Below are 72089 nucleotides of genomic sequence, written 5' to 3'. Positions count from 1 at the left end.
TTGTTTAAAATTATCAAGGCAACCGCTGTTGATGTGATCAAAACCGTACCAACACACAACAGATTTTGAGCGTCCATCTTTTTTGCAGCAGAGTCACGTGAGGTGAGGTTTTATGAGAATTGTGAGGCTCATGCTCAAACACATTCAAAGCACAATTGAAATTTTAGAAATATCGCCTGTGTTGCGAAAAACTGTAATAGAAACACAGATAAAGATTACTTTTTAAATGTGGTAGCCTATACTACTACTACTATTGTAATGCAGACCCACAAGGTTTATGCTCAAGAAAATGTGTCTTACACATAGAATCCCAAATTCTGGTTTATTGGACAAATATGTTTGTTTTTTTTTCAGTTGAGATTGTCATGGATAATAACACCCAAGAACTTAATATAGGAAATATGTTCAAAAGCATTATAAGCCTTGAAAACTGGGATGGATAAGACTTAAGAGTTGTTTATCATATGGCATACAAGCAATATTTTTAACATTAAGAGATCATTTATTTCATCTGAACCAGACCGTTCATATGAGCAATCATCTTAGGTTCATTTTAATCTGTGATGAAAATATTGGTAAAATAAAATAAAGTGTTTTTTGTCAATAAAGGCAGGTCATTGATGTATGTAAGGAATAAGAGAGGACCCAGTGTGGAGCCCTGTGTAACACCACACTGTATGTTACTGCAGTGGTTCTTAAATGGTGTGACTTGAGGAAACTCTATGTGTGCCATGGGAATTTTTATAGCCAAAATTAGATTTGCAAATATGGACTAAAACCATGATACCAGTTATTAAAGACCCTGTAAAGTGAAAATGAATCTACATTTAGGTTTGCTGTATGACAGGTCTCTGTGTTAAATATCAGTCAAATAAAACATCTCTAAGTATAAATTAAGCTTCAAAATAATAAAAAATGAGGCAGTAAATCTGCTCCAGGATGGTGTGGGCGTGTCTGTTGAATGAGCTGAAGCCACGCCCACTCAGGAGAAATACAATCCTCTTAAATTTAAAATAATGCTACAATCTGAATGGAGGAAAGCCCGCCCCTTGACCTTACGTTGACCTCATGATCAGAACACAGCTGACTGGCTCCGTGCCAGAGAAGAGACGAAGTCTGTTTTCTGTCTCAAATCTCTGTTTTGTTGCTTTAAATGATCCATAGACCACTGTGGCTGATAGATTTAGCAAATTTCAGCATTGAACTGACTGTTAACTTTCAATAAAGGCAGTGACATCAGCTAACAACAGACTGGACTGAGATGAACTGCTCTGTGATTTTAGATCGTAGTGTTAGAGGGGCGGGGTCATTCCCCACTGTGGGTCGGTGACATCACCAGCCCACATATTAGCCCTGCCCACATTAAACCAAAAACTTTCTAAAGGTCTAAATCTAAAGTTCAGTCACATGTAGAGCTCAGTGTTTTCACATGTTTACAGCAACCATATTCCAACATATCTAGAGTGTTTAGACACAAATTTAGGATTTCACTTTACAGGGTCTTTAAGTAGTTTAAGAAAAGAATGCATAGGCCGTTTTTAGGGTTTTTTCAGTGAGGCAGTTAAAATCTACGTTTATTTTTGGCAGCAGGGTGTCAGTTTTTCTTCTCTCTTGGGTCCTGGATAGGGTCGTCGCTTTTTAGGTACATGTAGGGTTGGCTCTAAGGAAAAACGGTTGGAAAACACTGAGTTAAAGCATGCAGAAGAATCAACACACAGGCCATTTTTTCATGTTTTAGGGGTAAATAAGACAGAGATCCTGGTGAAATTCACTGTCTATATTAACTTAAAGCTCCTCAGATTTAACTAGTCTTCAGAGATAAAGAAATAAATGTATATATTATTAAATATTGGACTCCTGAGAAGTATTGTTAAACTGAATATGTCAATATTTCAGTCACAACATAAGAAAGGAAATCTGCTCATTGATAATATACCAGACATTGTGCCAGACAGTGCTAGCCTATTGTCAACAACAGCATTAAGAAAAAAAAAAAAAGGAAAAAACAACATGGCTGCAGAACCACTGCTCAGATCCTGACGAGCCAAGCCGAGTATCGATCCATCTGGCTCCCGAGACACTGTCATGTCACCTTTGCATGTAAGTGTTATCTCGTCAGCTTCAAATGATCTAGCTGTCAGATCTGGAGAAAGCTGGCCCGGTTGATGTTGCTTTGTGTCTAACGTCCAGCTGTTGCAACAACTGTTTGCACCAGGAAGGTACTTAAATCCAGTGAAGAGGATGTATTTTCCTTCGCTTCTGTCAACATACTTATTTATAGTTGCATGGAATATTAAGCCTGCAGTCTTGCTTGGTTTTCTGCATTTTCCGTCCTTGGTGTCACTATTTCTTGTGGATAATTAAAAAGATGACATACAATGATTGTTAGCTCAGTAGCAGCTCAAACCAAGTGCAAATTGCTGATTCCTCCTTTATGGCAGGCATAAATGATAGCTAAAGGGCTCAGATTCCAGCTTTGTGGTGAAAGGGCACAAACTCTTTCAGCCAAGGTGTGGTAACAGGGTGCAAAAATGTGAGCAATATTCACTCCTTGCTAATAACACACCCGGCACTAATTCTCATGTTTTCACTTGCACTTTTATGATTTATCTCCTCCCTTTTCCTTACATAAATCATTGTCAAAGGTTTAATTTTGTCCCTTGCATGGTGCCTTACATCTTCCCAGTTATTAAAAGAGTGCTTCTGCTGGAGATGCAGGCCGAAGAGCGTGTCGGGCTGCTATAAAGGCAACAGTAGGACACCAGCCAGTCGTTCACACTTGGATCACACCAGGATCCTGGTGAGGCTGTGAAGATGGATTCTGTCTTGATTATACGGTAACGTCTGCATTTCTCATCTCTTTTAATTCATGCCAAGCAGCGGCGCCGTGTCATATATGACGCCTGAGTGCTGTAATGGATCAAAACTGAGGATGTAAAGAAAATAATCCATACATTTATGCATTTCTATTGTAATAATTGGCCGAGCTCACTTGAAAATGTTTGTTTGTGACAGCCTGGATGTGAGTGCTGCAGACATAAATCATGTCACATTTATTTTTCCTCTCAACTTTTCCTCCCAGTAGAATTCAGAACTGATCATTAACCTTTCCTTTAGTTCCTTCCCTTGCCTGGTCACATTTCCTCTCTATTTGGTTCCTGGCCCCATATGCCACTTTCCTATTTCCTGCCTGCAGACAGCAGGGAGTAGCTCTATTATCACCTTCCTAGAGCTGTCTTTGAATGTGAGAGGCAATTCCATTTCACTCAGCCATGGGGAGGAGGAGGAGGCAGAAAAAAACGCACACCATAGAGCACTCAGAAATTGGTTGAGGGTTCTTCATATAGCTGGATGTAAGGCTATGTTGTTTAAATGCAAGGGCTTAACCGTGCACAGGCAGGCTTTTGCAGAATAGTTCTAAATCAGAGCAAAGGTTAAGTGCTGCAGATCATGTCTGTTTGTTGTGTTCGCCATTTAGACGTCTTCTTTTGAAATATTAACAATGCTAAAGCAGGTATATTTCACTGCTGTGAAGCTGTGCTAAACATATCAAAGACGTCTTTAATGCTTCCACTTTCCTCTCTCTATTTTGCGACATTTTACTCAAAGCCTGCGCGTGTTATTTTTGGGCTCCCCCTTCGTCTTTCTTCCAGCTTTTATCAGCGTCTCGTTCTTTGGACTGCGAGGGCTCTTGACAATATTGCTCCTGGATAAATTAAACATGAGTTACGTAGAGTGATAATCTGTGGGCCTCTCTTTTCACACTGCATTCCCAATGAGCTGCGTGTTGGCCTGGTGTTGTTGCCTGTGATTTTAATGAAGATTATTCTTGTAACACGACAGTCGCCTGTTTGCTCCTATTCTCCCCAAAATATTTTCTCTTTTAACAGAGAATTATTTTCATTTTTTGTGCGATACATGCAGCATTTGTGTTTTTATTTTGAGACATTTTCTGGTGCAGGTCAATCACAAATTCATCTTGGATAACATCAAAAGATATTTAGGTGCCAGATTGTGGATGTTCAGGATCAGAAAACAGGTTTCTGTGTTGCTGTTTTTTTAAATTAAAGATTCGTGTTAATGCAGTCATTCATTAAACTATATTTTTCCAATCTAGTTTGATGAAAAAGAAGGCAAAGCGTACATTACTAGACTGGATTTGTGTGTTTTCTATTGTTCAGGTCGAGGCTGATGTCGCTCCGTAAACCTCCAAGTATCCTCAGAGGAGTAAGTGCACACTTTCTGGCATGGCCACTCTTAAAATGGAACTGATGTTTTATAAATAATTTCAAAGTAACAAACATCAACCCTCACAATCACAGCCATTCAATGATATTCATTTGGCATAAGTCAGTTTCATTTCTGCGCGCTTTTCATCAGAAATGGCTTAAAAAGTGGAGTTAGTCTGAATTTTTCATGCCGTGGGCTTGCTGGGGACAGTGGCCGTGTTCTTCACTCGCAGACGTCTGACAGTGCATGGCAGCAGAAATAACAAAATGGTCACAAACCCCAGCTGCACTCCCCGGGTCACACAGGCTCTTTAAATATTAAAGAGAGACTAGCAACAAACCAAACAGTTGATAACCGTTCAGAAGCAGGTGATAAAAGAAGTTTGGGTTGGGGCATTAGCCTTTCTGCTAACTTTGTGATTCCTGACATTATGTCCTGGCCATTTGTTAAACAGCATTATACACACCAGAGAGCATGGAGCAGTGCTCACACAGACTGTGCTACCCAGAGGAATACAGGATTTCACAAGTGTTGCTTTGCTGCAGAATTTGTATGAGATTAAATTCTCACATTCATAATGATGCATTAATTTTACATGTACATCTGTATCCATTCCCCACTTCTTCTGAAGGGGGCCTGCTCATAGCCTCGCTGTGTTCTGCTTTTAACATTAGATTCAGCTAATTATTGCTGCTATTTAAGATAGAAGAATTTAACTATAAAGAGAGAAAGATGGGGAATAAAATACCTTAAAGCAGGGGTGTCAAACTCAAGGCCCGGGGGCCAAATCCGGCCCGTGATACAGTTTTACTGGTCATATCATATTTGAATTAGAACTGGCCCGCAGGTCTGACGTCTGCAGATTTCCTCCAGGATAAAACATAAATTAAACCTTGAAGATAGAAAATATCCTTGTTAAATCATAAAAATGTGAAAAAGTAAAGAGTAGAAATAAGAAGATAAAAAGTCAGGAATGATGGAAAGAAATTAATTTGTCTTTTCATTTCATATTTTCATTTAGCATCTGAAGATTATGACCTAAATTTAGGATTTTGACTTTTTATTTCATATTTTGACCTTTTCTCTCATTTCGTGACCTTACAATTTTTAATTTTAAATCATATTTTAACCTTTAAAGCTCATGATTTCAAATCTTATCTCATATTTTGACCTTTTGAACTTCTAATGTTGATTTCTAATCCAATATTTGGATTTTTTTAACGCATGATTTAGAATTTTATCTCATATTTTGACCTTTTAGAGCACAGGTTTTAAACTCAAGGCCCGGGGGCCAAATCTGGCCCCTGGAACAGTTAAATCTGGTCCGCAAGATGATCTCATATTTCTGTTATAACTGGTCCATCAGTCTGAGGTCTGCAGATTTCCTCAAGGGTAATAATGTGAACTTATCCTTGATGATTTTAGATATCCTTGTTAAGTCACAAAATCTGAAAAAGTAAGGAGTAAAAATATTTAGATAAGAAGTCAGGGATGTGGGAAAAGAAATTAATTGGTGTTTTAACCCTTTAAAGCCAATTGTATCATATTGATTCACACTTTTTTGATGCCTATATCTAATCAAAATGATTAATAATTTCCTAAAAAAAAATTTGTATACAATATTATAAATTATAAAAATGCCCTCCAGTGGATTATCGGTTTCAAAAAATTTCTAATGTATCAAAATGTATAATGTGAAATTGTATGGCCTTATTTCTTTTTCTGGATTTCAGTTGAATAAACATCTAATTTCCACATTTTCAAAATATAGAATTTTCTGGCTATTTTTTGAGGTATCAGTCTTTAAAGGGTTAATTTCACATTTTCAATTTTGCATCTCACAGTTAGGACTCAAACTTTGGATTCTGACTTTTTATTTCATACGTTGAGCATTTCAACTCATAATTTGGATTTCTTTATAATATTTTGAGCTTTAATATTCATAATTCAAATTTTCAAGTGATATTTTGACCTTTTTTAACCAATTAGTTTGTGTTTTATCTCATATTTTCAATCTGAACTTTGACTTCATATTCCCATAGTTTGACCATTGACTCATAATTTAAAATTTTGAATCAAAATTTGACTTTTAATTTCATGATAACATATTTTACTTCATATTTTGACCTTTAAAACTCATGATTTTGACTTCTTTCTAATATATTTGCCATTAAAAAAAACATGCTCTGATGAAGGCCTGGTGCCGAAAGGCGTAAGCGTTTGTTGTGATGTGAGCCAAATAAACAAGTCAAAATGGTGATGTTTTGTCCTCCATAACTTAGATTCTGAGATGGGCTGCCTTATTTGGAATTTAAAAAAAAAACATTATCAATTTTAATTTCATGTTTTGACCTTTTTGAACTAATATATTGACTTTTCTCAGATTGTGAGCCTTTAAACTTATCTTTATAACTTTTTAAATGTCACAATCATTTATCATCAGTGATAAGTTTCTTGTTTATATTTTATTACCGATGAAACGAGGTTGACAGTTTATGGTTAAAAAGGTGACCCTGTTAGGCCCTCAGTTTAGTCCTGAATCCAGAATCCGGCCCCTGTTCTAGAGGCACTGTTTTAAATTTTCAGTCATATTTTGACCTTTTAATTCCTTGATTTTGTATTCTATCACTTATTTTGACTTTTGAACTCATGACGTTAACTCTCTATCTCTTATGTATGCCTTTTAAAAAGCTTATTTTGACTTTTAATTTTGTGTTTCAACTTTTGTGGCTAATAGAGCTGACTTTTTATCTCAGATTTGGAGCCCTTCAACTTATCATTTGACTTTTTTTTTTTTTTTTAAATTTCAAATCATTTATCATCAGTTCAAGTTTTCAAGTTTTTTCGAGGTTGATATTTTATGGTTAAAAGTTGACCCTGTTAGGCCCTCAAGTTAAACCTAATCTCAAATTTGAGCCCCTGCTGTGATTGAGTTTGACATCCATGCCTTAAAGCAACATATGCATTAGTAACCCTGCACTCATAATACTAAATGACATGTTAGTGATATTATCATTTAAGATATTGTTTTTTAGCTTCAAACTGCATATTACCTAATGAATAATCATTATGCTATAAATTCAAGAAGCGAGATCACAAATTCAACTGTGAATAAATTCACTGTGAAACAAATGATATAAGGGAATTAAAATTTATATCAGTTAATACAGCTCATATGCTTATTTGTGAGATATTTGGTAAAATGATATGAAAGTACTGACTGAGATAAAGGTTGAAAAAAATCAAAGCTTTTATTGTTCTCATCCATATATCTGCTTAGGGTGACTCTGGCGAAGAATTAGCTCATGCACCCCTTTGCATCTCCACTCACCTGTCCTGAGGTTAATTTGCTGTGAGCTTTGTGGTTAAAAAAAACAAAACAACAAACCACGGACGGCTCTCCTCTGGCCATCAGTAATGAGCAGGTGTAGCAGTGCACTTCTGCGTATAGACGCGTGTCGCTGTGTCCAGGGAGGACCGCTAATAAGGGTTTAAAAGCCACAACTGTCCACTCCGCCCCTTAGCAGGCCTCCAGCTGTCTTTTTTTCTGTCACAGAGCGCCCTGATTCCCTGTGACAGAGCAGATCACTGATGGCAACAAACCACAGGGGATAATAGTTATGTTAGCATAGCACAAAGCACCGCCACACTTAATCAGATTAGCTATGCAAGCTAATTAAAGACTTAAGGTAAACACAGGTTTAGTGTTTTCTTAAATCAAAGAGCCAGGAAAGAGAGGGAAGAATCCTTCACTTTGATTTATTGATGGAAATTGCAATGTGACGTCTGGCAAACAACATATAAATAAGTTAAAGGCCATCTTAAATGCATTCCCATGAAATTTTTAGTGCTGCTGTAATATAAGCCACTACCTGTCATGAATCCCAAATAACCTTGGCTCTATCCTCTTAGTTGAGTCCTAGTGCGCCTCATTCCTTATTACTGGCCTGACAAGGAAATGTTTACCCATCCGACAAGAGACAAGCCATTTCATAGTCGGGAAAAGCAATTTCACCTGACTGGAGGAGCACACGATGTCCCCCATATCCTTGCTGGCTATAATTTTGTTGTCATTTTGTGTGCTGTGATCATATCATCGAAGTGACAGTGCTGGGCATTAGGTAAAATCCCTAAGCTGGTGCTCACTTTCAGGCTTTTTCTCCCCTTGTCATTCACATTGATTAGATTAGACCCAGGTGGCGTGCAGATCTCTTTGGCACAACAATGAAAAAATGGTGATACATGGCTTCAAAAACAGATTGTTCAAAAGCTCGTCCTTTATATTAGCATGTTTTAGTCATTAAGCTGGATCTGAAGTGTACATTTTCTAACATTTAGGTACATTTTTATCCAAACCAGCACACTTACATTTATGCATTTGAATGTCATCATTCTGGGGGTTCAAAGGGACCCAGTTTATTCAGTGCTTGTACAAGGCATCCTAACCTGCACTCTACAATCCCCCCCTGAGGGACCATGCTGCCCATGAGCATAACAACCCCCTTTGGTGATGTCCACTAGCTGGGAGAGCCAACAGAAAGGCAGGACTTAGGCTGATGAATGGGCACCTAAGGGAAACAAACGGAGTCGCTGCCGCTGCACGTGTGCTCAACAATTGGCTGAAAGAAAAAAAAAGCCCAATTTGCTTATTAAAGATTAGTAAAAGAAGTGAACCATAATCCTGTAATGAGGAGAGCAATCGACCTCTCCTTCCTGCTTGTGCGCAGACAAGCCCATGCTTGCAGATTTCACAAGAATAGATTGCTGGACCCTATAGTCTCGTACAGTAATGACCCCTCTTGTTAGCTTCAGAAATTCATGGCTGTTCATTAGAGACACAGACTGGATGTGGATTGACCTGCACAGTGGCACAGACCTCCACTGGTTTGTCTGGCAGCGTTACTAAATAAAAGTTATTAAGTGGAGTGGAAATTTAGTGTTTTTATGGCTTTTATAAGGAAGCATTAGAAAGATGCCTGTCATATAATGCAGCAGAACATTGAAAATATGTAGTGATATATCAACACGTCTTTAACACAGGCATCATAACACACACATCAAGGATGGTACTGAATAAATTACTGTATAGAGTGTACCCAATGAACTGGCTATTTATATTTTCATTAGCCTTAATATGCTGGGCAGTAGTACTGGGACATACAGTTTCAGTTTTGGCTTCCTTAAAACCTGATTGAAGGAAAACTGAACCACTATGCTTGTTTTGACCAAAGGTTCCATGTGGTAAACGCTCCAGTGTCTGTTGTGATATTTCTGATTCTTTTCAGTTTTTTGTCAAACATTATTTTAAATATTCATGTTTTTTTTTTCAGGGATTAAGAGTGTTTAAGTATAACACATAAATGCAAAATAAAAATGCAATATAAATAAATCAAAAACAAATAATAAAAACAAAAAGAAAAGTTAAAAAAAAAAAAATTAATTAAAAAAAAATATGCAATATAAATAAATAAAAATACATAAATAAATATAATAAATCAAAATAAATGCAATAAATACATATGATGAAGATTAATGTTTCATTAGGATGATGAATTTTGCTTTAAAGGTACAGTGCGTGATATTTAGCCTCGTAGCATTTAGCGGAACAAAGGTCAAAGTTCTTCACGAGGTCTTTCTAAATTAGTGTTGAATCGCCTGAATAAAAAGAATTGTTTTAACTTAGAGTAAGCCTTTTATTTGTAGGTAGGGAGGGTCGCCTACATGGAGTTCGCCATCTTGGATTTTTGCACCTTGCAATAGAAGGGACCAAATAACAGAAACCTATTTCTTAAAATTCCTCTGCTTATTAGGGGTGGGAGAAAAAATCGATACAGCATGGCATCGTGATATTTTGTCTGATGATATATCGTATCATCTTGTCCACCAAGTGTTGATTTTTTCAAATTAATTGCTTATGTAAACTGAAGTCTATGATAATGTAAAATAAAATCAACTGCTTGCCCAGTGGGGTCGACAGAGGTGACAGTCATAGAGCGGGAGAAAGTTGGTACAACAAACATGGCAGCACCAGGGGAAGGACACAGGGTTTGAAAGAAGTGATACACGAAAATAAAACACTGCGGAAATACAACAAACCTGAGGGCAAGACTAATGCTAATTAGTCTTTTATGTCTTTGTGTTTTGTCTCTGTAATGTTGTGCTTGTTTTGTGTGAATTTGTTGCCTTTTAATGTTTTAATGTTGTGACTGTTTGTGTGTATTTGGAATTTTATGTATTTTAAAAGCCCAGCTAGGGCCAGGCATTGCAAATTAGCTCAGGCTACAAATGCTGTAGTGTGTGGCAATGGTTTACTTGCTTCATACTTGTCCCTATACAAATAAACATTAAATGAAAAGTAAATCAGCTAAACAGATCGCAATATACAGTATCGCAACACTCACTGTATTACAACATGTTTAAAATGGCAATAATTTAGAATCGTGACCCAAGTATCATGATCGTATCGTATCATGGGGTCACTAGTGATTCCGACCCCTACTGGTTATCATGGTCAATCATGGTCATAGTCAGAACCCCAGACCCCCAGTTTAATATTCCTCACACTGCACCTTTAATTGAGCGGCCCTAAAGAGCCGTGTTTATCAGGGAGAATTATCATAAACCTTAAGGGGTGCACCATCTCTATATCTGAAATATCTGCAGAAATGATCACACCTGCCGATAATGATAATTCACTTTTTTGGCTGATAGTTGATTGAAGGATGAATATTTTAATCATTAATTTTAAGATAGATATTCTTGTTTTTTACTTAAAGTGACCATTAACTTCTTATTACTTTTGACTTTAAATAATGAAGATCCTTCATTTGCAGGAAAAACTGATATTTTTACTATTTAAAAGTAGAAAGATATTTGTAATGAAAAATAAATAGGTTAATAAAAGCAAAAAAATGTGTTATTTATTGCTTTTCATTAATAAATTCTTTGTTTTCTCACTTGATAAAATATTATTTGAGACATCAATCCCAGATCATCCCTCAAATAGCAAGTCATGGCCAATTCAGCGCATAAAATATCACAGAATTAAAATATTTTATTCAAAAATGCTGTTTCTCACACCCTCGGCATCACTGCCAATCTACAGAGGGTCGAAAGCAGGTAATTCGGAGGTAAAGAGAGCGTTGAAGTAAGAATTACATTAAAACACTGAAGCTAGCTTTCAAAGTTAGCGTGGTAGGAAGCTAAAAATGCGATATGTCCTTACAGCCAATCACGGTGTACCACATCACCAGCAAACGCAGACCCCCGGACAGATCTGGTACCTACACCAGGACTGACTTTGGGGGGCATCGAAGAGTTTAAGAGGACTGCGAGTCTCTGCCTGTTCTGAGGTTCTAAAAGTTGCACATACGAGCTAAATTCATGCTGCAACACTTAGATAATAGGTCACACTTATAAATAGGTAGCACAGAGGTCTTAGGGTGAGAACAGTTGTTTTTAGGGCTATTATGCTTGGATTTAAACAATAAAATTCATTAAAATTGATTATTTTTTTAACAGCAATGTTTTTGCGTGTTGGTTTGGGGAGAGGCTCACATTATTGGGGTACTAACGGGGGGCTCAAAGCAAAAAGAGTCAGGAACAACTGCTCTATAAAATCTTCAACCATCTAGGCTGCTTTAAACACACGCCAGCTTGCACATCTTCATTTTAAACTCCATTTTGGGTGAAACTGTGAACTGGTAAACTTGGTATTATTTGTTGGGACTATGTTTGGAAAGTAAGCCCCTTGTCTTAGAAAAACTTAGTGTGTGACTGTAAGGTACAAGATTTAGGGTCACCCATACCCTTGTGGTTCGGTTTCGTCCTTTTACAGAGGCTGCAGTCCTCCACGCAGACTCAAATCCAATGGATAGGTTCAGCTCCTTTCCTACATGTCTTTCCTTACTCTCTCCACTGTCCCATCAAATAAAAGGCTTTAAAGTCCAAAAACAGACATTTAGAACTGGTTTTCAACTGGTCTGGCCTCAGGATCCACCAGTCTCTACTGACAAATCCATATTTCTGTAAATTTTCAACCATGCATGTTTGGTTTATTGCATATGTGACCGTTTGGAGCTTGATTGGACTGAAATATATGACAGGAAAAAGAGGCGAGACAAAACAGACAACCTTTGTCCCCATTATCACATGCATATTTTGGCCAGAGATCTTGAGAAATTACTTAAAAGCTCATGGGATAAGCAGCTTTTTTCATTGCAAGAAAAGGAGAAACATTGAAACTAATGAAACATTAATTTCACCCAATCTCACAGTAAAACCGGGTCAAATTAAAGCCATCCATGTATGTCCATAGGAACCTCAGCACTTCATAGACCGTTTCCCACCAGATACACTGGAAACTGCCCCACTACCCACTTCTGTCCTAACCCACCAGTTGAGCACCACTAATTCAGGAGAACTCTAAACTACAACCTAAATGTTTTAAAATCCATACTGTAAAGTAGGGCTGGGAAATTAATCTCAAATAAGATTAAATCGCAATACGGTCTGCTGCAATTTACAAATCTCACAGGTTGCAATATTTCTTTAACATGAATGTGTCAGAAACCCAGTTTGATAAATCAAATTTTTGCAGGTGCACAGATTTTATGCACATTATGCAAACATTCAAGTGTCAGATTTTTTATAATAGTTTACAAAAATCCACCTTTTTGTGTTTTATGTATGTTTTTCTTAATCAATATGAGGGACAGAAGAATGATAATTCCCTTCAAGAAAGGAAATGACATCAGGTTTGCAATATGAGCAAAAAATAAATAGTTGATTCAACCTAAAACTGATGAAGCTTAGTGTTAGTTCACAGCTGACAGCCAGCTTCACCTCCTCCGCCCCAGCCGCCTCCTTTATAGCTTAAAGCTTGTTGCACCCTCATATTCAGATTCATGCTACTATGGATTAATTGCTTCTGAATAATTCCACTGTTGTCATAAATGTGTGTATCTGTTTGTATGGGGGTTTCTCGCCATGTGATCCCTGCAAAGTCAAAGCAGCTGCTTAACTAACCAGGGAGCTTCTTTAGAGCAGAGCCTTCTCTGCCAAATAAAAGTGTAGCAGATCAATTTTGCAATAAAATGTATGAGGAGTGTCCTGGCTGAATGTAGGTTATAATATGGAGTGAGTTAGTGCTTGAACTTGTTTAAAAATACATAAGATGAGCACAATATTGTGTTTAGTTATTTGTTAAACCTTCTCTTTTTCTTTTTCCCGCCTCTCTCTCTCTTTTCTTTGTCCTATTGGGGTTTGGGGTGGGTGGGGGTTGGGGGCCATCACATCCTAACCAGAACTCCAATATCTTACTCCAACTAAACTTAACCCCTTCTCTTAATTAGAAGGACAACTTTGTATTATTACAATACTTCATGTTTAACCTACCACTCTGTAATTTGGAACAGCATTTTTTTTTTGGCTAACAGTTTATTTGTTTCTTGCACCGGTCTTGTTGTATGTTGGGATGACTTGTGGCCTAGATCAGGGGTTCTCAGCATTGGGGTCGGGACCCCATTTGGGGTTTTGAGACACTGAGAGGGGGTCTCCAGATGGCTTAAAAAAACTAAGAACATTATTGAATTACACTGTTGCCACTTTACACCAGTTTTGCCTAATTAAAACCCATTTTTATCACTTTTACCACCAATTTTAACATATTTTTGCAACTTAAAACCCATGTTTTGTCAATTTCAGGCCCTTTCCACCACTTGTTTCTGCCTGTTTTTGCCACTTCTAAACCAAATCTTGCAACTCTCTCCCCTATTGTTGGATCTGTTGACACATTATTGCCACTATTAACCCCCTTTTACCACTTTAAAGCCACATTTCACAATTTGAAAAGCCCATTTTTGCCAGTTTCTGACTACATCTGCCTCAGCTACCCCTTTTCTGCCATCAATTTTATCAAATTGCATGCCATTTCACCAAATTTCCACCTATTTTTGCCCCTTTAACATCATTTTAGCCACTTTGAATCCCCTTTTACCACTTAATATGCCCATCTTTGCCACTTAAACCCTTTTTTTGCCATTTTTTGTGTCTTTTTACCACTTTTGTCTAATTTTTGGCATTTCTAATCCATTTCTGCTACTTTTAAAATTTAATTTCACCACCTTTCCCACCATTTTTTGCCATTATTATCAATTTTAGCTATTTTTAACATATTTTAATTCTGTCTTTAAGAAAAGGATTTACATTTTACGAGGGCTTCTTACTACACAAATGAATTAAAATTTGTTTCTATGATAAAGGTGGTTGTTTTTCAGGTTAAATATTAGATACCCCAGCTTAACTTTACAATGGACCATGATTTTGCTGGCCCCCAGTTTGGCTGGGCCCCAGAAAGCTCCCCCCTTATGGACAGCCTTGTCTGCATTATTCTTGAATGTGCATGGCTGTGTTTAGCTACCTTCAGGTACAGTGGGGGTCCCCAGTCACCGGCACCTTTATTTTGAGGGTTAAGGGCTGAAAAGGTTGAGAAACAGTGGCCTAGATGATTGTTCTTGTTTTAGGGGTAAAAAGGTAAAGTGTCATCTTATATTTTGTCATTTTGTCATTGCAAACTTTAAATGATAATAATAAAAAGACCTTTGAAAGAAAAAGAAAAATACATAAGATGAGGAACCTAAGAATAATAGCAATTGCAATATTTGGGGGGAAAAAATACCAATAAGATTATTTTTGCAAATCGTTCAGCCCTAATGGAAAGTCTTGACTGCAGGCTTTCTGTCTGCATCTGTGTACCTGATCATTTTAAGATTAGGCTGTCTAGTTCAGCCTAATCTTAAGGCAGGTCGTTCCTCGACTTTGGAATGACCTGCTTCGACAATGTTCCTCGACTTTGGAACAACCTGCTTCGACAATGTTCCTTGACTTTGGAATGACCTGCCTGAGGAGATAAGGCATGCAGAATCAGTGACATCTTTTACATCACTTCTTAAAACTTTTACTATTTATATGTTTTATACTAAAACATTTATATAGACTTGCCTTCATGTGATGTCGCCTTCTGTCTTTTACCGTCTCTTATCACTTTTCTCTCTTGGATCTACTTCTCTGTCAAATTTGACCTTAAAGCCCCTATATCTGGTCTTCTCGACTTTGTATTTGATGCTTACTGATTCTTATGTGATATCTCCACTTCTCCTACTTGGTTTTTAGAGCACCCCCCCCCCCGCTTTTATTGTGTCTCCCTCTTTTTACAGCTATATCAGTTTTACCAGACTATTATCATTATTACGATTATGATTAATATCTTTTACTGTATTGAATTTTAATTTTCGTATGATAACTTATAAATCGCTACATATTTTATCTGTTATTATTCTCCTCCTTACCATTTTGATTTATATTCCTTAATATAATAATATATATATAAATGCTTTTACATTTCTGGTCCTTAGGTCTCTTTTATGTAGTTGGTTCCTTAGTTGCCTGGACTGGTCTAGGTTATTCTGGGTTTTTATTCTTGGTCTTCATCGTTATTACAGAATCTTACATATCTGGGTTTTTATGATGTCCCTCTAAATTGACACCATTTTCGTGTTTAGAATTTTCTGCTAGTTTTTTATGATGTTGGAGTTACATTTCTGGCTGAATTTTTCATGGGTTCTTTAGTTGTTGGGGTTTTGTCATTCTCTTTGTGTTCTCTTTGTGTTTGTGTTTGATGCTTTGTAACTGTAATTCTGCTTATCGCCAAAGCCCTTTGTAAACCTCTGTTTTAAAGGTGCTATACAAATAAAGTTATTATTATTATTATTGTGTTTTGCTGATATTCTTGGCCTGATCTTCCTCCGAAATGACGATGGAAATTTTTAAATCCCTGCAGGTTTTAAAAAACAGAATGAATCTTATCAATGCACTCCCCTTTAAGACAGTTTTAGTTTCAGAATAAAGACAAAATGCACTGCAGACTCCAACCATTAAGGACAGTTGCTTTAACATGAAGCTATATTCAAATCAATGCATTTTTCTATTGCAATGCAAATATAATAAATACAGCTGTTAATAACACACTTACACATCTTTGCTGACAGCTACAGTGCTGAACCACCTGTCATATTGGTCTCAAAACATCATGAAGTGCTTTAATGCGGACTCTTTCATTTTCAGTCAGCTCTCCACGTTTCACCATTTTGAACAGGAATGAGGAATTTCAAACTGAATTCACCCAAATTTGAGCCGGCTCACTGGGCTTCTATGAGAAGTCAGAAATGAATCAAGCATAACATTCAACCAGTAAAACTAATTTTTCTCCTCAGGAATGATCAAGAAATATGAACATGCTTTACTATTTTTTCAGGTTTTTTTTTTGTAAATCAGTAAATTTGAAAATTCATGGATAACAATAGTAATTCTATTATAGCATTAAAATATCATTTGGGTTAAAGAGCTTCTACATATTGGTGTATTAACCATTGCAGAAACATCAAAAATGATCTTGGTAATTACCAATGCTGTTAATTTAGGGCAGCTGTGGCATAAACCTTACTTTGGGTGGTCTAATAAATTTGTTAAGCACTGAAACATGCTCTAAAAATAAGATTTTATCTCACAGGCAGATCTCATCATGTCCTGAGTTTTATACTTAAAAAAATGAATCAGATGTTAAATCAGCAGTGTGCACAGGTTTCCCTTTCCTCCCTGTGACTTGCATTTGCCACTGCAGCCTTCATAACTTTACAGCTTATAAAATATTAAGCAGCACTGGGACTCATAAACACATCTTCAGTGGGACGCCGTGATTTCACGCTATATCACAAACATTTTAAGGCATCAGAAGCGCTGCCTGTCATGGACTGTCATTTTTTGGTGTGTTAATAATATATCCTGGTTTCTCCGCAGACATACTTTGGCACTCATGGCGCATAAATAGGTAAATAACGCGGATAAATAGGTAAATAACGCAGCTGAAAACACATTTTTTTTATCTTTAATTTTTGCTTTTAGAAAAACAGTCCTAGTCCGTGTGTACAGATCAAATCTAGGCCCATGTCACCCTACAAACAAATCACTTTGCTCACAGATTGTCCTAATTAAGAGCTGTCTAATTAAATTACAGCCCAGAGTTAACCAATGGCGAGACTTGTTTCATTAGCAGAGAAGGCAGAGTGATGGAAAGAAAATCCTTCCTGATTGCAGGATGGTGTCAATTGGCTAATTTGCTGCCTTCGGTGCTTCAAGTCATCGCAAAAGGCGTTTTCTCCTCGTGTTAGATTTGGAAAAAAGGCGTGTGCGCGAGCTTGTGATATATGTTGAGCTGATAGTGGCTTCCTATTGAGCCATGCAGGTCGAGAATTGCATCTCGCCGGCGAGTGAACTCTCCAAGAAATTTATGAATGTGGGCAGTGGCTTCTCCAGCTCCGATGGATCAGAGCTTCCGTTGCAGGACCATCCTATTATATCTGCGAGTGACAACCTGGAGAGAAGTTCACCTCTGAAAAAAAACTCCAGGGAGATGACGAATCAGTCAGAAGCAGACAATTTTCCCGACTCCAAGGACGCATCAGGGGACGTCCAGAGGGGCAAACTCTCTCCTGATCTTCACGGAGTCTCTGACATCCGTCATAATTTCGATGGATCTGCAGGAGAAAGGTGCATCTTTTCTCCATCCGCACAGCCTCAGCCAGTCTCAGCAGCCACCATGTTTCCTTACCCGAGCCAGCATGGACCAGCGCACCCGGCTTTCTCCATTGGAAGCCCCAGCCGCTACATGGCCCATCATCCGGTAATAACTAACGGAGCTTACAACAGCCTTCTGACCAACACTTCCCCACAAGGCTACGCTGCGGCCGGCTACCCTTACGCGCAGCAGTATGGACACACGTACCAAGGAGGGGCTTTTTACCAGTTCTCCTCCGCGCAGGCTGGACTGGTGCCGGGGAAGGCGCAGGTGTACCTGTGCAACAGGGCCCTGTGGCTCAAGTTCCACAGGCACCAGACGGAGATGATCATCACAAAGCAGGGACGGTAAGTGCGCGCACACCTAAAGGATCACCCATGTGATCCAATAATCTACAAAAGAAAGATTATCGAGCATTTTCTTCTTAAAAATGTGTGCTCCAATTTTCCCCCGCAGACGAATGTTTCCTTTTTTAAGCTTCAACATCTCTGGCCTCGACCCAACTGCTCACTACAATATTTTTGTGGATGTAATACTCGCTGATCCAAATCACTGGCGATTTCAAGGAGGAAAGTGGGTGCCATGTGGGAAAGCAGACACAAATGTGATAGGTAATTTCATCCATTTTACGCACATGCTTTTTATTTTTAATACAAAATAATTTTACGCGCTGCAAAATATTATTTTCACTGTAATCACGCACACGTCTAATGTTGTGATTTTGCGCTTTTTTCTTAGGAAACAGGGTTTACATGCACCCGGACTCACCAAATACCGGTGCGCACTGGATGCGTCAAGAAATCTCTTTTGGAAAGCTAAAGCTCACAAACAACAAAGGTGCCTCCAACAACACAGGGCAGGTGCGCAGCGTGAAATCCACACTACAAAATATTTTATCCTGTTTTTAATAATCTAAGAGGAAATACAACATTTCCATCCCTCTCCTTTTTTCTGCTTTATGCGTAATCTAATTTTAAAAGTGTCTTTTCTTACTGGCTGTTCTGACAGCAGATGTGCACAGCTATTTAAAAATCTAAACACTCCAATCAGGCGGATTTTGCTCTAGTCGTGCATCCAAAGTTTGAAGGCTGAGTTCCTGACGCGCGTCTCTCTCTTGCCTGCTTCTCCAGATGGTGGTCCTCCAGTCTCTCCACAAGTACCAGCCCAGGCTCCATGTGGTGGAAGTAAACGAGGATGGGACAGAGGACACGAGCCAACCAGGACGAGTGCAGACGTTCACCTTCACAGAGACGCAATTCATCGCAGTCACAGCCTACCAGAACACCGACGTACGGCCGCTGCGCATTTCACAACAACAACACAGACAATATGCGGCAAAGCAAGCCGTTCTCTAGTTTGCACTTTTTTTCAGACATTTGCATAAAACAGATTTTTTTAACAAATTTTGAAACGTGGAAACTTTTTGGTTGTGGTTTTAGGGGGGAGGTTATTGACTGTAATGTAGATTATAAAAAAAGGTTAAATAATTCTGATTAAGTCTAGATATTTAAAGCACATTTTCACAAAAAAAATAGACACTGAAAAGAATTTTAAAAAATCTCCAATCATAACTAATTTTCTGATTTATCATCCTTATTCTTCTCCACAGATTACGCAGCTGAAAATTGACCACAACCCGTTCGCCAAAGGATTCCGGGACAACTACGACACGTAAGAGCTTCTCTTTTAATCATTTATCTCTTATAATTGTTTATTTTTCTACAGTTATGGCTAAAATAATCATTACGCGCGTTCTTGATTTTTTCTGCTGCATTAGCGCTTTGTTTACAGTCACACACACACACACACGTCACGCGCATTAAAAAGTTCATATTTTTCTGCAGTTGAGTGTTTTCTTATTTATGCCATTTTCTGTCTAAATGCAAGAATAAAGCGTCCAGTTTTTGACTGCATCTGTGCGGTTTTTTCTCGCTAAAAGGCTGAAGGCCTCTCCTCTCCATGCGTAAAAGTGAGACCTGACGCCTTTAACTCGCTCCACTGTAGTGAGAGTTGATTCGCTGATTCGGATATTGACCTGAAAGCTTTAGATTTTTAGACAAACAGCCTGTTTAGCCGCTGAATTGTTTCTCTGTTTTTCCCTCCATCTTTTCAGTGTCTACACAGGCTGCGACATCGACCGCTTAACTCCATCACCGGGTGACTCTCCGCGTTCACAGATCGTGCCGGGTGCGAGATATGCCATGCCTAGCTCTTTCCTACAGGACCAATTTGTCAGCACTTATGCCAAATCTCGCTTTCACCCTGGCGTGGGGACCGGGCCTGGCACGGAGCGCAGCGTCCCACTCGGCAACAGCTTGCTCTCCCCGCAGCAGAGCGAGGAGCCCACTGTTGCCACCCCCCCGCAGCGATGGTTTGTCACCCCTGCCAACAACCGACTGGACTTTGCTGCCTCGGCATACGACGCGGCGGATTTCGCCGGTAACGCGGCCACCTTGCTGTCCTACGCGGCGGCCGGAGTGAAGGCTCTTCCCCTGCCGACTGCGGGCTGCTCCAACCGGCCTCTTGGCTATTACGCAGACCCGTCGGGCTGGGGAGGACGCACGCCGCCGCAGTACTGCGGCGTCAACAGCAAATCCAGCTCGGTCTTTTCCTGCTGGCCCGCTAACTCTCTCGGCGGGAGAGCGGGAGCCAACTACCTGTCCGAGGAGGGAGACTCCGTCCCCACGGAGAGGTCACCGATCGGCGGCTCGGAGGAGACCAAACCCAAAGACATGACGTCAGAGTCGAGCTGGATAGAGACGCCGTCGTCGATAAAGTCCATCGATTCGAGCGATTCTGGGATCTTTGAGCAGGCCAAAAGGAGGAGAATCTCACCTTCTGCTACGCCTGTTTCAGAGACTGTGTCCCCGCTCAAGTCTGAGCTGCTGGCACCCAGAGAGTGTGAGAAAAACTGCACAAAGGACATTGGTTACTACAGTTTCTATCCTCACAGTTAAATCAATCAATCTACCTATCTATCTATCTATCTATCTATCTATCTATCTATCTATCTATCTATCTATCCATCTATCTATCTATCATAAAAAAACACAGAAAAGTGAATGGCCAAAGTGTAAATTCTTCCACTTCTTCCTGCTGATGTTTCGTGGGTCATTTGCCCACCATTAACTGAAATACACTGTACAAAAGTATATAAATATAGTGTATATAAATCTGGTGATAGTGACTTGGATGTACACAGACTAGATGAAAGCATAAGTAGTGTTTTAAAGAGCGAGCCCTCCTCTGTTCAGTAGCCTAAAAACTGTTAGTAAATAAAGATAGCCTATGAAGACTCTACATGAAAATGTTCTTGTGTAGCAGAAACTGGCACAATAATCCCTGTCAGTGAAAAAATATGTATTTTGTACTTTATCAAAGCTGTAGGTTATGTACCAGATGTTTATGACGTTATCGATCACTGCTGCGTTTATGATCCCTGTGCTTAAAAACTGAGTTTTAAATGTTGTTTAATGTAGATTTAGTCTTTTTTATGTTTTAATTTGGGCCCGTTATTTTTTATAGCCTGTATGCTTTATGCCGTTGTGAAAATCTCTGTATCTGCTGTAATGTGACTGAAATATAATAAATGATGGTATCATCAGGAAAAGGAACTAGATTTTTCTTCATAAAAATTACTATGAAGCGGCTTTATCCGGCCTAAAAAGAGGGGAACATTTTCAATGTTGGACCAGGATAGTGTGAAAGAGCTAAAAACGACGGTTATTTTCATGCATATATACTGGAATATATACGCTCAGGTTTGCTTCCTTATATGGTCAAAACGGGAAAAATCTAAGGATGGTTCGATGACGCAGCATAAAAATAGCACATTGCAATTAAGCTAGCAGGCTAAATAAGGGCGCGAGCATGGGGGGAAATTACGTGAATATAGCGGCAGTTTATGATTTAAAGTAAGTTAAAATAACCCATTTTGTTTTCAACGGTTACAAAAAAGTGGGCTACCTTACTCATATGTATTTCTAACAACATTTAATTTGATTTCAGAGGGATATTTGTTATCTGCGTCATGTGCACAACATAAAATGCACATTTAAGCTAAAACTGACTGGTCCTCTGCTGCTCGACCAGGAAAAGCAAAATATCATGAAATATTCCTCAAAATGGGGGAAAAAAAAATCAAAATTCAGCCCAACCAATGTTGGTTCAGAGCTAAAAACGACAGTTATTTTTATGTTAATGATGAATAATACCACCTCATGCTAAACTATATACATTAAGGTTTACTTCCTTATATGGTCAAAACAGGGAAAATGACGCCGCATTAAAATAACGCATTGCAATTAAGCTAGCAGGCTAAATAAGGGCGCGAGCATGGGGGGAAATTACATGAATATAGCAGCAGTTTATGATTTAAAGTAAAAATAACCCATTTTGTTTTCAGCAATTATTAAAAAGTGGGCTACCTTGCTCATATATATTTCAAACAACATTTTATTTGACTCAGTTTCGTTCGTGGTTAATTTCAGAGGGATATATATTTATTTATATATATATATTTTATCTGCGTCACGTGCACAACATAACAAAATGCACATTTTTGCTAAAGCTGACTAGTTCTCTGTTGTTCGATCAAGAAAAGCAAAATATCATGAAATATTTCTCAAAATGGGGAAAAATAATCAAAATTTAGCCGCAGAAGAATGAATAATTTCCCAGTGGGCTGTTATAAATACTACGGTAAAGTGTTTTTATTGATCAATTGCTGTTAATACGCTTCCTCAATGAAAAGTCTTAAAAGGGCTAATTTAGGAAATTATTAAACACTATTTAACACAGTGACGTTAAAATATCCAAGCAGATGTATAATAAACTCAATACGCACTTAATTGGTATTTCAGTGTTGGTATAAAAGCTCACAGCTGTCAATAACGTGTGGGATTGAGCCATTAAAGCGCGCGCGTGTGCTGGCTGTGACAGTCAGGCCTTCTCACAGAAAAACAGCAGATGGCGATAACTGAATGCAGGTCCTGTTATTAAAGAAGCGCTCTCTGGAGGTCGTTCCAGTCCAGAGGTACAAATCTGAACCACACGGAGGATTTCAAATTACTATTAAGCCTTTAATAAGAGAACTTTGATTTTTATCCTCAGTTTCACTCTGGATCCAACTGCACGTGATTCAGATCTACGACAGATGGGAGACATTAGTAGGCTAGTAGAAAGAATAACTGCTACATAGAAGTGCTTAAAATAATGTCAGCAACACAGCAAAATAGAGATTGTGTTGACAAATTTTAGTGCTCTTCATATGGGGAGAAACATTTCTAAAAATATGACTTTACTATGAGCTTGTGCGTCATTGTGCGCCATGACATCACAAAACAATAAAACAGATCAAATACTGCTCTCAGGCTTTTATGTTCAATTTAATCACTCATCTTAAAATGTAAGGCTGATCCCCTTCAGCTTGTTTCTAGGTTTTTCTGAGGTTGTCCACAGTTATAGCTTGAGTCAGTCTGTAGCTGCTCAGTTCATTTAAAGGTTAACTTACAGGACACGTCCAGTAATGCAGAAATTAAGCTGTTTTTATTGGGCGATCATCCTGTCACAGAGGGTCACAATTCACTGGGACATTAGCTCTGAATATAACTGAACTTTATTAAAATATGCATTGAGTAATGTGTGATTTATTGTAAAGGAGATGTGAGAAAAACGCGCGCGTAAAAGTAGAGCAGAGTTTGAGTGGAGCAGACCTCCACCAAACTGTTAATCTGCTATATTTCCCCCTTACAAAACATTTGACACAGAAAACATGCTTCCTGCAGCATCTTTTATGCAGATTTCAGCCTCTTCACATCTGAGTCTGAATCAAAAGCTAAATCGTCCACGTCAGCTCGCAGAGACGCGCGTGTTTGGATGAACGAGGAGGACAGGAAACATGCGGGGCGCAAATCAGCACCAAGCTGCTGCAGCTGACCGACGATGATATAAACATGTGACCGTCCGCTGTGCTGCCTCTCAGTTACAGCTATCCACCTGCCGGGATTACACACAGCGAGCCGAGGTTCTCTCCTCATCTCTGGGACGGCGAGGAGCTGCTGCTGCTGCCGGGGAGAGGAGGATGGACACCACGGAGCAAAGTGCTCAGATAGAGCCGCTGCTGCATACGGTAACGACTGCTCATCTCTAGGGACAAATATTTATTTTAGTAGATTAATATTTAAAAACCACTTTCTACTCGGGCTGTCACTCTCAATCTAGAATCTACCAAAGACAGGTGTATAAGTGCTATGTAAATGCATGCATCCTTATCATACACAAATGCTAAAGTAAGTATGCCCCCAGGGGAGAACTCAGCAACCTGTGGAGCTTTACGCACTTCCAATATGTTTCTGTAAGAGAAATGGCTGTTTGTTAGCAGCATTACGGTAATCTGATACTATAGCATTTATGATAATTTGATTCAGTGTAACTGAAACAGGTTCTTCTTTAATGTTCCACTATGATGCAGAGTTAAACATGCAGGCAGCAGGAGGGATTAAGTGATACCACACTGTTTAGTGTTGAAGGACTGCACAGCCATGACAGGAGTCCTCCTAAAGCAGTGAGAGCAGACTAGAGTCAAGACAGGGCTGATGACTAGGGGTGTGAGATACAACCAACTGCTCGATACAAAACATATGAAACTGGGTTTACAAGATGATTGATGATTCATTTTTAAACATTATTTTCCATTTTTTCCTTTAGAAAACATGACATCGAAGTCGGTTCTTTTCTTTCAGTTCTCTGGACAGATTAAACAAACATACTGGGAAATCCTGCGGATTTAGCTGTAGTCTGTCTTGCTTTATGCGTTGATCACAGCTAAAAACAATCCAAGTGGTCACTGGAAATAAGAAAAAGCAGGCCACCACACTCTTTAGGTCTAGCATCAAGACTAGGGTTGTGTATCATTTTGTTACCTCCGCCAAGGAGGTTATGTGATCGGGTGGGTTTGTTAGTTTGTTTGTTTGTTAGTTTGTTAACAACATAACTCAAAAAGTCATGGACGGATTTTCATGAAATTTTCAGGAAATGTCAGAAAGGGGATAAGGAAGAACTGATTAAATTTTGGGAGTGATCCGGATCACCGTCTGGATCCAGGAATTTTTTAAAGGATTCCTTACTATTGGGAGATAGGGCTAAAGGCGGAGGTCTGCACTGTTACCAATTTACACCAGGAGATGGCAGACATGAGTAACTTCAGTCCAAGCTGCATTTTTGGGTGTGCTTCTATTCAAAGTTTTGGAGTTCATAGACTTTGAAAGACACATGCCTGGTCGAGGAGACGAGTCAGAGTGTAACAGAGAGAAATACAGTGAATTGTAGCGAGAATACTCCCAATGCTGGGAGGAATAGAGGAATATTCACTCTCTGCCATGACTTCCATTGACGTGCTATTTTTGAAGCTTGACACTTCCACCATTTTAGGTAGACACAGTAAGCAGCGCATTATGTGGCTGTTGTTCCTTGTCGTTCGAAAGGCAAAGAGTCTTGATGTTGGACCAGGGATGAGCATGCTCCTCTGAAGGAGACACAGGTATTACATCTTCAGCCATTATCTCCAACTGTTGATCGTTAAGGGGGAGGGGTCACTCCTCCGTTTACTCTGTGGTGCTGAGGATTTTACCTCATGCTGCTGTGAGAGCTCAGCTGAGGTAAAAAAAAAAAAAAAAATACTTAGTAGCGACCAGTGCATGCCCAATGCAACGGAGTAGAAGTATCGAGTAGGAGTGAAAAGTACTCTGCTCAAAAACTACTCTCAGAAGTAGGATTTTTCAAAAAAACTATTCAGGTACTTGTAATGGAGTAAATGTAATGCGTTACTACCCACCACTGCCTATAGGTGTCTGAATCGCTACTTTAAGAGGGAACAAAAAGTGCATTGAAAGTCGTCAGGAGAATAAAAGCTGCCTCCGTATCGTAAATGATTCAGAGAAATATCTCAAAGATGCTAGAAGATCATAGGATGAGAAAACATCTTCAAGCAAAATTCATACATTAAATTTTGACAAATAAATGAGCCAGTGTGGCTGTGTCCTCTTTAGGAAAATGCTAGGGGAGCAGAGACATTTCTCCAGACAGGAAAACTGCTGACATTCATGCTCTACTGAAATTCCATAATGTATTTCTTGCCTTTTACTTGGAGAGGCAGAGGGTTGTATTTAGGTGTTGGGGTACTGAAATGAAGCACTGATATCTGCGTTGTAATTCAGTCCAGTAGGAATCAAATGTGCCGCTATCGGAGGCATTTTTGTAATGGATTTACTCATCCCTAGCTGTCAAAAGATCGCATTCAAAACTCTGTCATTTTGGATTTTCTGTCCTGGTTGGATACAGACCTGCTTTAATAGATATACTGACAAGTACAACATAAACTTAACCATAGAAGAAAAAACTTCTTATGGATTGAAAAGGTAAAATTAGATATTATCACAACATGCATACGACTTTTGGCTTGTCCACTGAGCTGTTGAGAAGTTTTTTATTTTTAAGTAAAAGAGTCGTGGTGGATTTTCTTTACATCAGGGAGATGCTAGAGTGGCTTAACCCAGCGGTTCCCAAAGTGGGCCGTGGGCACAGCATCACGACGGGGGGGTGTGACAAGGCAAAGCAACACCATCTAGTATTTTCAGCACTGCAGAAGCGGAGCAGTTCATTGATGTCACTTCATATCCTGCAATGTTATTATGGTCAAGTCCAACAAGAGAACCTGAGTCACAGTCTTCCTTTTACTATGACAGATGGGGTTTCTCCTATTGCATCAATCAAAACAAAAAACACAAGTGAAATGTGGACATAGAAAATGATAGGAGAGGCAGTTTCACAGCTGCACTAAAGACTGGAAAATATCTGTAGCACCAAAGAAGCCCACAATAGTGGGTGACATTGCTTCAGGACTGGGAGTATAAATCTTAAAGATGTTAATGGAGTTTTTTTTTTTTTTTTCAGGGAATGACGCTCTGTTCGTTTCCCAAGAGTCTTAAAAAAACCAAACAAACAAACAAAAAAAAAAGCTGATGGTTGTTTTTCGTTCTGGACAAATTTCTTAGGTTTTACATTGCTGTAAATTCTAAAAAACAGTAAAAGGAATATGTTTGCAAAAATCATGCCTAACAGCGTGTGTGTCATAGGTTTACGTATGCACATGAAGGGTGGGGGGGGCTGAAAATATTTTCATTTGCTAATTGGGGGCCCAACTGAAAAAGTTTGGGAACCACTGGCTTAACCAGAGTTTGCTGAAATGATGATAAAAAATTTTATTTATCGGAATTAAAAAACTTTAACACACTAATTGTGGATTGTAGTTAATCGCGATTAATGCAAATAATATTGTAGTTTTAATGAAAAATGGGGCAGTTTGGACTTGTGATGGAAAAAGTGATTGACTGAAAATTCATCTGCAACTCACATAAACTGCTTTGCAGCCCACTTTTGCAGCCCACTTTTGGGTACACTGGTGTGCCTTGGGAATTTGCATAATCATACATCACTATAACAAAACAGTGTATCAGGTCACAGTGGCTGTTTGTCATGGATGTGATTTATGTTGTGCCTTTAGATTTTGGCTCTACATCAAGTAAGCCTTGGACAAGAAAGTTTGAAAACACTGTTTTAAACTACTTTGCTCATGATGTCTTTAAATTCTGATTGATTCATTTTTTTCCCCAAGATGTATTTTTGGGAATTTTACTGGAAACAGGGATGAGAGAGCTGGGAAGGGACACGCGGGAGATTTGAACCCAGGCTGACCGGGTACATGGGGCGAGCCTCAAATTCGGCACCCTGATCCATTTCAATTATCCTATAATAGAACGCAAAATATCCCTTTTCTTCATTTTTCTGTATTTTGAGGTTATATGGTTTCTTACTGCGCAGTTTTTCATTATAAAAGTGATTAGAAAAGTGAGTTTTACTTCTTCCAGCAGAAGCCAATGATATCTAGCGCCTCCTCTGGTTTAAAATAAACTGTAGCAATATCATTTTTCAGTCAAATTGATTAAAATTGAACGTATTTATATGCTTTTTCACTGTACTGTAAGTATCATTATACCTCTGCTGATGACAAACATAGCAAATGTTCTGCAGTCTGATTCTATTCTGACACACTGTATCTACAGGCTGTACATATTCATACTCCTGCTTCTAGCTCCCACACACAGACATCCTTATAAAACCAACCTACAACATTTCTACAAGTATTTTGGGAGACTTTAGATGTAAAACAGCAAAATAAAGTCCCTAAGGCCATGTTTTCAGACACACGTGGGCAGTCCCTCTTGGTCTTCGCTGATCATTTGGGAGGAGATTTTGTTATTATCCGTGTGCTGTTTACACCAAAAAACAGATTTTTCCATTTAGCCGAAGGGTTTTAGACTGACAGGCTTTTGGCTCTGAGAGTGTCTTTTACTGGTCTAGCGCTCATTTTAGAGCCACATGGCTTTGGTCGCAAAATGTAAGGTTATAGCCCGGCCTTAGGAGTCATCTAAAAATAACATGTCGGGGTAGTTAATCTGATTTGGAGCAAAAATGTCTGTCTGGGAAAATCTAAATACTAAAATGGCCATATGTTAAGTATACGCTTGATGTTTTATGTTTCAGATCGACCCTCCCTTTGGATCATCGGGGCATGGAAGTTTGGTGAGTTGTTTGTAATTGTTTCATTCACCATGAAGAAGGAATTAAAAGCTTAGATGCTTTCTCAATGATGAAAATTTCCTGAAGAGTGCATGCAAAAGATGCAGAAGAGCATCTGGAGGCGCGGAGTTGATTAGATGCAACATGATAATCTTATCCATAGCTTAACTTCACACATAGAGTGGAATAAGAGAGCAGGCACGGTATGAATGAAGCTTTGTCTTTAATGCTGCTGCACGGGGCTCAGAAATGATGTCACGGCTATAATCTGGTGATGAGGGACTGCCGACTCTGCTGATAGATGCTCAATCGCAAATTACAGCTGTTTGACACAACAGAAGGGGATGAGCCTCTATCAGTCATGATGTGAAGCTGGAGTTTGCGCTGCAGAGCTCAGATGTCAGAGCGAGGCTCAGTCTGTCTAAACTGATTATTTAGTGGAGGACACGCGGAGGTCAAGCCCATGCATCCTGAGAACTTGGAGGCACCCTGGCTCTTCAGAAATAAGGTAGGACAGGGCTTGCTCTTCATCTTTACTGGTGTATCACTAAAGTGTATGCACTGAGGTTTCCTGACTATGACCGACTGTTGGAAGTCTTCTCCTTTGGTCTCAACCAGACAATGATGGATATGTAGACAAGACACTCAGCAGCTTCTCAGGCAGGTCGAAACTCCTGAGATGGTGTCAGGAGTGCTGAGGTGCTTAAATGAAGTATTTTAAGTATTTGTAGGTTCTGTGATGGGGACAATGATGATAAGCTGCTTCCTGAATCCTGTTACTGATAAAGTCCTTGCTGAGTGTAAGCTCAAATAGTTCTGATTGTCCTACAAGGTCATCACTTTGACATCATGAGATCGCTGCTAAAAGTTCCCCAGAGAAGTATGCTCAAAATATATATGTTTAAATGTACTGTCCAAGTGTTGAAAACAAATCTAAAATTCCTCGAAAATTGAAAAGAAGCTTTTTCCTGTTGACCGCCACTGATCCCTCTTGCAGATGGCAGGTGGATGCCCATTAGGTTCACCAAAATGTTAGCTCAAAGCTGTAAAACACCTTAAAAAGCAGCCCTAAAAGAAATTAAAAGGTACTTATGCGTCTACTTACAGGATTTTGACATTTATAGCAGCAACATTTAAGGATTACAGTGCATTTTGTGCCACATGAAAGCCTGTGCTGTTAATGATATTGCTGCCACTGATGGTTCCAAAACTGCCACAGCCATCTGTAGGGATCAGATCCAAATATGTGCCACATCCTGTGATATCACTTCAGCTGTGCAGTTTGCCAGTCCTTCAAAATGATTTTACAGGACAGCGGATCCTAAATGTCAACAATATTTGGAAAGCTGCAGTTAGTTTTGTTTTTCTAGGCGAGTGACTGAACTATTACACAGTTTTCTTTGGACTCTTGTTTTCCTCTCAAGCTACTTTAATAAAAAGTAGCTTGAGAGGAAACCACTTCACAGTGGGGATGGCGCATTAATGGTGATGTGCAGTTTTGTGTCTTGTCTGCATTATTTTGGCCTCATCAGACCAAAGAACTTTCTTCCACTTGACCATGGAGTCTCCCACATGCCTTTTGGTGAACTCTAGCCCAAATTTAATGTGTTTTCTGCAACGGTGGCTTTCTCTTTGCCACTCTCCCATAAAGCTTTGACTGGTGAAAGTTTTGATAGTTGTTGTCTGCAGAGTCTCTCCCATCTCAGCTGCTGAAGCTTGAATCACTTTCAGAATAGTCATAGGTGTCTTGGTGTCCTCTCTCACTAGTCTCCTTCTTGCACGCACACTCAGTTTGTGAGGACGGCCTGACAATCCTTCAATTTCTTGATGATGGATTTAACATCCAGGGGATGTTCAATGCCGTGGATTTTTTTTGTATCAATCCTCTGACTTAAACATTTCAATAACATTTTCTCTAAGTTGCTTGTAGTGTTCTTTTGTCTTCATGGGGTAATCGTAGCCAGGAATACTGATTAACCAGTGACCTTCCAGGCACAGGTGTCTTTATACTACAATCACTTGAGACACATTCACCTCACTGTGGTGATTCATATTTTATTTACTGTGAGACTTCTTGCACCAGTTGGCTGGAACTCTGCTGAATTAGGTCAGGCACTTTAAAGGGGGTGAATATTATTTTAAAATACATATTTTTATCTAACTGACATTGCTTTGTATAAATCTGTTTTCACTTTGACATTAAACATGATTTTTTTTGTATTTTTTTGTAAAAATTATATTGACCATGACTGATTTATAAAAATCATTTACAGGGTAAAACATCCAAGGGGTTGAAAACTTTTTAAAGGTACTGTAGGTATGTGATGATGTTTTATTTTGTATGTGTAAGTATGTACAAAAAAAATATATTTTGGCAGGTCACAGGATTATAGAGTGAGCTACCCTTTAGTCTACATTGACCTCCTTTGTGACCAGATGAGATTTTGAGAAATTGAAGTCATTACCAATTGCACAAAGTTTTATATTTAGTAGATACACTTTAATGAATGTATATGAGCAAAATGCACATTTAATATAGGCGAATGTGGCTTGTTTTTTTAGTTACCATTAGTGTAATCTGAGCAAATATCTGTGCCTTGTGTATTTGTAGACAGATTATCAACATCCGCCCTGTGATCTGGATATCCCATGTGGCACTACAGCTGTGAACAGCAGTGCCCTTCATTAACAAAATGCCTTGATGGTCAACCTGTGGTCAAGATGGCAGCGGGAAAGGCAGTATCTAAGCTAGCTGTCTGGATAATAATACCCACTTCAATAACTGTTCTAAACCAGTCAACCATTTCCAGGAAAAAGGGTTCATCTGGCAGAATTCTCTCCGGCAGTAAAGGCAGCCCTATGTATTGCTTTTAAATCCCAGCTGTTGATGCTTGGATTAACAGAACATGACTGCCAAATGTCTTAATTTTCAGCCCATACCACTGGTGCAGTATTCAACACAAACATGATGTGTTGCTCTCATCTCTCACATTGTTCAGCAAGGGGAACTTCCTTCTTTTGTGCAATTTCTTGGAAATTTCACACAATATATTTACAACAGACAATTTCGATTCTGTTGACCTCCGCTCATCAAAGTTGACAGGAAATTTTGAGGTTCCCACATCCAAAACATCCACCTCTACAATGATGAAGGTGACACTCTCTCGGCTTGATCTGATCTTCAATCCAAGAAATGTGGTGGCAAAATCAAGCCCAAGGTTAGCTTGTATGCACTGAGAAAATACAGAAATTGTTGAAGTGCACAATAGCAAACTGGTTAAGCTTATCATGAGGAAGATCCACAGAAGGCTGAAACAGAGCAGGTGTATTGGTGAGCAGATACAGCATAAAGACTGTGCTTTATATGCCTTCCACCCAGTGTTAATTTTGACAGCACTTTTAATTTAGTTTTAGTTTTTATAGTCTTTTGCCAATAATATATTTTTGTTTTAGTTATAATTTAGTCATCTAAATTGTTTTAGTTTTAGTCTAGTTTTAGTTGACGAAACTTCCCAACATTTTAATAGACGAAATTTACAGTAAATTTAGTCAACTGATTGGATCTCTTCCCAACTTACCCCAACACCACGCAGCAAAAGCAGCTGTGATTGGATCTCCCCCGTATCTCATCCCACCTTTCCACACAGCCAAAGTAGCTGTGATTGGATATATGCCTAACTTGCCCCTACTTTCTACATGACCAAATTTGGTCTGACTGGATAAAGTTTCTGTCAAACATTTTCGTCTCGTTTTTATTATTTTAACTAAAGTGTCAATAAATTTAGTTTTAGTTTTTGTCCATGTGCACTTGTTTTTATCAGTTACTGTCTTGTTTTTGTAGGGGAAAAAAGGCAATTAACGAAAACTATAACCAAAATAATTAGTCAACAAAATTAACACTGCTTCCACCTTTATCTTTGACAAATGATGTACTTTTCTGAGACTTTATTGTGGTAACGATCAAAGCATACTGCAGCAGGTCAGATAACTTTAGAGGGCGTGGTCATATGACTGGAGCTGTGGCAGGAGAACGCGTGGGCTTCAGTGAGGTTAAGGTAGTGAAAAGGAACGTTGGCCAGGTCCATGTAGGCAGGAAGAGAAGGGGAAACAGGGGTATAGGACAAAGGGTTCTGAGAGGGCTTCTTGGTAGAGATGGGAAACAAGGAAGAGGTTTTGGAAAACAAAGTATTTCAGCTCACCAGTGTCCTCCTCTGGACTGATCATCCTTGTCTCTGACTGGACAAAGAGGGAAGAAGTAACCAAAGAATTGTACATGCAACTATCCATCCATGGACTGCAAAATCATTGCAATGGAAAGAAGTGCTTCCCACTTTTTCACTCAGTGTTGAGAAGTCTGTGGACAGAGAAGGACTGGGCTGGGAACACCAGGATAATGGAGTTGCAGTGTGGTGTCCTGTCTGACTAGATGAACTCACTCCTATTCTTGATCTTGCATGCTCAAGAAGAAGGATCTTAGTCTTTAATGCAAAAGCAGATAAAAAAGTCTGTGTCTGAGGACAGCTCTTAAAGGACTCAGGGTTCTTGTATGGAATTATAAAGTCAGAACCCAAAAAAGGAAGCAGAGGAAAGATGAGTATTCAAACTGCTATCTGCTGCAACTGCATAAATCAATGACACTAGTCCACAGTCCACAAGGTTCAGGATGTCTCCACAGAAATGTTGGTTCATGGTGTTAATCACTGGCAAATAAGAAGGTTTTTAAACCGCTCTACCAAAGGCTTACTAACCTTGGTAAGAAATTATGATACCTACCTGGGCATGACTGGACAGAATAAATTGCCTAGTTTTGAAATACCAAGACCTGGAGGACTGCTATTGTGTAGAGAGGAAGAACAGGAACAAATGAGACTGCATGGAAGCCCAAACTGAGCTAGAATGGGAGTTTAATCTGAATCTGTGCAAGAATGGAAACCAGAAAATGAGGTTTGTAACAAGAGAATTTTTGGTGAAGGACTTGAGCTTGTACAGCACTTGAGTCTGACTGAAACTAATTCTCTCCACATTCACACTCTGATGGCGAAGGCTGCTGTGTAGAGTGACCATCAGTATTAGTTAATCCTATTCATGTGCATCCATACAGATTAAAACACCACAGCAGTGGGAGCAAAGTGAGGTCAAGTGTCCAAGCACACATTGACATATGTCTGCAGGAGCAGGAGATCAAATGCATGACCTTCCAGCTGCAAGACAACTGACTCTGTCCTCTGAGACACAGTCACTCCAAGAGTTGTCCAAGTTTTGCTGCAAGACTGTCCTACTTAGCTTTCTATGGATGCTTTAGAGCTCTCATGCTGCCCATGATGATTCCTAAACCCTTACTGGATGGATGTGAGTCTTGCTCATGATGAGTTCTACCCCAGAGCAGAGTCCAAGTCTGAGTAACATGAGTCAGCTCTGTGGCCAGTTTGTATTGTAATACATACATACATGTAATACAATATTGTAATATTGTAATCCAGAATATGCCCCCCCCCCCACCCACTACAAAACACACTTCTCACTTCTTAATTAATACACAAGACTAATGTGTTGTACTTGAAACTTATCAAGGTAACATGCACAGCAAAAAATGTAGTCAAATTCTCAGTGTTAAACATTTCAGAGTTGATTTTATCGCACAAAGTGAATCCATCCCGTGTTTAATGGCCTTCATTGTTGGAGTTATTTGACAGTGTTGATTCATTTAGTGTTAGTCCAACTCTGTAGAGAGTCGACTGATCTAGGCTCTACCCACTGTCATTTCAAATCTAGGAGGGTGGAGTTCTCCCATCATGCTCTTGGGTGGTGTTTAACTGAATTTTTGATGTTTTCAGGTATATTTATATGTGTTTATAAAAAATAATTAATATGTACCTTTCGGTTCAGTGTTTCCCATCCCCCTTTTATTGCCTTTGTCTTTTCCCATGTTTAACACATACACTCATTCTGCAACAGTGCTGAAGACGAGATGGCCTTCGATCTCAAACATAGGCTAAAATATGAAAACTACACTGTGCTCATGAGTCTGGCTTTTCTTTATAACCGAGAGAGAAAGTGACAGAGCTGGAAAACAACTGGACTTAGTTGAAACACGCCCCCAAGCAAACGTATTTGGCATACCTGGATGTAATAAATGTAATAAACACGATAATACAAGAGATGTGTCACATGTTGGAGTTAGAAATTATGGTTTATTTGCCGTTATTTTTCACTTGAAGTTAGTGATGCTGAGTAAACAGGTTTGAATATTTGGATTTGGAAAACTTTATTGTCCCCGAGGGGCTATTTGGTTTGCAGCAGAAGTCAAACATACATTCCACTCATATAGCACAGTATATAAAATCTCCTGCACAATAAAACCACAATAACAATAAAACCACAAATAACAGCAATAAATGTGCAATAAATAAATATGTGTCTGTCCCCATTCAGCCAAATGACATGCTTTGTCAAAGCTCCACTATAAAGTACACGCTCTAAACTTTGTAAAAAAGTCAAAAGGCAAAGCTTTAATGCTCCCCTTATTATGTTGGAGAGCAATCACTGCAAACATGCACCGGTTTGTGGAGACGCTGAGCCATTATGCAATTATTTGGGGAAAAACGCCCCTTTCCATGTGAACTGCTCTAGTTGCATTCAGCATCTGACGATGAGTTTGGTAAAGGAACAGCATTTATAGACTCAAGATTAGTCTACTGCCTGTGAGAGCTGATGGAAGAGCACTGCATTTTTTTGTGATGCACAGACTGTCCAGAGATCCGGAAACAATTCAACTTCTTTGCTGATTAACACTGATGTTTTGCTGTGTGGTGAGGCAGACAATAATACATGGGAGAGATGAACAAAGGCAGACACTGTAGTTAACTTTCTTAGAGAAGGGAAGTGCATACTACAAAATAAAACTAGGGATGTTACGATACCATCTTTTCCTTCCCGATACCAAGGTGTTGGATATCAGCTGATACCGAGTACCGATCCAACACTAGTGTGAACTTTCTGGACTGACTGTGCAGACTAGTAAATTATTTTGGACCTATATTTGACTCAGAACATGGCCCAACAAATAGAATCATAATGTACAGCATCTCTGTGACCCTAAAGTTGTTTTTCTGCTGATTATTGAGTTTTACTGCTAAATATTAAAATAACAATAATACAGGGGGCTGCATCACAGGCTCTCTTTCTCTCTCCTTCTCCATTATGCTCTATTCGGGCAGCATCACGTGATCACAGAACAGCCTGCAGCTGGCTGACAGACGCTCACAAAGGGTATGGCCATTAGCATTCAAGCTAGTGGTCATAAGTGATCGTAATTCAATTAAAATGGATAAAAAGACGTTCAATATCGGGTTTACTGGTGTAGATTTAACCATTAAAGTCCCCAAAAGTCACACGAGTTCCAGGCTCGCTGAAAATGCTGCTGCAAAGGATTCAAAGGCATCAATAGTGTCAATGGGAAAACACGACAGCTAACTTCAAGAGGAAAAACAAGCAAGAGGCAACAATTTATGGTTCAAAAGTTATTTAACTTTTGATAAACTGTCACTTCTTGTCGTGTATGACAGTGCTGGTCTGGACGACATTTTAACGATCACATTCAGAGAGAAAATATCAACAGACACCATTTTCTGCTGCTGCAGTGGGTCCTTTTCTGCTTCTTTGGTGCTCTAAAAATGGTAGCTCGTGCATGCAGTGTTTCCAGCGCTAACATTAAGCATGGCTAAACAAAGAAAAACATAAAGTGAAACCAAACCGTATCGGATCAGTACATAAACTCATGTACTCACCAATACCTGCACTTTAAGCAGTACTGGATGTATTTCTGATACTGGTATTGGAATCAGCACAACACTAAAACTGGAATAAATTATTAAATTCTAAAATGGTGGCAAACACTCAACCTATGTCAGAGTAGGATCTCTTTCAACCAGGTCATGTGTTATCCAAATCTTCATTAAGGGGGCAACTGGAGTTCTTGAAAATCAGTTGTGCTTTCAAGAAACTCAATCAAGTGCAGTTGCCCCCTTTTACCAGAGTGGATAACCCATGATCTAGTTAACTGGATGGTCAAAAGCACACTTCCTCTAAAAAACAAAAACACATTTTTTTTGTTATTCTAATGCATTTGTTGTTTTGTTTGAGAACTTGCTGCCTTTCTCTATCTGTATTGTGATGCCAAATTCACAACCATGAGTGGGCAGTAGATTTTGTTCTAGTACAGACTGAGGAAGTAAGTGGTGAACTGTGACCTCAGCCTGAGAAACTACAGCATCTCTACAGCTTTCTCTCTGGTCTGAACTCCTTTGTAATGCCTGGTATAGCCTCCTTAATCAGTGCTGCATGAAGCTGGACATTTTGTTTGTGAATGTTAATGCCGAGTTGTGATGATGTGTTTGTGTTTGATTGAGAAATCCTCTGAGTAATGCTGAAATTCTGCAATGTTATGAATCACACAGTGGTCATAAAGCAGAGGAAAACAAGTGCTGGGTTTGTCTTCTTCAAGTATCTTAAAATGAGAAAATAATGATTTCCTTTGGTACAGTTTCCCTACAACCACCTACTCATTCTCATCTTCTTCCACAAGTGTTATGTAAGCAGGCTAACATTCACACACTTCACTTCTTTCAGCGATCAGACTCCAATCAAGCAGATCCATGTGCCCTCAATCATCTCACGCTCTGGCAGTGAATGCGTGTCCTGCTACAGGTTTCTAATAGAGCTGTATAAAACACAGCTGCATGTTTGAACTGTTGACTTTAGTTGTATGTGGAACAGCTGCTCAGGAAATGTAAGGGGAAATCTATCTGCCTGGTTGTTCTGGGAATTTTTTGGACCATTGAGTATTCCTCTTGTAATCTGACAAAAGCTGCGTGCTTAGGATTATGTTCTTTTTCCGCTGGCTCTGTCTCTACATAAATGTCTATGCGGACGGAAATCCACTTTGGATAACCTCCATGTTGACCAGTCTTGCATGTCTGGTTTGGCTGAGAATTAGTAACATATCAGTCCGCTTAGTCTGCAAAATGCATCCTTTATTTTAAATACAGCTCAGTGAGATATTTCATGTCGGTTATGTTTGTATGTTATGTTTTCCCATAGATTTTAGATTTGTTTTAATATGTGATCCTGTTTGCCACATGTGTCCTGACAGAGGAATGATGACGAGGCTGTGGTGGACAGAGGAGGAACACGATCCCAACAAGGAACCAACTTTGAACAGGAGGATCTTGAAGGTACTTTAAAGCACTGAATGTATCCAAATACAAAAAAGCTTCAAGCGGTGAAAAGCTGCTGCAGCTGAGTCCGCCTACTCTGTCCTTACAACTGCTGCTTTCCTCTTGACAGCTTTTTCGAAGTAAAAAAGATGAGAGCAGAGTGGGAGGACAGTGGGTGAGCTGAGTTCGCATCAACAATTTCATAGTCACTGAAATACATGGGACAATCACAAAGAAACAAACAGCAAGATTTAGAAAATTATAGGTATTAAAGCCCAGCGGTTTGCTCCATCTATATTTGCATTCATAGGCAGTATAAAGGTGATAATAAAAGGCTTTTAGATTAGTCATCAGTCTCATTGTTAAGTCTCTAGTTGCAATTTCTTTTAAGTGCAAACTGGCAAAGAGAACAAAATAAAACAGCAGCAGAAAAACTCCTTTAACACGAGCATTCGCTTAAAAGGTTAAACTGTGTTTAACCAAACTATTTAAAAAGCAGGCTGGATTTGACTGTAAATTTAAGAATACTCAAACATTGTAAATAACTAATATAGTTCTTTGTAAGTGACATACTCCAAAGAGCATGCTATGTTCTGTGCATAGTTTACAGACTTAACATTTCTGATTCTGGCAGAGCTTCAACAGTTATTATGCACATACCTGCAGTAAAAAGCATCAACAGTTTAGTAAAGTATGTACTGTATCTATCTGATTGTCCTTCTACTGCAGCTGAGTGGGCTGACTTACGAGTGCAAACACAGACATGCTCTCTTGCACCGTGCGTGTCTCTCTCTACTCTCATACCTGCATCACACAAACACAAATACTTGTGTGATGCAGATTTTCATAACTGCAAGCCTCCCATACACAGCAATTTAGAACAAAAACAACAGTATACTTAAAGTCCTTCATGGTTTCATACGTGCTATTTTTATTAAAATGTCCAATTTTCGTTGCTAGAGCTCTCAGTTTGCACAAGTGATGGAATATGCTAAGAATAGCATATATTATTGGCAGGCCTGCACAGAATTGGCTTGGCCCCTGAAAAACACAGAGAGTGGGCCCTCCCTTGGTGTCAGTTATTGATTACAGTGCTGTGAAAAGTATTCTTCCTCTTTCTGATTTCTGATTCTTTTTCCTCTTAAATGTTTCAGATCATCAAACTGATTCTAATATCTCACACAGACAACCCAAGTAGGGCTGAACGATTTGGGAAAATAATCTAAGTGCGATTTTTTCCCCCCAATATTGTGACAGCAATTTCATATGCAGTTATTTCTGAAGTTCCTCATCTTATGTATTTACCAACAAACACAAACAATAAATCATTTTATATTATAACCAACACAATACTGGATAAAACAAGAGCTAAACAACTTTGAAAAAATACCTTATTATGATGATTTCGACTCATATTGCAAATCGGACATGAATTCTTGTATTGAAGAAAGTCATTCTCATATTCAATTAGAAAAACCTACAAAAATGAAAAAATTCGGATGTTTTGTAGCCTATTCTTAAAGAATGGCACTTGAATGATTGTATGATATATAATGCATATCATCTCTGCTACAAAAAAAGGTTTTAAACTGGTATTTTGGCGCAAATTACAGGTCAAAACAATATTGCACCTTCTGTGATTTGGAAATTGCGATTTAATCTAATTTGCGATCAACTGCCCAGCCCTAAACCCAAGTAAATACAAAATACAGTATCTAAATGATGATTTTATTCATTACTGGGAAAAAAGCAGTTGAAAAAGCAGTTACCTGGGCGCACAGATGGCCTAGCGGTCTAAGGTATGACCCATGTATGTGGGTGGCCTAGGTTCGATTCTGGCCTGTGGCCCTTTGCCTCATGTCTCTCCGCACTTTTGTCCCATTTCCGACTCTATTCACTGCCCTCCTCTGTCAAAATAAGGCACTAAAAAGTCCAACAATAAATCTTTAAAAAATAATAAAAAAAAAAAAAAGGAGTTACCTCATTATGGAGCTGAAAAGTATGTCAAGCTATTATGAGAATGATTTTAGAATAACTTATTTTTTCCCCATTTTGCAAATTTCAACCCCTTCTTGCCACTTTTTAACACCTTTTCACCACCATTTCCATCCATATTTTGCACTTTCAACCCACATGTAACCAATTTACCACTCTTTAACCCTTTTTGCCTTTCATGACTTTTTTCTGCCCTTTTGTGCCACCTTTATTCCATGATTGATTAACTATTTAATTTGTTACCATTAAAGCTGCCATGGCTTCTTCTCTATTTTCTGGGATCCTGAAGTTTAAGCACATTATGGCTTAGCTTTAAAGTCTGACATTTCCTTCCTAATGGTTGAGTTCAGCATAACCATCCACATTGTTAACATGAGCAAAAAAAAAAAAAAGGTCATTCTGTTTGAATAAAAAGGTTTACATTTCTTAAAAAGATGCTAACTGTATTACAGGCTAAAAACAAAAATACATTTTTGTTGCTTTGATAAGAGTGGTTGTTATTCAGGAAAAAAAAATGGTTGTCGCAGCTACACCATGATTTTGCAGACCTCCATGGGTCCCCGGTTTGACTGGGCCCCTGAAAAACCCCCCTTTACCCCACCGCGCCAGCATAACAAGAACTGACTCAATTTAAAAAGACAGGCAAGAAGTTATAAAATATCTGTATGTATGGTATATTGCTCAAAGAGTAACCTCTACCAATGAAAGCCTTCCAATAACCTCATTCTTGTGTTAATTCTGATAATGTATTATTGTAAAGCATTAACAGATTGTATTAACTTGATGCTTTAGGTGGAATTGTACATTAAATACTATAGCAGAAGTGCACATTATACAGTATCTGTGATGCCACTCAAACACTTTGGATGCAGAATAATAAAGCTTAAAGGACTAACACAAAGAAGCCTTCCCCTGATCAGTGAATTCATAATGATTATCTGTTAAGCTTCTGTCAGGGTGCAGATAGGCTATCACACTGTGGCTGATCCTCCTCTAATGTACATTAAATGTGCCCACAGGCCACAGGACTCTCTACATAGGGGTCCACGTTCCCTTGGGCAGTACCAGGCACCGAAGCCATCGCAGGCATCGTCACCATGGAAACAAACTCAAGAAGAGAAGCAGGGACCGGACCCTCACCTTGGTGGAGGGTAGAGAGTCTCCTGTTTATGGTACAGCTGGCCACAATTGCAGCATAGAAATAAAAACTTAATACCCTAACCAACTATTTGTACTTTTAATTTAACATCTTGTTTTTGCAGACACTCCTTCACAGAGAGTTCAGTTCCTGCTGGGCACCGAGGATGACGACGAGGAGCATATTCCTCATGACCTCTTCACAGAGATGGATGAAATCTGTGCAAGGGACGGAGAGGACTCGGAGTGGAGGGAAAGTGCCCGGTACTGTCATTAACGTTAACATGCACACATGACCTACATGTAGTGACTGAAAGGCCTGATTGAATGGACCGACTGTGCCCATGATCCCACTTACACTGATGAGAGATGCGCCTGTGTGTCTGTTGTTTGGGTTTCCATTGCATTAAGTAATTGCTGCTTGTTGTAATTGCTCAAAGGGAATTAACTTCATGACTTTCCTTTTTTGAGCAAGATTTATGATTTAATTCTATCAGATGATGTGTCCTTCTGTAAAAATGGCACATCAAACAAGAGAGAGACAAGAAGGGATAGCAATGAGGTGGATTAGAACTAAATGTCAGAGGGTGACCAGGGCTGACTGAGTGTTTTTAGTGCAGCTAGAACAGATGGCTGGGCATTTTGCGGTCCACCGGCCTCCTCTGACTGGTACTCTTTACCTGTTACAGGTGGCTAAAATTTGAGGAGGATGTTGAGGACGGGGGAGAACGATGGAGTAAACCCTACGTAGCCACTCTGTCTCTACACAGCCTGTTTGAGCTACGAAGCTGCATTATCAACAGCACTGTGCTGCTCGACATGCGGGCCAGTTGTATCGAAGAGGTTGCAGGTAACCACTCTTTACAGAAAATGGTGAAGTACCTGTATTCATCCACTAAAATGAAAAGGTACTGCATATGGCAGTGATGATCAACTGGAGGCTTGGGGGCCACACCAGTCCCCCCACAGCTTTCCATCCGGCCCTCGGCAGACTATTAGATTCAGAAAATTTGAGAAGAGAACAAAATGTTGCATGCAATTTTTCTGTAAGATATAATTTTGGGCTTTTCATGCCTTTATTGACAGGTGAACTGTAGATAGAATAGGGAACAGGAATGGTAGATTGGGGGAGCGACATGCAGGAAAGGAGCCAAGTTAAGTTTAAATAAAACCTTCAACCCAGCAACTTATCAAACAACAAGCATGCAAGTATCATATTTTTTAAGTTGGCATGGTAAACGTATACTTGACAGTCTTATTTTTATTAAAGCTGCAGTTTTCCACACAAGCATCTTTAAGGGTGCAATTTCCCTTTCTGAGAGTCTACACTGAAGATTTTCTCTCCTCCATGTGTTTTTGGCCAATCACATTATAGCATATTAGTATGAATACCAGTAATAGACATCATGAGGGCTTCAGAAATATGTAGCTAAAATATTTCGATTGCCCCCTTGTAGCCGGCTGCAGTATAGGTGATAGGGGCTGATCTCAAAACACTTAAAGATCCAACGATTTTTGAAGGAAATAATATTTTTACAAGAATATGTTAATCACACCAAAATATTGATTTTATTGTAATTTATTTCAATGTCTGGCCCCCACAGCGTCTGTTAAGAAAAATCTGGCTCTTGTGCAAATGTAGTTTATGACCCCTGGCATAAGGGATGTGTACTATGCAAGGGTCCTTCTGCCTTGGAGGGAAAGTGCTCTTTGCTTATGCCTATGAGTGTGCATCTTTCATTGTGTCCAAATTTGATTTGGTTTAAGTCAATTCCTGGGGTCAAGATTTGAAAATGATCTCAAATTCACAATACATTCCCTTTTTTGTTTCACTGAGGTTCTTGCTTATTCAGGATCAATAATTTACCAGTAGGGCTGAGGTCACTATTAAATTAGTGGACCACCGTCCAGATCTGGACCCAGGTGCCAGCCTCTCCGGACCTGTGCATACCTGGTATATCATTCTGATGAGCACTACTATCACCACCTCTGCAGCTTTTTTAAATTTACACTGATTTATTTTGACTTGCAAAGCTTCTCTCATCTTAACAGTAATGACACGTGACACTAGGGCTGAACGATTTGTAAGAACAATCGAATTGCGATTTTTTTCCCCCAATATTGCGATTGCGATTTAAGTTCCTCATCTCATGTATTCTCCAACAAAAACAAGTAATAATTAAATATATACTATAACCAACACAATATTACATTAAACTAGGGCTGAACAATTTTGAGAAAATATCTAACTGATTTTGACTTATTTTGCAAATTGGATATTAATTGCTGTATGAAATGGAATTATATTTTTTTATATAAATCTCATATTTAACAAGAAAAACATACAAAAAATGAAGAAAATAGGATTTGTTTTGTACACTACTCTAAAAGTATGCCAATACAATGATTGCATTACATGCAATGTATAACATCTCTGCTGCAAAAAAGTTTTCAACTGGTATTTTGACACAAATTTCAGGTAAAAGAAATATTGTACCTTCTGCGATTTGTAAATTGCAGCAGGTCATATTGCGATTTAATCTAATTTGCAATGAATTGCCCAGTCTTAGTTTTTAGTCAACACAAATCCCTTCACGACTCCATGGTTGTCTGATATAGGCCTGATATCAGCTCAGATTTAAAGTGCTATCAGGATGATCAATCCTCTCCTTAAAGAGTAACAAACGTGTTAAAAGTGAGAAAAGGGAAAAGCACATGTTAAAGCTGTTCAATTTGTAAAGTGCTGAGATTTTTTTTATTTCAAAATTGGCTTTTAAAATTAACATTTTAAAAAAGAGTAAGGGTGAAACCTACACTTCTACTTCTACTACATCTCTTACTTGATTTTTCTAAAATTAAACCTTTAATTTGAACAAGACCATTTTAAAGAGCCTATCTGATATTAGAATGACAACGCTGCTTTTACTTGCAACAAAAATAATTTATTTTGATATTTTATTAGCACTGTTTAATTATAATTTAATTATTATCTCCAGATAATAACACATTCTTGTTTTCAATGCTTTCTATGAACTGGGCTGATTTATATTACAGGGAAATGGGTCTTTTTCTGATGAAACAGATGATCTTGGTATTTTAAAAGTCAGTTCTAAAGTGGACGGCAGACTGACAAAGTGATGGTGCATCAGTCAGCTTCACTTATTTCCCCCGCAGGTGGTGGTGTATGATGTAAGCCTGGGCATGTGTGCTTCACTCATGTTTTCATTTTCTTTCCTGTTGCAGATCTTACTGAATTATCAGGTCAAACCTTCTCTTAGCAAGGAAAGTGTAGAATCCAGAGCATGCCACTATGCCCTAGTGCTTGCCATTAATGAAAATGGGACAGTAAGAGTCCCATAGAAGTTCAGATATCTGCATAGATTACCAATGCTGAGAACTAGTGTATGTTAGCAGCAGAGATGATAAGGCAGGACTGGCACATCCCCTGCTGCATCCATGTACCAATCTACGGAAGGAAGCATCAAGTATCACTATACTACTATACTACTATAGTTTGCCATGCAGAAAAACAAACATCATCTTAGACAAAAAGCTGGTGTGAAAAATAGTTCTGGTTATTTTTGTTATGGAGCAAACAGAGTTTTGAAATTCAACCTTGCAAAAAATCATTTCAGTACAATTTTGATTGGTTATATAATTAAAATTTTAATTTTGTAAATTTCAAACTTTTAAAATGTATTCCATCTATTGTATAGATACAGAGATGTGTTGGTTCCAATGTATGCCTTTGAGGACAAATGCTCTCCAAGACATACAAAACAAATTGCAAATAAAAAAACTCTTTAATAATATATCCCTACTTGTATCCTTAGTATTTTACACAATAAATGTCCCTTCATTCCACAGGACAATAATCCCACCAAGCACCATTTCATACACAACAGTGACTTATCTTTATGTCTTAGACATGGTCTTGGACCACCAGGAGTTGTACTCACCCCTGGGAGATGAGCTCAGGAAAAAAGTGCGTGAAACATTACTGAAGCGGCACCATCACCAGAACCAGAAGAAGCTGGCCAATCGTCTTCCGATAGTACGCTCCATCGCTGACATGGGCCGAAGGTCATCAGACGTCCACCTGGACAAGAACGGTGAGGGGAATAGAGCTGTGATGCTGTGTTTTATTTATAAGAGGTAACATGATTTGCAAAAAAGGGCATAAAGGGTTATGTTTGTTTAAAAATTATTTGCAATTATTTTCTCTCAAGGCTTTATTTTTGTTTCAGCATTACATTATCTAAGAAGAAAAAATCATTCTCCATTTTGAACTAGTTTTAACATGTTGACAGAGTCAAAGCTGGGCTCTCGGCACAAAAACATACAGGTTAAAAAAAAGCTGGAAACACCCTGTTGCTTGATCTATGTGGAATGAATGTGGACAGCACTTTTTAAGTGTGCATTCTCAGTTAATATGCAATATGTGTGTTTGTCTGATAAGCATATGGTCTTAAGTTGTGTGTGTTACCATCTTTTCTTCATTCCTGATTCCATCCACCACCCACCATCTGCCCACCCACCTGCCACAGCCCCACCGAAGTCAACAGGTGCTGGTTTATGCAGCACACTCATGCCCCTTTTCTTGCTTTTACTTAAATAACATATTGTAGAGGAGAATATTCACATGATTTCTGTTGATACTGGCAACTCCAAATAGGCAGATTTGTTGATTTAAGGCTATTTAAAAGATTGATATTCATCAGTAAATACTTTTTAATGTTTTTTTCTGTTCATTTAAAATTACTTTAACTATTTGGTTGAATTTGGGGACTAAATATAGCTGCCCACTGGTTTTGTAATGGAAGTGTTAGTTGCCTTTGTCATTGCCAGCTACATTTGACAAGCTTAGGGTTTGCCAATATCTCTCATCACAAAATTAGTTACACACAAAATATTAAACACTTTATATCATTTGATAATTTATGAAAAGTCTTTGAGGCTCATCATGAACATTACAAACATCATACTTGTGCTGCATTTTGATGCAAATTTTAAAGCAGCATTAGAGCAAAGGAGAAAAGACCAAAACAGCCAGACAGCTAATCAGGAATTATGAGTTTGGATTTTCTGTGGTGGTTTTTATCCACAGCAGCACAGATAATAGTCTATCATCTGAGTGACCCTAACTCTTGTTTTCTTCTGTATGTTTAATCTGTGGCCCTGTATACAGTTTATCTTCATTCTGAAATTATCAGTTGCTAATTCCCTGGCATGTTGAGAAAACTTCTCATTTATCAGAAATTCTCTTGTCATGGTTATCCAGGTCAGATGATGGCCTCCCAGTCTCACTTAGATGTGAAAGGAGACATGAGTCGAGACAACAGTTCAGTGGACTTCAGCAAGGTAAACTACACTAAACAAAACAAATCTGTTTCTTCATTTATGTTCCAGTTATGTTCAGCAGTCTTCCATGTTAAAGAAATTAACATTCACACTCCGTTCTCCCTGGATTTAAAGGTCACATATTTTACCCTTTTAAGACAAGTTTATGTTGGTCTCAGAGCTTCCAAAACATGCCTGTGAAGTTTGCTGCTGAAAAAACACTACAGTATTTTGCATGTCTAGAAACCCCTCTGTTTCAGCCCTGCTCAGAGCTAGCTGATTCTGTGTCTGTAGCTTTAAATGTTAAAGAGCTGTCTGACTCCACCCCTCTCAGGAAATAGAAGTGGCTTAATGGATGTGGCTCTCCTGATCCTCAGCAGAGAGGAGGATCAGGAGAGGAGGGCGAAGCGTTCTTCCTAGCGGGGAGGGCCAACCGAACCTGGGGGCGGGGCTTACTCCCCACATGACATCATGAGGGAAAAATCTGAGAACGGCTTGTTTCAGCACACATTTCCTGAAAGGTGGAGACAGAGAGGGAGGGAGGGAATGGATTGTTCTGGTACTTTAGTGGATTGTGGACAGGCCAGGGGCACATATTTTTGTAAGAAAAACTATGTCCCTTTTAAAGGGAAATATTGCACTATTTTACTATATTATGTGGATTTGACTGGATATTAGACTTCAAAATGCAAAAATATCCCATATTATATTTAATGACACTAAGGGTAGTATTCACATCTTAAGCTTACTGCTGTGTTAATATCTGATTCTGACTTGCAAAAAAATGCATAGCAATGGTCTGTTACCCCTCCATAGATTAGCAAATTAGCAGATAGCAGATAGAAAGGACACATCCTTACTGAGAAAAGCAGATAGCTGCTTAGGGTGTGACTCTGTTTATATACTCTAGAAGACCAACAGTGATCTTATCAGTCCTGTTTCAGGAAATAAGTCAGTTTAATTTGACATCTGTCTGTTTGATCCTAAGAAAGAGAAAAGACACGGTAAGAGCAGTGAAAGAAGAATAAAATATGCAAGAACTATGACAGAGAAATCTACAAAACCTAAGATGGTACGTTAAATAAACTCATAACAGAATGTGGAATAGGGTAAGAGATGCTGACAGACATGAAAGGGTAGAAAAGTGCAACTGCTGCATTGATTAATGGGAACCTGCTCATATCAGTGGAAATGCTCCTTTAACTGCGAGTAATAACAATTTGGTTGGCCGGTTTTAAGAAAAGTTTGGATTGATGTGAGTAATGGAAGCTAGAGCAGCTAATTTCTTGAAGGCCCACCTGTCTTCACCCCATTTATTCTGCAACAACAACCCACTCACATTACATTATCTCTCACTTAAGCCAGCCACTGAATCACAGGTTTATTTGTCCAGGACTGATGCCATTTTGCCCACAAATGCAAATGAAAAACCTCAACCCTGAGCCTGCCTGTGTGGGGATAAAATACTAGCTGTGACACTCACCACATGTGTGTAATGTGCTGCAAGTTGAAGCATGCCAAAGCTGACTTTGAGTGTGAACACTATAGTCTCCTGTCCCTCAAAGTTCTGTCACTGTTGTCCAGCAGCCACCCTGCCACATCCTCTACCACAGAAGGTCCCACCCTTACTATCACACCTTCATGCTGTAGCAGGACGACAGAGGAGCAAAAACACCTTTTCTGTCATGATTAGCTTTCAGTGCTGTTCATTGCTCTTTGTTTCATAAAGTAATACCACAGCTACATCCGAGCTACATGCCACACAGGCGGCAGCCATTGCTAGAGCCTTCCAATTGGACAAAACCCACCTGTAGCTACCGCCTCATTCTCCTTAAATAACGCTGATTGGTCGGATCTGTTTCTAAACCTGGTACAAACATTGAAGATTGGAGCTTTGCTCATCAACCCACTGCCCCAAGAACTAGACAAGGCAGGTGATCTGCAGGATTGGTTGATAAAAACAGGCAATGATTCAGATGGTAAGTCCTAGACTATTAACAGCTGACAAGGATGATGATGACTCTTTACTGGCATTGTCAGTAAATGCTGCAAAGCCACAGCCCTTTATGGCAGCTCTGGGAGGAGACAGTGTCTTGACTTCAGCATTAGGCTTACATACAAAGCTAAATATATAGCAGCCTGAAATGGAGAGCAATGGCCTCCATAGCATGCACATACTGAGCCTGTGGTCACCTCCCTTTTCCACCTGAAGAAGTCTTGTCACCAGTCCAAAGTGGACCATTTCCAGTCCAGTGAGTCTGACAGATGAGGCATACAAAGCTGCTTTCCTTTCAGTTTGGGCTCTCAGAGGTACCTCTTCTCTCCATATGGCACATCAGACAGAGTCAGAGGAGATCTGATATGCCATAAGCACCCTAACTCTGCTTTTTGTGGGGAGGTGTTCATTATCACCGACTGCAGTCTCATCTGCACAAGGTGGCAGTCGAGTCCTAAGGCAGAGCTATGGAGTTGATGGATTTGCAGGATAGAGCCTTATCCTGCTTTTCTGCCTAAGGTGTTGGGGTCATTTGCCCTAACATTACCTTTTTAATGCCCGCCTTTCTGCTCAGAGGAGCATCAGTGGTACCACATGTTGAGCCCTGTATGGGCTACATGGGTGTGCAATGACAGAACCAAAATTAGTAAGAAAGGTGAGCAGCTTTTTATGGGGAAGCTGGCTTCAAAGTTGAGGCTCTCGCATTGGATTGTGAAGGCTTTACTTATTTCTACAGCTCCAAGGATTTGCAGCCACCAGAGGGGCTGCATGCACACACTGCAAAGAGACTCTCTGCCTTATGGGCCTGCTCAGAGGGACCTCCATTCAGGAGCTTTGTGTTGCAGCATGTTGGAGCTAGGCTACACATGAGTGTTAAAGCTCTAGCCCATTCTGTGCTCAGTGTAGCGGCAACTCAGTAAGGCTTGTCTAGGCAGCGTTAGTTCCACAGTAACATCTGCCTGGTAATACTGTACGTATGTATTCCCCAATGTAAGACACGGAACAACTGCTGTGAAAGACAACTTTAGGTAGCCCACTCCCCTTGCTCAGTTGTAACAAGGAACTACAAAAGACTCAATTCAATGTTGGACAGTCTAGGGGTCAGCCTCCTTTATAGGGGAAGGGTCTCCACCCTTTCAGACTCCAGCTTAACTCCAGTTGATCCTGACCAGCAGAATGGAACTGGAGCTTTTGATCAGGTTATGCCAGAGACGGTCCCAAAGTGAGACGCTCACTCATGCTGCTCAGAGAATGGCGGTTACATAAGTAACTTAAGGGCATTGTAGCACTTTTATCAGTGTCTTTTTTATAGTGCTGCACTGTCCTGATATGATACGTGTATATAATGCAATCTAAATGTGAATCTCACTGAGATTATGACATGTTATGAGATATGAGAGGAGTTATTTGTGTCTTTTGAACAATCAGCAGAAGGTTATTGTTGGGATTTTTAATGGAAAGGTCATCTAGTAAGGGATTAGGATTATAGCCATGTTAAGTATTATAAAATCATTTAGCACTGATGATAACCACAGAGAAAAGATGGGGATAAAATCCTTGTTGAAAAAAGAGAGGACATGATGTCTGGATCCTTTTGTTCAGGTCAATATCGAACTGTTTTATGGGCTTTGGGTACATTTATAAACATGTTTTATGGGCTTCATTTTGGGGAGCAGTTGAACTGAATTGCCCGCAGTTGTTTTTTTATATATGCAAAATAACTTTGAACATTGCTGCTGCAGTTGCATATTACTGCTTAAAACACACACAGAACAAAAAAAAAAACTACATTTTTGTAATACCAATATATACATAAATAATGTCCCATCGCTGCACGGTGGTGCAGGGGTTAGCACTGTTGCCCAAAGCATTCTTGTGCTGATACAAGTCATGCAAAATACATTTTTACCCCATGAGTTTTCTTCTGCAATCTGCAAATTAGCTTCTGAAATTCGGGGTTACAAAGATGTTCAGTTAAAGGGATAATTTATACTTCCTTTTTAAATATGCTAACTAAATTGGAAAAGGAGTTATAACAGGCATGTTTATATTTATATTAAATGCAGTTTCTACTAAGCTTTGCACTGACATTGGGAATGGGTGGTGACTGATCATTTTAACTTTTTTTGGTAGGTTTAAGTAGGGGCCGCACTAAGGTGCAGGGGTTGCTGCCTCACAGCAAGAAGGTCCCTTGTTCACTTCCTGATCAGGGCCTTTCTGTGCAGAGTTTGCATGTTCTCCCCGTGCATGTGTGGGTTATCCCCAGGTACTCCGGCTTCCTCCCACCTCCAAAAACATTGCTTGTTAGGTTAATTGGTGACTCTAAATTGGCCGTAGGTGTGAGTGTGAGCATGCCTTGTTGTCCATCTCTATATGTTAGCCCTGTGATTGACTGGCGACCAGTCCATGGTGGACCCTGCCTCTCACCCAGTGACAGCTGGGATAGGCTCCAGCCCCCTGTGACCCCCAGTTGGATAAGCAGTATAGAAAATGGATGAATAATGTCCCATCAGTAAGACAAGAATCTTGCAGCTGCCCTGGAGATATATAAACCCCGTTAAGGAACAGACAACACTCCTGTCAACACTTGTCAACTCCACATAATTATCACTGAAAAATCAACACCTTCAGTATTGCAGATTTTCTCTACAGTGCAGACGCAGCATGGCTACAGTAAGAGAATGAGCTGTGGGGTCTATAGCATCATACTTGCAGAAAATTAAACATCCCATATCACAAATGAATTATTATGCAACACATAATTCAACTAGTCTATCTTAATAATACTTTTGAATATTTATACTGACCCATCCGTGACTTACTGCAATGTTATGTCATGTGACAGAAAAAGCCTGGACAGCTGGAAGAGCATCTAATCAAATCATGTCACATGAAACTTAATACATGGCTGAGCAGTGAAAATAATGCTTAAGATAAAGCAACAATAAAGCAGCTTAGGCAATAACTAAGCTTACAGAACAGTGTGAACTGCCTTTCCTAGATGACTTTGTATTAGACTTGACTTTATCCTTTCAGATAGACCTGCATTTCATGAAGAAGATCCCTCCAGGAGCCGAGGCGTGTAACGTGTTAGTGGGAGAGCTGGAATTCCTGAACAAGCCAGTAGTGGCGTTTGTCCGTCTCTCACCTGCAGTGCTCCTCAGTGGGCTGTCTGAAGTTCCCATTACCACAAGGTTCCTGCCGTCTGATTCAGCTATGACAGTCTAACTCCTACTATAATTTAACCTTTTTAATTCCAGTCAGTTTGATCATGTTAATGAATATCTGTTTCTGCCTTTAGGTTTCTGTTCATTCTTTTAGGGCCGTTGGGTAGAGGGCCACAGTATCATGAGATTGGAAGATCTATTGCAACCCTAATGACGGATGAGGTAAAGATTCACTCTAAAAATGTGTGTTGAAGTGGTAGTTTCTTTCAGGTTTTATTTTTTATCACAAGGAATGCTTTGAATTAGGGCTGAATGATCTGCAAAAACTAATCTAATTGCGATTTTTTCCCCCAATATTGCGATTTAATATGCGATTATTTTCAAGTCAATCTTGTGTATTTTTTGACAAATTCAAGGAATAAATAATTCCATAAATAAGACCATGTGTATTGAAAACAACTAAATTATTTCAGAAGCAATTAATCCATAGTAGCATGAATCTGAATATGGGCGTGCAACAAGCTTTAAGCTATAAAGGAGGCAGCTGTGGTGGAGGAGGTGAAGCTGGCTACCAGCTGATCACAGCTGGGGTATGACTTTCGTGAAGTAACACTAGGTTTCATCAGTTTTATTTAGGATGAGCTTAATATTTTTGCTTATATTGCTAATTTGATGTTAGTTGCTTTGTTCAAGGAAATTAGCATTTTTATGTCACTCATTTTGATTAAGAAAAACAAACATAAAACACAAAAAGGAGGATTTTTGTAAACCATTATAAAAAATGAGACTTGAATGTTTGCATAATGTTCATAAAATCTCTGCAAAAAAAAAAAAAAAAATTATTAAACTGGTATTTTGACACATTTCAAGTTAAAGAAATATTGCAACTTCTGCGTTTTCTAAATTGTACCGGGCCAAATTGCGATTTAATCTAATTTGCGATTAATCGCCCAGCCCTATTTTGAATGTCAACCAGAAGTCATATTCAGATTTTCTGCAGGCACTAAGCATAAATTCACAGTCCAGCAGAACTTAACAAATTCCCAAAGTGGTGGAACATTTCTCAGCATGAAACACAGCACAGAGCTTTATTTACGAAATTCATGCTTTTGGCGATTAGTCATCCCTCATGTCCTCCTTTTTGTTTGGGATTTAGGCTGCCATCCATCATCACTGAGAAAAGATGGGCTTTGACAGAGTCCAAACTTTGTTTTACTCTTTTTGGAATAGATTTAATAAAACTGGATATTTATTAAGTGAGAACTGTGAGTCAGCAGTTAAGTTTTTTTGTAGTTCCACTGATTGTCAAGCCCTTGATCATTCCTGTCTCTGTACGTTTTTCTCATGCCTATACTGGGTCAAGCAGCTAGATTTGTTTTTACCTCTAGGTTTTCCATGACGTGGCCTATAAAGCTAAGGACCGCAATGATCTGATAGCTGGAATTGATGAATTCCTTGATCAAGTGACAGTCCTGCCTCCAGGAGAGTGGGACCCATCCATACGGATAGAGCCACCAAAAAATGTGCCCTCACAGGTATGTTTGGAGGACAGTGCCAGTTTTTTTTAAAGAGAATATTACCCTCGAAATGACCTGACTGCCTTGCATTACTCTGTATACAGGAGAAGAGGAAGAAAAGTAACATCTTACCTAACGGATTGGTAGAAGGTGAAGAGGAAGAACATGGCGGCCATGGTGGTCCAGAACTGCAGCGAACTGGAAGGTTGGAGAAAACAAAGAAAAAGGGTGTTAATATTTAGAAATGCATGTGTGAAAATGGCTACATAGAAAATATACCAAGGCTGATAACGCATGCCTTTTCTGACAGCAGTTGTTGAATTTATTTTTAATTTTACTTTTCCTAAAATATACATGGACAAGAAAATAACACTGGGCTAAATGTGGGTAAACTTGCTCTATAGTTATAGCTGACACGAGTAGTTTCCATAGAAACCCCCTGCTTCAAGATATCTATTTGCAGCCAGACTTTTCTATCAAAGGATCATATCACACTCAGCCATGCTCAAGAGTTAAGGCCCAGATAGAAACCAATAGTGGGAAAGACATGGTAGAAATTCTAACACCTAAATAAAGCTGTCAGGATGGAATGAAAATTTCACGTGAATTTTTTTTTAATTTACAGGTGGTTTGGGGGCCTCCTTCTGGATATCAAGCGCAAAGCACCCCACTACTTGTCCGACTACACTGATGCATTTAGTCTACAGTGTGTGGCCTCTTTTCTGTTCCTCTACTGTGCCTGTATGTCCCCCGTCATCACCTTTGGAGGACTACTGGGCGAGGCAACAGAAGGACGCATAGTAAATGACACACTCCTCCCTCTATATGTTCGCAATGTTCTGCCAAGATCTGCTGTGCACTCTACTACTAATCAGCCAGACAACTGTTGTAGCTTGGGCTGTTAATGCAGCTATCTCACTATAATCCTTCTCTATTTCCTATTCCCTAGAGTGCAATTGAGTCGCTGTTTGGAGCCTCGCTGACTGGAATCGCCTATTCTCTGTTTGCCGGACAGCCCCTCACTATTCTGGGCAGCACAGGGCCGGTGCTCGTATTTGAAAAGATATTGTTCAAATTCTGCAAGTATGTTTACTGGATGCATACTGCATCTAATCTTGCTGAATGACAAATCACTTCAGATTGATTTAATCTGTACAGTGCATAATTTGTCATTACAATGTCCTGCGCATCTCTGCTTGCGGTGGGATAAGTTCTGTTTAGCTCAAACATCTGGCCTCCTATAGACCATTAGATGTTCTGGATGTATGCACCTAGGTCCATTTAATTTGAATGGATTATGTTGTCTAATCAACAGTATTACACTCAGTCAATAATCAATATATGATGTGGTTTGACCTCCATTAATCCTACAGTTTTCTATTTTTTTTTTCCCACACAGGGAGTACGGCTTGTCCTATCTGTCACTGAGAACCTGCATTGGTCTGTGGACAGCACTCCTCTGTATCCTGCTGGTGGCGACCGACGCAAGTTCCCTTGTTTGCTACATCACGCGATTCACAGAGGAAGCCTTCGCCTCACTCATATGCATCATCTTCATCTATGAGGCCTTGGAGAAACTGATCCACCTGGGAGAGCACTATCCTTTTAACAAGAACAACAACCTGGACAAACTCACAACATACTCGTATGTGCAATTGTAATTTCTTCAAACAACTGTACAGCCCCGACAAATGACGGATTATTAGTGACCCAGCTGTCCATGTGATTCCACAGATGTTCATGTGTCGAGCCCTCTGACCCCACCAACGACACCCTGAGGTATTGGGAAGTCACCAACGTCACTGCATCAGAAATCTACTGGGAAGCACTAGAAGTCAAGGTACTACCACTGCCAATGTATTCAGAAAAAAATCGCAATAAATAAGGGTCAAAAACCTCGAATAAATCTGATCTGCTGGTCATGTATGTTTTTTAAAACCAAAACAAAACAGAAGTCTTTGAGTAAGACAATGGGACACTGAAAAGAATATATTTGGATTTCCACCTTAAAGTGGCATGCTCTCCCAGATTGTGGAAACTGAACATAAGAGATTAAGGGCATGTAGGCAGGATTATATTGGATTACTCACTGCAAATCACCATAAAAGCACATTTTGTTGTACTCAAGTTCTTTTTTTTGTTGTTTTTATAAACCCTTTAATATGAAACCTTGAGCCTGCTGACCCCTCTTGTACTCCTCATGGCGTGATGCCTTGCAATAACTCTGCCCTCTTCTTGTTTGTAGGACTGCATTGAAAAGCGAGGGGAGTTTGTAGGCAGTGCCTGCGGCCCACGTGGACCATACATTCCGGATGTCCTCTTCTGGTGTGTCGTTCTTTTCTTTTCCACTGTCTTCATGTCCTCTTTTCTCAAGGAGTTCAAGTTCAGCAACTACTTTCCCACGAAGGTATTCAACAATATGCATTATAATCAATACTGATGCAGAATAAAAGAGCATGGCTGGTTGCTCAGAGTGGTCAAAGTCTAATACAGGGCTTGCACATGTTTTTTGCAAGGCCTGATGAAGACCTCAGTTGTCCAAATATGTTTGCGTTTAACATTATTTAACATAATTAAAGCCTTTAAAGTATTCCCTTCCTAATTTTTACATTTTTCATGCTTGGAGTGCCTGGTTTACCCTCTTGTTTTAGTGTGTATGAAATCAGAGTGCATTATGACCCAAGCATAAAAACAAAGCCACAACAGATGCAAGACTTGCCTTTGGTCATGAGCTATAATGCAGTGCTGCACTCTAGTGGCAAAGTATAAGTACTGCATCACATTCTAAATAAACATTAACATGACTAGTCTTTTATCCTGTTCACTCCAGAGCTTTTTCTGTTTAAATGGGGGGTTAAATTAAACAGGTAATCCACATTGAAAGTATTTTACATGTTTCCACTCCATCAGGTGAGGTCCATCATCAGTGACTTTGCTGTTTTCATCACCATTCTCACCATGGTCTTAATCGACTATGCCTTAGGGGTCCCGTCTCCAAAACTCCAGGTTCCTAGTGTGTTTAAGGTGAGAAAAAATATACATTAAAAAATTTTATCAACACAACTTCAGTAACATGTTCATTATGTAAGGACTACTTGTTAAACTCTGTTGTTCTATCAGCCAACCAGAGATGATCGAGGTTGGTTCATCAACCCAGTTGGGCCCAACCCCTGGTGGACGACAATTGTTACTGTTGTCCCAGCTCTACTTTGCACCATCCTCATCTTCATGGACCAGCAGATCACAGCTGTCATCATCAACAGGAAGGAACACAAACTTAAGGTGCTCTTAGACTCAATCCCTTGTTGAGTGATATACTACCAAGACAGCTTGTGTACTCAATTTTGTGTTGTATACGGTGCTTTCCCCCCCCCTTCAGAAAGGTTGTGGGTACCACCTGGATCTGTTCATGGTGGGGCTGATGCTCGGGGTGTGTTCCCTGATGGGTTTGCCCTGGTTCGTAGCAGCCACCGTCCTGTCCATCTCCCATGTCAACAGCCTGAAGCTTGAATCAGAGTGTTCAGCTCCTGGGGAGCAGCCAAAGTTCCTTGGAATTAGAGAGCAACGCTTCACTGGGCTTATGATCTTCACTCTGATGGGCTGCTCTGTCTTCATGACATCTGTGCTGAAGGTCAGACTATATCTTTCAGTAATTTGATTGCTGTTTACCCCGGGTAATATTCTCTCAATTTATCAGTGTCTCTTTCTGAAGCTACAGCTATTTACTAATAAACTTCACACAGAGTCTCCTGAAATATTACTGCCACACATGTGGTCATATATGACCTGGCTCTTCCTGTGCCCTGTATTTAATAGCTTTTATAAAGGACAGATCACCAAATTGGTTGGAAAACCCGATTATAGTTTCATAAAAGTTTTGTCTTCTCCATCTTTTGTTGGACGTTTGAGGGCAACATGCTCAAAAAGTCGTGAAAGTTTGCAGGTGCATCAAGTCTTGCAAAAATGGCAAGGTTTTAATTATAAGTGTTCCAGATTGCCTCAATAGTACCTTCCACCCGTTTTCAAAGTTAAAGCCCCATTTTAACTTTTTCCTGTGTTCATTTTGTCGACTAAAACTATGCCTAAAACTATTCGTCAACAGCCTTTTTTCCATGACAAAAACTAGACTAAAACTAACAAAAATAGATCTGTGATGACTAAAACTGACAAAAAGCAAGTTTAGTTTTTATCCAGATGAGTAAAACTAGACTGAAATGTAATTTAGTTTTTGTTGGACATTCAGAATCTGTGATATTTCTCCACTGTGGGGTTTAATCTGTCAAAATGCATCTATAGCTATTCTGCCTCTCAGCTGTAGGAAGCAGGGACTCCAGGTTTGACAGAGTGCAAAGAACACATTACCATGATTTGGTGCCAGGTTTAGGCAAGAGAATAAATGCTTGGTCTAAAAGTAAAGACTAAAATGTGAGGACTTTTTATGGAATAGAACTAGTCTAAAATGATTTGAGTTTTCGTTGACTAAAACTAGACTAAAACTAAAAAGGATAGAAATGACTAAAATGCATTTCATTTAAAGACTAAAAATAAAACTAAAATTAAAAATAGCTGCCAAAAGTAACACAGACTTTTTCCTAGAACTATGAAGTTTGGTGTGTAGACACTGCTATAAAAGATGTACAAAAAAAGCCTCTTGCAGCAATACTCCAGCTCGAATAGAAAATCTGTCATAATGAACAAATCGGCCGAAAATAGGGTATATTCACCCATTTTAAAGAGGCCTTCTAGGATTAACTCATCTTTATTTGTTCTGTCTGTGTTCTGTCAATTTCAATGTTAGTTCAATGTGAGCATCTGCAATAAACCACTTGCAGAAATTTAAACATATTTTCAGATTTAAGTAAAAAGAGGAATTCAGCATGAATGCAATTTGCAATGCATTTGATAAAAGTTTCAGGACAATGGCCGTGCTTTCACATAATTTTGATTAGGAATGCACCAATACATCAATTCAACATTGGTTTCTGCAGATATCAGCCCTTTTAACAGGCATTGGCCTACTTGCAAAAATGGTGAATCAATGCCACTAGCTGATGTTCATCTGTTGTGTCATTTCTTTTGACATCTAGTACACCTAATGGCTGATTAAGTTTTGTATTAAACAGAAGAATCACCCTTCGGACAGACTGTGATCTGAGAAAAGTTGGTATTATGGGACTCTTAAACCAAAAAAGCAATGAAAAAATTGGGGGTTTATTTGGGTTCAAAGGAAGCACATTGCAAGCACAGGATTTTTGTAAAATGTGAGGAACAGAAAATAGACATAAAAACTGTAATTTTTGCTTTTATGCACCCTTGTATTTTTTAACTGCACTTTGTACCATTATTGTTATATTGAATATTATTTAATCTATTTATCATTTCCCACAAGCATAGCCTGTTTTTTTAAATATATTTTCTTGGGTATTAGTCTTCACATGCTACATTCCTGACCTCAACAAACAGACACTAAATTGATATGACATAACTTTATTTTTTCCAGTTTATTCCTATGCCAGTGTTGTATGGAGTTTTCCTTTACATGGGAGCATCTTCTCTGAGAGGCATTCAGGTAAAAATCTCTTAAGTGAACTGTGCTCATGGTATGTGAAAATGGTTGTGTGGTAATTGTGTATCACTACATGAAAACAACAGAATCAGTGCCACCGTAGTTTAACACTGAATATGTCCGACACAACAGCTTCTAAGGCTGGCCACCCACTACAGGATTTTAAGCCCAGTTTAAGTCCAGATGTACTTCCGACGACGATGACCCAGAATCGTTAATATAAAACACATTTGATATTTATGATTCTAGGTTGAGAGTGAGCAGACTGGGTAGCGCCACCAGCCAGGTGTTACGCACCTTCACCACCCACAAAAATACACACAACTTTCCCCTCATTCCAGGATTTCATCCATATTCTTTTCCTTGTTTTAGGATTTTTGCTGTACCTGCAGTGTAGGGACAGCAAGCGGAGCATATCAATAGTCAAAGTTTATTTTTATTGTAAAGTCACACGAGATTCAGTGAAATCCCGTGTTTGGGGAATCGTCCCTGTGAGGTTTCTGGCAGGTGGCCAGGTGTGTGGGCTCCAGTGATCTGATGGTCAGGCTGAGTCGTGTCGTGTGTGCACTCAGAAGATTTTAAGATAAAAAATCGTTTAAAATTGTCTTTATGTCTTCGGTCTCCCACGTTTTTAAAACCGTTTGAGACTTAAAAATTGTCTTGTATGTGGCCGGGCTAAAACTGAGTTGTCAGTCTCAAATCTGGTCACAAAGATGAAACTTTAAACCCACATAGCTAAGAGTAGACGGACAGCTCTTCAGTGTTGATAGGGTTTAATTTGTAGATGCTCCTACTGGATAATCTGTGTAGACAGCTAATTCTCACCAAGCCATGATAGGGGCTCGCCTCCATATTGTCTGGCTGCCCAGTTAAAAAGTGTTAATTGGCCTCTAGTGTGTTCTCAGCATTTACAGAACACCTGACTATTATTTAGTTGCCATGTTTACTTATTTCTTCACTTTGAAGATCTGGCTATTAATGGGTTTTAAGAATAAACTTAAATAAAGAAAAACTTACAAAAAAAAAAAAACCACGATGCTCAGGTCGTAAGTTATTCCGTTAGACTTTTTACGCCTTTCAGGAGATCCAGCCAGTTGTTGATACACAATAAACAGACACAGAGGGCTGTTTAGCTTTATAGATGTTAGATTTTTTCAACAAGCCAATCAAAATGTTGTCTGTTTCAAAGTGTTTTAGGCTTGAAAGTAGATTTGGAGTTATAAAGCTTTTTGTGTGTCTCTTTTTTGTTGCCAACACCAGCTATAAAGGCCTTTGGTCTCACATTGAAAGAGCAGTTCTTTTGTTTTTAACAATTTGTTGGCATTATTTTTCTGGCATATTCTGAACACTCTTGTGCCATAGTTGTTTTATGGGTATAAACGCCCTTCAAAAATTCTGTAAAGCTTCAAAAAAGCTGGCAGACTCAGTGAGGAACTGCAAATTGGAGCATGCAGCTGCTAAAGGATGTGTTTATAACATGTTTTCTACCTGCTGTACTGCATGAACATACAGCATCTCCCTCACCAATGATCCAGTCTTTAAAATGTTCACAATTTTTCTCTGCTGCCCCCATGTGGCAAGAAACTGGTCATTGCACGTTTCAAAATTGTTGACCTGTGTCTTCTCCAGTTCTTTGACCGTCTGACGCTGTTTGGGATGCCAGCTAAGCACCAGCCAGACTTTATCTATCTGCGTCATGTTCCTCTGAGGAAGGTGCACCTTTTCACCATCATTCAGCTCAGCTGTTTGATCCTGCTCTGGGTCATCAAGACATCCAGAGCTGCTATTGTATTCCCTATGATGGTAAACAGCCTGTCTAAACTGATTTGTCCTTCAGTATTGTGCTATTGCTGATTAATTTAAATCTATCCTGCCACACAGCACAGTCCTTTATTGGCTGATGATATTTTTGGACACATATTGTTTGATTTTGTTTGCAGGTGTTGGCTCTGGTGTTTATCAGGAAGCTGATGGACTGTTTCTTCACCAAGAGAGAGTTAAGCTGGCTGGACGACCTCATGCCAGAGAGCAAGAAGAAAAAGCTTGAGGATGCTGAAGAGGTGCTGTTGGACTTTTTCATAAGATGTTGTCTTTATTTAAACTTTTAGAGTGGAACTGTGACTAAACTTGAATGTTCTTTCAGGAAGAGGAACAGAGTATACTAGCTGAGGACGAAGCAGTTGTGCAAGTGCCATTAGAAGGGTACAAGTGAGTTATCATTTACTCACATGAAACTTTGATCCGTGCATGTTTGTTATGAAAAAGAGTAAAGATTAAGGCTTACCCTGCCTTCTTTATCCACAGAGGAATACCCGTCATCAACATCACTGATGAAATGTCCAAAGGTTCGTTTGGAAATACATGGAATGCCAACAGCTGAGACATCTGAGAAGAAAAGGAGATCTCAAAACTTTATGGTAAGAGTTTCTGAATCGATGACCTAACAACCAAATTCCTCATATTACTTTCATAAGAAATTAAATTTTTGCAGGAATTTTAACCTTTAAAGAAGATTCATATAACAAGTAAGAGAAGCAGTGTATTTCAACTAAACCTCTGACTGCTTAAACTTACAGAAAAAATCACAATAGTCTGTTCCCACCTATTCCCAGTGTGAGTGCAAAGCTAAGCTAAGCCTATCAGCAGCTGCATTTAACCTACGCTTATAAACATGCATGTTGTAAATCCTTCTCCAATTCAGTAAGCTTATCTAAAATAAAAAAGCACTATTCCTTTAACTTGCCATCTCTTAATATTAGCCTCAAAGGCAAATATCAGTATTGTCAGATATCAAAATTTCTGCCAACATTTTCACCCAATATTTTGCTTGTGTATTTCAGCATATATCTACTGTAAATTTTGTCTATATACTAATAAATCAGAGGAGTTTTAGGCTGAACCAACAGACCGATGACAGTTGAGGTCTTTTTCTTCATTTATCCTCATTCTTTAACCTCTTAAGCCTTAGCCTTGATCCAAACAAACTTGCTCTGTGCACTCTATTTTTGCACAAAAATAGTCATGTTACACATCAAATTAAACAGAGGAAACTTAGCTACAGGCCCAAATAAACCATTTTTACCATCATCATGCATGTATTATGCATATTATTTAACCTTGCAATGCCGATGGATTGGCCAGACTCCATGTCTGTCAACAGGTAAATCCATCTTGCAAAGCTTTTGTCTGCAATGTTTGTAACAAACAAGATGCTCTTCAGACCAAACAGCGTCATTTGAGGAGTGGGGTTTAGTTGTTTCGTTGTAGTTTAGCTTCTCCCAACCAGCCGCAGCATTTAATCCACATCATAACCACAGCTCCTATGGTAGTGTTTACCGTTAGGTTTTTGTTGCAGAGCTGCATATGCGGGCTACTATGTCACGTTTTGTTGCTCTGAATGGCCATTGATCACCTTCTGAGAATATTTTTAAAAAGTCTTGCCCTTCCCAAGCCTTGATAGCAAGCTTTCCCAGATGAATGTGAAATATCCATGCAATGGATATATCAAACAGTCTACCTGGCATGTCAGGTTACATACAACATAAACCACCAATACTGGAAATCTAGCATTATAATTTGATTTAAGAGATGTTCTGGTTATGAAAATAAGGGCTAGTAATACTACTGATAAGTAGCATAACATAATTATTTTTTTAATTACTTCTTTCTTTCCTAAGAATCCTTGTATGTATTTTTTTGTTCACTTTTGACCATGAAAACAGATCTGAGTTTGTCTAACTGGTCACTTCTTCTGCCCTGTCAAATATTTCTTTTGTGATTCAGCAGCTAGATACACCACATGCCAACATAAAACTGATTTGACTCAACAAAAAAATATTGATAACCTATATCTGTTCATATCACGTTTGTAAAAAAGGGCCAATGCTAATATCAATGTTACACCAATGTATCTGTGTGCATTCCGATTTATTTCAATACTAAAAGCACAGCTTAGTTTTATTATGTATTTCTTTAAGTGTATTTTTTATGTTGCTAGGTACTTTTATAGTTAGACATTACTACTTTAAGTCTAGTAAAAATGCATTCTCCCTCTAAATGTGCAACAAAGAAGCCTTCTTAGAACACTACGTGTTTGCACAAAAATGAACAAAATGTCTGTTTGTCCTTTCTTTGCGCCAGCAGCTCACAACCAAGGTGTGCAAGATGAAAAATGCCGAAGGAAGAGTACTGAGGACAGTGTTGTCTGTCTTGTCACTGTCCCTTCTGTGTGGTCATAAACAATTGTTTATAGTGTGCTGCAATTTACCAATCCTTCAGCTTCATTATTGTAAACTTCTTTGGGTTAGTGAATAACTGTATTATCAGATGTGTCATAATATTCTGTCTTTTTCTGAATCGATGATCCCACCCAATGTAAGGTTGCCCCTGCTGACATGCTGTTTTCAAGTTTTTGTTTTCAGATTTCTTTATATTTATTTTGTTATATTCTTTGTATTCTGAAATACCTGAACACCATGACCCTGGATTTGTACCTATTTATTCATAGCTTCCTCTTTATTCTTTAATTTATGTATAGACATTAATGTGAAATGCATTTTGACGATTAAGTATTAAGAAAAGCCTAAGATCACTTTTTGCAGTACATAAAGCCATATATCCACATATCATAATTCAAACAATATAAAAAGTCTGTAAAAACACGATTTTGTGATATTTATTTATGAGATGGGACCACTTTGATCCCGAATAATGAATGTGACTGATGGTAAAGGGGCTTTAAAACTGACAAATGGCAATATATTTATGAACAAAATGCACTTTTAGCCAATGTGTTAATACTCTCTGTATAAGAAAGCTATTTATTTTAAGAAATGACAATATATGTTACAGAATACAGAAACTAAGAATGTTGTCTCCAGATGTCAGAGTGTTTCTCATACTATAAAATGGACTTGTAAAGAATGCCAGTAGTTGTTTAGATGTTTACGTTTTGTGAATTATAAATTAGTAAGCTTAATCATGGGGGCATGTTACCCATAATGCCATTTGCAGTGTCGTTCTAAAAAGCCTGAGTGTGTTTATTTCTAAAGAACAAATTTTACCATGCATATCTTGTCCATGTTCATTTTACGTATTAAATTTCTAAGAGCTCTCTTGTTGACGTGTTGTTGTTTCAAAGCCACACAATTCAAACAGCAGACACGAAACCACTCAATGACGCATGCGTGAACTGCTGCGTCAATTTAGGATGAAGGGACCAACGCAAGGACTGTGAAGAAATACAACCGGTAATAATAATAACCAGCAGCTTTTTCTGTTCATATCAAAACCCCCACACTTACAATTCCTACTTAGTGACACATCGACCCCTAACTGCAGTGAGATAGCATACACCTGTTAGCTACTGCTAATGCTAGCCAGAGATATCCAGGTAACGGTAGCTTATCTCTAATGCCGCTAACTTACAGCATTGGCGCAGCTCGGAAAGGAAGTCTTTCCTTTCCCTTTTCTCCTTGTTCGCCTTCATGTGTGGCAAAACACCGTCTGTCTGTCAAAAAAATGTCCTAATGGTCCGATTTTTCTTTTGAAACTACTCCAGAAAACAACTGCTCATCCTCTGTGGCCTCGACGAGTTCAAAACCAGTACAGTTACACTCAGCATCATGACGTCATTTTCCCGTCGGCGTCGCGCCGTATTTGCCGTTATTATAATATTAGATTGGTTGATAGCCACCCAGATCTCAGCTCTGATAGTGTGATGTATTTGACAGCTTGTAAATAAAGTTGTTTATAAAAGAGTATGGTTGTTAGCGTGTAGGCTAAATATATTTAACCATAAAGCCACTGATGCTTCTGATTAAACAAAATCATTCCATGAGTGCTGAACCAGATCACAGCTGATAAAGGCTACTCTGTTCAGTGATTTGCACACGTTTTCTGCCCAAGGTAAAACTGAGTTCAAGCAAAAATCTCAAGGTCCCAGAGTCTGGAGGAAGAGTGGAGAGGACCAGAATCCACGTTGCTTGAAGTCCAGTGTGAAGTTTCCACAGTCAGTGGTGATCTGGGCCGCCATGGCATCTGCTGGTGTCGGTCCACTGTGTTTTCTGAAGTCCACAGTCAACGCAGCCATCCACCAGGACATTTTAGAGACCTTCATGCTTCCTTCTGCTCACAAGCTTTATGGAGATGCTGATTTCATTTTCCAGCAGGACTTGGCACCTGCCCACACTGCCAAAGGTACCAAAAGCTGCTTCAATGACCATGGTGTTACTGTGCTTGATTCTGACCTGAACCCCATAGAGAATCTATGGAGGATTGTCAAGAGGAAGAGACACCAGACCCAACAATGCAGATGACCTGAAGGCCGCTATCAAAGCAACCTGGGCTTCCATTACACCTGAGCAGTGCCACAGGCTGATCGCCTCCATGCCACGCCGCATTGATGCAGTAATTCATGCAAAAGGAGGCCCAACCAAGTACTGAGTGGATAGAAATAAACATGCTTTTCAGAAGCCTGACATTTCTGTTTAAAATATCCTTTTTTAAATGATCTTATGAAATATTCAAATTTTTTGAGACACTGAATTTTGTTTTTTCTTATCTGTAAGCCAAATCATCAACATTTCAAGAAATAAAGGCTTGAAATATTTCACTCTGTGTAACAAGTCTATATATTATATGGGTTTCACTTTAAGAAAAGAGTGACAAAAATATTGAACTTTTTCATGATATTCTAATTTTTTGAGGTGCACCTGTATGTCTTCCATGTCTTGTTGATAGATTTAACTGAACTCTGGGGGATGTTCAGTGCTTTGGATTTTTTTTGTCTCCATCCCCTAACTTACACTTTTCAATAACCTTTTCTCTGAGTTGCTTGGAGTGTTCTTTTGTCTTCATGGTGTAATGGTAACCAGGAATGCTGATTAACCAGTGACTGGACCTTCCAGACACAAGTGTCTTTATACTACAATCACCTGAGAAACATTTGTTACACTCCTGTGGTAGAATTTTGAGATTACTATGACCAATTGGCTGACACTGTTGAATTAGATCATTCGCTTTACAGTGGGTGAATATTTATGCCATCACCTCTTATATATTTTTGTTTAATTGACACTACTTTGTAGAAATCTGTTTTCACCTTGGCATTAACAAGGTCGTAAAAAAAAACACTAAAAGAAATCAAAAAGCAGCAAAAAAGGGGTGAAAAGTGAAAAAATGGTCAGAAAGTAGTGACAATTTGTAAGAGGTGACAAAAAAATGAGTGGAAAGTGACTTAAATGGGTAAAAAGCAGTCAAGAGTGGCAAAAATGGGCAAAAAAAGAGGAAACAAGTGGTATGTAATGGCAAAGGCTAGTTTAAATGGATAAAAAGTGGCATAAAAATTGTGAAAAAGGGCAAAAATTGCAAAAAGAAGAGGCAAAAATTGGGGAAAAAGGAAAAAAGTGGTATTTTGATGACAAAAGGTCACTTAAATGGACAAAAAGTGGCAAAAAATGGGATAAAAGTGGCAAAACTTGGGAAAAAGTGGCAAAAAGACGTCTGGAAAAAAATGGAAAAAAAGGGATAGTTAATGATGAAAGGTAGGTTAAAGGGGCAAAAATGGGATGAAAGTGGAAAAAATGGGGAAAAGAAGTTGTAAAATGGCAAAAAAATATGAAAAAGGGATGTTTTTTTAATGGCATTCTAACAGAATAAGAGGGAAAGGCAGATGTTTAAGGACATTTGCAAACCAAAATATCCAAAATATATTAATGTTAAAAATGTTTAAAGATTAAAAATAAATGTTTGAAATGTTTTTATTTAATTTTTTAAAAATTTGAATCCTTTTTGTGGGCGGGGGTCCACCGAATGGATCAGTTCTTCTGGGGAGGTTCACTCTTACACACTTTGAAAACCCCTGATTTAAAAAATCAATAAAAGGCCTAAACATCCAAGCAGGTCAATACTTAAATCGACTTAAAAATGGCATTTTCTTATAATTTCTATGGTTTAACAGGATATTTTAGGTACTAATCACTGATCAGATGGTCTGAAGACACGAGGGTAAAAGCATAACTCAGTCTTCTTAGGATAAAAGCCCAGCTGCCAACCAGAGTGACCAGAGGTTTCTGTAATCAACAGATGGTTCTGACGTTCTCCAGATGACAGCTCAGAGAGGCCCCACGTCCCACAGCATGTCAGATTTCTGGCTCATGTGAATTACTGTTTTGTCTCAGTGCCGGTGAGAACCCTGGAGTGTCGACCCAGCCATTGTTCCCAACGAGTCCATGTTGATTGACATGATTTCCTTCTCTTTGATTTAGCATAGCCATCCCTGAGCGGCGCTAGGAAATCCCTCTCCAGTGAACTGCTGACAGGTGACACAAATCATCTCGTTACCTGGTTAAAACCCCAACACACAAAGCCCCCTGGAGACAGAAGTGTTTATTGATTTTTGCTGCCTGCATGAACAGAAGAGTGTTACAAAAAACAGTGGTGTACAGTGTAATTGGGAAAAAAATTAAACTGAATGAAGGTTTATATCAGCTTACATTTTCAATTTACACTCAGCTTTGTAAAATGATTGCCTTTTTAAACCTTTTTTAAGCTTTAAAACAGCCTATTTTATCAGTTTCTGTTCTTAAAGACTTTGATTTTTCAAGTTTTTTCTGAAGTTAGATGCACCTATGTGGTTAATCCTCGTCTGACTGACATGAGCGTAGAACGGGGGGAAAAGGGTACTGATTCCCCAGGCCAACGGTAGGGAGGGACCTTTAGATGCCTGTATGGAAGCCCATTTAGGTAAAAAAAAAAAAAAAAAAAAAAAAGTGAAACTACAGCAATTCTTGAAAAAAAAAAAAAAACTAAGTCATCAGTATGAAATAAAAGGTCATAAGATAAAAAGTCATGATTATGAGATTAAAAGTCATAATTAGAAGAAAAAGTAATAACGAGATACAAAGTCAAGATTATGAATTAAAAACTCAAAATTATGACATAAAAAGTTATAATTGACTAAATGACTTTTTATCTCCTAATTTTGACTTTGTATCTTTTAATAATTATTTTTTTGTAAATTTTAGTCTTATAATTATGACTTTGGATTTCTTTTTTAAATTTCCTTACTTCCACATTTCTCTTTTTTAAGTGGCGGAAATGAGCTTCCATATGCTCCAATGAAAAGTGTGTTTTTATTTAATTAGTGTGGATGCAGAGCTTCCACACTATTGATATTCGCGTCGGCCATTTTGTTTATTCTTCTTCCGTGCTGGCTATCTCCTCCTTCATACTTTGTCGTACTGACACTGTTTGAACTTTAAAAACTCAGTTTCTTCATCATTCCACTGCTAGGACTTTTCTCATTTCTAACTTTTAGAATTTTTTTTTAAAAAATATGGCTATTTTCATGCTATTTTCATCTATTTCTATGCTTTTCAGTCATTTAAATTTAATTTTCAGCTACTTTTAGGCCAAAATCGGCTATTTTGGGGCTATTTTCGGCTATTTTTAAGCTACTTTCATCTATTTTCAGCTTTTTTAGGCTACTTTAATCTATTTTTATCCTTTTTTGAGCCATTGAATGCCATTTTTAGCTACTTTTACGCCATTTTATGCTATTTTATGCTATTTTCAGCTATTTTGGTGCTTTTGGCTATTTTCAGCAGTTCTTCCACAATTCAGCTCTCAGCATCCCTACACAATTTCAGCTGAAATTGCAATTTTGATCTAGTTTTTCTTAATAATTAGTGTCATTATTGTATCCAAAGTGACTGAATGAATCGGTCAACCAAATAAAATTTGTATCAAATAGAGTAAAATACAATTCTGGGGAGCCCTCTCTTAAAAATGTCCAAAAATGGTCCAGCACTACAAAATAATGCAAGTAAATTTAATTAAGCCATAGTAAAAAATTGCTCATAAATTGGGAAATTGTGGTTTTAAAAATACATCAGAATGCATATATATTTGTAAAATTTATGCAACCTAACCCTAACCCAGCTATTTAGGCCAAAGGACAAAATCTTAAACTGAACAAAATCCTTGCTAAAAAAAAAAAAAAAAAAAAAAAAAAAGTAAAACCCATTTCAGATGCAGAGAGACATTTTTCAAATTTAAAAAAATCCCTTAACAGGCCAACAGATTTTCTTATGAGAGGTGTTATTCACACAGATTATAAAATATAACAGCACAGAGTGGGGGTGAATTGTTGAGGTTTATTATTTTTTAGGGAACTCTAGTTGAGTTTAGTCTCTCCTGCCTCGGCCAGTCTTCAGCCAGGTCACAAACTCCTTGGCTGCCTTGTCCTGCAGGTAGGAGCTCACGTCACTGGTGTAGGTGCCATCAGCATGGCGTCTAATTAGACTGTAGAGAGAAACACATTCAGATAACCATGTTACAACAAAAAAACAGATTCCTTTCTTGATTCTAGACTCTTAAGATGACTAAAGTAGACTTGATTTATGTTCTGTATGACACCAAGCTGAGTCAGCGATAACTAAGGCAGACTTACCCGTTCCTTTTTGAGTTCTTAAGCCACTGGACGAAGTCTTGTGCTCTTCTTGTCTCCAGGTATTTGCTGTAGTCATTGGAAAAAGTTCCCTCTGAATGTCTCTTCATGTTTGGGAGTTCGATGGGTTCGTTCAGCTCAGAGTTTTCAGACAAAAGCCTAAAAAGGATGAAGATATTTAGGATGCAAGCTAAGAAATCTTATCTCAAATCAGTGTTCATTTCGTCGACTAAAACTTTGACTAAAAATGTTCATCGACAGCTTTTTTTTCCCATGACAAAACTAGACTAAGACTAACAAAAATAGATCTGTGATGATTAAAATGGACAAAAACTAAGTTTAGTTTTCATCAAGATGACTAAAACTAAACTTAAATGTAGTGTAGTTTCATCTGGCATTCAAAATCCATGATATTTCTCCACTGTGGTTAAAACTGTCAAAATGCAATGCAGCTGTATCTCTTCTGCCTCCCAGCTGTAGAAAGCAGGGATCCCTGGTTTGGTCACGATTTGGTACCAGACTTAGGCAAGATAACAAATGCTTGGACTAAAAGTAAAGACTAAAATGTGAGGACTTTTTATGGACTAAAACCAGACTAAAATGTTTTTGAGTTTTTGTTGACTAGAACTAGACTAAAACTAAAAAGGATAGAAGTGACTAAAATGTGACTAAAACTAAAATGCATTTTATTCAAAGACTAAAACTAAGACTAAAATTCAATATAGCCGCCAAAATTAACACTATCTCACATGTTCCCCTCATTTAACATGTCTTGAAATTATTATTATTATAGAATACTTAAACTGAAAGCAAGAAAACTGAAAATGACAACATATAAAAAGACAGGTACCCCAAGTTTAAAAAACGTAGTAACAGGGAAGGAAATAATTAAAAAGCCTCTAAAAATAGCTAAATCATCCAGCTTTTGAAAGCTTTAATCAATTTAGTCATTACATTAAGCCATGTGATTATTTCCATCCTTATTTTTGTATTATTATGCTTTGAATGCTTGCTTTTTGTGTGCCAAATTTTCTCCAAGAACACCATGAAATCTCTGACATTGTTGCACCTACTTTGACCACATTGAGCAGCCAGTCCTCCCCTTATTTCTTCAGGAAAAAAGACAAATTAATCCAGAGGTTCTCAAATTTTTCAACCTGCGATCCACAAAATACCAGTGCAGGAGTCCAGAGACCCCCACTGTATCTGAAGCATAGGTGGTGCTTTAAGCATGGTCGAGTATAGCCATGCAAGTTCAAGGGTAGTCATGTGCTGACTTGCACTTTAAGGATTTTTAAAATAGTATTTAGATTTCAGAATAGATCACATCAAATGACCATGCTTTAGGTTTACATTAAACTTTTTGTGCATACAGTGCTTAACAAATGTATTAGACCACCCTAACCCTAACCAAAGTAAGGTTTCTGCCACAGCTGCCCTAAATTAACAGCATTGGTAATTACCAAAATCATTTTTATGTTTCTGCAATGGTTAATACACCAATATGTAGAAGCCCTTGAACACAAATGATATTTTAATGCTAAAATATAATTATTATTGTTATCCATGAATTTTCAAATGTACTGATTTACAAAACAACTGAAAAAATAGTAGAGCGCATTATTATTTCTTGATTAATATGTCAAATTATAGTTACTTACTTGCATTCCTGCAGAGAAAAATGAGTTTTAGTGCTTGAATGTTATGCTTGATTAATTTCTGACTTCTCAGAGAAGCCCAGTGAGCCGGCTCAAATTTGGGTGAATTCAGTTTGAAATTCCTCATTCCTGTTCAAAATGGTAAAACATGGAGAGCTGACTGAAAATAAAAGAGTCCGTATTAAAGCACTTCATGATGCTGGATGGTCTCTGAGACAAAAATGACAGGTGGTCTAATAAATTTGTTAAGCACTGTATATCCTTTTAATAAAATATGCTATTTGAAATCATTCAAAAATATTTCTGGTGTTTTTTTTGGTTTTTTTTGGAAGGCTTGTGGCGACCCCTTTGCAGTGTCTCGTGATCTCCAAAGGGGTTCCAACCCCCACATTGAAAAACACTGAATTAATCAAATAACACTAAATATTTAAACCTATAGAAACGCCATCACCTCCCAGAAGCAAAACCTAATATTTTTTCCTGGCAGGTTTTTTGCTTTAAGAATTATGAACAAGATTGAAATAAATTAGAAGAAATAATACTAGATGCATAAATCATGTTTTTTCTTAAGTTAATGATTCCACTTTGAAATCCTTTCTTCTCAGTGGTGGACAAATGAAGCTATTTTGACTACAAGCACATGCCAATAAATAAAAAAGAACACTCTTGAACAATCTGCAACATTCAGAACCATATTTGAAACAGATAAGTCTGGGTTTCCTTTCAAAAACTTCAAATCTGGGGAGAATTCAGTGCACATTTGCATTATCATGCATGTTTAAGAAGTTAACACCTCCACTCTCATGATTAGACCAGTCTAAATAAGCATCTGTGCTTGAGAAACTCTCTGATGTTAAAGCTAAGAGTTGGTCTTACATGGTGTTTCGGTCTGTATCCTGATCGGTCGCCTGCCAGCTGCTGTGGACAATGATGAGGAGCAGTAGTCCAGCCAGAGAGTGAGCGCTCATCATTTCTGTAGCTTCTAAAGGATGAGCAAAGTAGTAAAGTGAGATTATTACAATCTAAAAGCATTAAATCTGAGGCATATACAGGAAACTACTCACCTGTGGTTTGCTGAGCTTCAAAGGAGGGGGTAATAACCTGGGTCCAGAGTTGTCTTGTCTTCCCTCTTGGTGTCTGAAGCTGCTTCATGTTCCCCCTCTTTACTGGATCACTCTTATAAGGTGGAGTCGGAGAGCTTTCTCCCAGGTGACTCCCCCGTCACCGACACCTCAGCATATCCGCCGTTAGTCTCAATCCATTAGTCAGCTTCCGTCACACTCCGCTGACTGTATTTGAGTTTGTTTAAAAAAAAAAGAAGGCAAATGGATGGCGAAAGCTGCCAGAATTGAACATGACTGCTAACCTGACAAATAAAAGCTGACCATACTGGCAAATGTGGGCAAATGACTCTTTCATTAAGCAAAGAGTAGCTTTTTTTCATTTTAGTTACTTAATCTATACTATACAAAAAAAACAGAAAATGTTTTATCAACATTATTTACATCATAAGCGACCTATAAAACTTAAGAAAACCCATATTTTTT

The 72089-nt window shown here is 38.7% G+C and overlaps 3 protein-coding genes and 1 long non-coding RNA gene across 4 annotated transcripts; 2 read left to right on the top strand and 2 right to left on the bottom strand.

The window, feature by feature from the left end:
* The first annotated feature begins 17524 nt into the window (after nt 1-17524).
* On the top strand, nt 17525-20820 carry tbr1b (T-box brain transcription factor 1b). Its single transcript, XM_041807039.1, has 6 exons — nt 17525-18210; nt 18320-18474; nt 18602-18723; nt 18994-19152; nt 19473-19534; nt 19977-20820. Exons 1-6 carry the CDS (start codon nt 17525-17527, stop codon nt 20818-20820), a joined length of 2028 nt encoding a protein of 675 aa, XP_041662973.1.
* A 2920-nt stretch (nt 20821-23740) lies between these two features.
* On the top strand, nt 23741-63532 carry slc4a10b (solute carrier family 4 member 10b). The gene is made up of 26 exons (XM_041807038.1): nt 23741-23993; nt 28466-28504; nt 37653-37734; nt 40731-40883; nt 40974-41112; nt 41538-41698; nt 44775-44960; nt 46130-46209; nt 51221-51378; nt 51486-51573; nt 52740-52886; nt 52973-53073; nt 53494-53668; nt 53818-53951; nt 54268-54513; nt 54603-54708; nt 55114-55275; nt 55779-55892; nt 55989-56150; nt 56248-56499; nt 58369-58437; nt 60064-60237; nt 60375-60494; nt 60578-60642; nt 60739-60851; nt 62578-63532. The coding sequence occupies exons 1-25, from the start codon at nt 23946-23948 to the stop codon at nt 60812-60814; spliced, it is 3237 nt and encodes a 1078-aa protein (XP_041662972.1). The 5' UTR covers nt 23741-23945; the 3' UTR covers nt 60815-60851; nt 62578-63532.
* LOC121522523 lies at nt 55796-64031 on the bottom strand. The gene is made up of 3 exons (XR_005992988.1): nt 63862-64031; nt 60719-60819; nt 55796-55878 (listed from the first exon to the last, which is right to left on the bottom strand). It is a non-coding gene; the product is annotated as an uncharacterized LOC121522523 (long non-coding RNA).
* A 4515-nt stretch (nt 64032-68546) lies between these two features.
* On the bottom strand, nt 68547-71825 carry gcgb (glucagon b). The gene is made up of 4 exons (XM_041807621.1): nt 71607-71825; nt 71419-71524; nt 68888-69043; nt 68547-68739 (listed from the first exon to the last, which is right to left on the bottom strand). Exons 1-4 carry the CDS (start codon nt 71692-71694, stop codon nt 68622-68624), a joined length of 468 nt encoding a protein of 155 aa, XP_041663555.1. The 5' UTR covers nt 71695-71825; the 3' UTR covers nt 68547-68621.
* Nucleotides 71826-72089: the final 264 nt, after the last annotated feature.

This window comes from Cheilinus undulatus, linkage group 15 (assembly GCF_018320785.1).
Source record: "Cheilinus undulatus linkage group 15, ASM1832078v1, whole genome shotgun sequence".
Taxonomy (NCBI): Eukaryota; Metazoa; Chordata; class Actinopteri; order Labriformes; family Labridae; genus Cheilinus; species Cheilinus undulatus.
Note: the sequence above shows the minus strand (reverse complement) of the source record. Positions and strands in the feature narration are given on the sequence as shown.

Excerpts from the sequence above, each read along its gene's own strand:
- gcgb (XM_041807621.1), bottom strand. The coding sequence starts at position 71,694 with ATGAAGCAGCTTCAGACACCAAGAGGGAAGACAAGACAACTCTGGACC. Across the intron at positions 71,525-71,606 it reads TGAAGCTCAGCAAACCACAG|AAGCTACAGAAATGATGAGC; the intron begins GTGAGTAGTTTC and ends CTCATCCTTTAG. Across the intron at positions 68,740-68,887 it reads AAGAACTCAAAAAGGAACGG|TCTAATTAGACGCCATGCTG; the intron begins GTAAGTCTGCCT and ends TTCTCTCTACAG.
- slc4a10b (XM_041807038.1), top strand. The coding sequence starts at position 23,946 with ATGGACACCACGGAGCAAAGTGCTCAGATAGAGCCGCTGCTGCATACG. Across the intron at positions 44,961-46,129 it reads CGTCCACCTGGACAAGAACG|GTCAGATGATGGCCTCCCAG; the intron begins GTGAGGGGAATA and ends ATGGTTATCCAG. Across the intron at positions 53,074-53,493 it reads GAACTGCAGCGAACTGGAAG|GTGGTTTGGGGGCCTCCTTC; the intron begins GTTGGAGAAAAC and ends TTTAATTTACAG.
- tbr1b (XM_041807039.1), top strand. The coding sequence starts at position 17,525 with ATGCAGGTCGAGAATTGCATCTCGCCGGCGAGTGAACTCTCCAAGAAA. Across the intron at positions 18,211-18,319 it reads ATCATCACAAAGCAGGGACG|ACGAATGTTTCCTTTTTTAA; the intron begins GTAAGTGCGCGC and ends TTTCCCCCGCAG. Across the intron at positions 19,153-19,472 it reads CAGCCTACCAGAACACCGAC|ATTACGCAGCTGAAAATTGA; the intron begins GTACGGCCGCTG and ends TCTTCTCCACAG.